The 72,089-nt window shown below is 42.3% G+C and overlaps 4 protein-coding genes and 1 pseudogene across 4 annotated transcripts; 2 read left to right on the top strand and 3 right to left on the bottom strand.

The window, feature by feature from the left end:
* Window positions 1-13,729: 13,729 nt before the first annotated feature.
* Window positions 13,730-14,680, bottom strand: Or52h1 (olfactory receptor family 52 subfamily H member 1). Its single transcript, XM_021168106.2, has one exon. The coding sequence runs from the start codon at window positions 14,678-14,680 to the stop codon at window positions 13,730-13,732; it is 951 nt and encodes a 316-aa protein (XP_021023765.1).
* An 8,298-nt stretch (window positions 14,681-22,978) lies between these two features.
* On the bottom strand, window positions 22,979-23,917 carry LOC110298647 (olfactory receptor 52H1-like). Its single transcript, XM_021168007.1, has one exon. It carries the CDS (start codon window positions 23,915-23,917, stop codon window positions 22,979-22,981), a length of 939 nt encoding a protein of 312 aa, XP_021023666.1.
* Window positions 23,918-40,062: 16,145 nt separating this feature from the next.
* On the top strand, window positions 40,063-41,055 carry Or52b6 (olfactory receptor family 52 subfamily B member 6). The gene has a single exon (XM_021167066.2). It carries the CDS (start codon window positions 40,075-40,077, stop codon window positions 41,053-41,055), a length of 981 nt encoding a protein of 326 aa, XP_021022725.2. The 5' UTR covers window positions 40,063-40,074.
* Window positions 41,056-53,654: 12,599 nt separating this feature from the next.
* Window positions 53,655-67,196, top strand: LOC115031524 (tripartite motif-containing protein 6). The gene is made up of 8 exons (XM_085841455.1): window positions 53,655-53,715; window positions 60,789-61,258; window positions 62,053-62,148; window positions 63,207-63,437; window positions 64,685-64,707; window positions 65,763-65,863; window positions 66,029-66,055; window positions 66,284-67,196. Exons 2-8 carry the CDS (start codon window positions 60,836-60,838, stop codon window positions 66,847-66,849), a joined length of 1,467 nt encoding a protein of 488 aa, XP_085697581.1. The 5' UTR covers window positions 53,655-53,715; window positions 60,789-60,835; the 3' UTR covers window positions 66,850-67,196.
* LOC110298225 (large ribosomal subunit protein uL15 pseudogene) lies at window positions 57,164-57,608 on the bottom strand (annotated as a pseudogene).
* Window positions 67,197-72,089: the final 4,893 nt, after the last annotated feature.

Below are 72,089 nucleotides of genomic sequence, written 5' to 3'. Positions count from 1 at the left end.
CTGCCTTTTCTGGTTTCAGTGGGAGCAGATGCGCCTAGCCTTGCACAGATTTTATATGCCAGGGTCAGGGGATACCAAGGCAGGAGGAGAGGGGAAGGGAAAATGGAGGGAGGGATTGTGGGAGGTAGTGCCTGGGAGTGGGGTAGTGAGCCAGATGTGAAGTGAATAAATGAAAGAAAGAAAGAAAGAAAGAAAGAAAGAAAGAAAGAAAGAAAGAAAGAAAGAAAGAAAGAAAGAGAAAGAAAGAAAGAAAGAAAGAAAGAAAGAAAGAAAGAAAGAAAGAAAGAAAGAAAGAAAGAAAGAAAGAGAAAGAAAGAAAGGAAGAAAGAAAGAAAGAAAGAAAGGAAAATTGCACATCATATTTTAAAATATCATCTTGTATGTAATAAGTAAATACAATTTATTTTTCAGTTTATTAAAAAAAGTAAAAGGACCTCCTGGGCAGAAGAGAACACCAGAACCTTATGGAGTCCAGTCAGATGCACGGAAGGCAGAGTGGAAGGGTTCAAGAAAAAAAATCGTAACTCTCTGTTCTTCTTTTCTTTATGATGTGGGGAGAATCGATTACTTTGGAACCATAATTTAGTCTGATTGTGGGTCCTCTCCTGATTTCGGAAGCACTAAGGATAGAACTATGACATCCATTTATATTTTTCTGGTTCCTGTTTGTTCTTCCTTCAGCACAATGACAAACTTCCAAGCTGTCTCTGAAGCTAAGTCGTTTAGCTGCAAACCCAACTTCTGCGACACAAAAGCTGCAACTTTACACAAGATCCTCATATCTTCTTAGCCTTCCTATTCTTATTCTAAAATGAGGATAATCCTAAATGCATCCACTCTGTCGCATGACGCTGTGTATGGAGATTTTATATGTATATATAAATGAATGAATATATATGAATGACTGGGGACATAGCTCAGTAGTAGCACTTGCCTAGTTTGTATGAGACCCTAGATCCAAGCACCTGTAGTACAAGAAAATAAAACAAACCACAAACCAAAAATATATAATCATATAGGGCTCAACAGTACCTATGATGTAGTAAATAAGGGGTAGTTAGGACTTTAATTTTTCTTTTCACAGAACGAGAGGACAGCATGTTGAGTAAGCGTCACTGCCCTTGTAGGTGCTCCTCCACACTGTTCATACTCCTCCACACTGTGCATGCTCCTCCACACTGCATGATCCTCCACACTGTGCATGCTCCTCCACACTGTGCATGCTCCTCCACACTGTGCATGCTCCTCCACACGGTACGTGCTCCTCCACATTCTTCACTTAGCTTCCTGCTGGGCCCTCACCTTTGCACAAAGCATTATTATTCTCCCTCTGTATCATTGTGTTGTATCAGAATGGTAAGACAAGGTGGCATGTGAGGGCAGAATCCCATTTTGAATTTTGTTTAGCAATGATCTTGTAACCAGCCCAATCCCAACAGGCTCTATTGTCAAAGGAAAATTTTTTCTTTGATCTGATCAAAATCTTTTATTCTCCCCCTTGAGTCAAGGGAACAAATAAGTTTTGACCCATTCAGCTGCTAATAATATTTTGCTTCAATATCCAACTTACATTTTGTGTTTTGTTTTTCATTTAAGGTAGATTGAAAGACTGTCATCACATCTGCACACCACGAGTATAATAGGAAAGGTCTCGGAACAACAGGAGTCCTCAGATTGTGTCTAAAGTCTAACTGCTACTGCTCATGAGATATGGATTTCTCACCTCTATGCTGTGGGTGCTGTGTTTAAGATGAGGAAAAGAATCTTAGGAACCTGAGGGTGCTTCTATGGCAAGCTGGGAGACAACAGGTTGAAGTGAATAGGATTTATGGGCTTCTCCTGTGAGCACCTCTCAGGGCCAGTGAACTCCAAACTCCTGTGGGCCTGAGTTCTCAGCTGTGTAGTGTTAGTGAGGACTGAGCCACAGTTCGAAGCTATCACTGTGTACTTTCCTCAGCCCCAGGTTTACATGCCTGGTATACTCAGAATCTAGGGGAAAAATGGAAATTGGGCCAAGAGGTCCCCAAAGATTGACTGCATGTAAGAGCAGCAAAAGCAGATAGACATTCTCTTTACTCTAGACAAATGGTAAAGCCAGTTGTCATTGGGGAGTTATTGTTGTTCTTAAGGACAGTTTTCATGCCTTAAACTCTGTCAGGAGATATTTTCATGGAAACAACCTGGATGTTTTTCTTCCAAACTGAACTAAAATTTCACTACCATGCAGCCTTGAGCACTCTCCTCCACTCTTCCAAGCTTAGTGTTTTCTTGGTGTGATGAGGATTGTACATCTCCCCCAAAAGTGACTGTGCCTACATAGGTAACATAAGCAAAGCATCCTACAAGTACCTTTCACTCACCTGAATTGACACAGAGCTACAGGTGGTGTGACCTGCCAAGAGAAGCTTGAAGGCAAACTCTACCTATCTTACATGCCAGCTACATCTACATCGGGAGGCCCTTACATGCCCATAATAGACATGACTGTTCACAAAACTTCCTTGTCCTCAAACATTGTACAATTTCCCATTTTGAAGTACTTAATGGCTCTCACTGTCACCATAGAAATTCAATTTTATAGCTGGTTGTAGTTTCTAGTCCTAATATTTTGTGCATACATTTATCCTTCAGAAACCAATAGAAGACTATAGCTGAAGAATTCACACACACACAATAATACACAGGATTAGACAATTTATTTGTAGAAAAGTCATCGATTTTTGTGTAATGAGTATCTTTCAGAAAAAAACAGAACATACATTTTTTTCATCCATGATCTGATGTTGGAACAGAATGTTTGTAACCTTCTGTTGCGGTAATTCTCTCCATCCCAAATATGCCCCAGCAATGAAAACACGACTCAATTAATATGAATACATGCTGTGCGCCTAGATTGGGCAGATCTACCACTACACTACCATCTTCCACATCTATAAGACCCCTTAGAATTTGCGGTTCCCAAAAAGTGGGAGTGGGTGGGTAGGGGGGTGGGGGGAGGGAATGAGGGACTTTTGGGGTAGCATTGGAAATGTAAATGAGGAAAATACCTAATAAAAAAAAATTAGGCCATCTTGGTTCCGAGACTCCGCAGAAAGTAGTCTGCACAGGTGAGAGTGTGGACTAGAGAAGCTAACAGCTTCTGGGACAGGCGAGAGCCACAGAGCTTCTGAGGCAGCACCATTTTCGGGCTCCAGACATCCGGCCACCTTCCCAGCCAGAGGACAGGTGTCCACCCGACCCGCGAGGCTTTTGCCTCAGGATCCGCGGTAGCCATCTTGGTTCTGAGACTCTGCAGAAAGTAGTCTGCACAGGTAAGAGTGTGAACTACAGAAACTAACAGCTTCTGTGACAGGCCAAAGAAACACAGCTTCTGGGAAAGGTCCTGTTTTGGGCCTTCATCTTCGGCCAGGAGGAGATCCGAATGCCAGATAACTGTGCACCTTCCCTGTAAGAGGAGAGCTTGCCTGCAGAGACAGCTCTGACCACTGAAACTCAGAGGAGAGAGCCTGTCTCCCAGGTCTGCTGATAGAGGGTAACAGAATCACCAAAGGAACTATCTCTAAACAAAGACAACTATAACAACTAACTCCAGAGATTACCAGTGGCGAAAGGTAAACATAAGAATCTTACTAAAATAAACCAAGACCACTCACCATCATCAGAACCCAGCATTCCCACTTTGCCCAGTCCAGGGCACCCCAACACACCCGAAAAGTGAGACCCAGATTTAAAAGCATATCTCATGATGATGGTAGAGGACATCAAGAAGGAATTTAATAACTCACTTAAAGAAATACAGGAGAACACTGCTAAATAGGTAGAAGACATTAAAGAGGAAGCACAAAAATCCCTTAAAGAATTGCAGGAAAACACAACGAAACAGGTGATGGAATTGAATAAAACCATCCAAGACCTAAAAAGGGAAGTAGACACAGTAAAGAAAACCCAAAGTGAGGCAACGCTGGAGATAGAAACCCTAGGAAAGAAATCTGGAACCATAGATGTGAACATCAGCAACAGAATACAAGAGATGGAAGAGAGAATCTCAGGTGCAGAAGATTCCATAGAGAACATCGGCACAACAATTGAAGAAAATGGAAAATGCAAAAAGATCCTAACTCAAAACATCCAGGAAATCCAGGACACAATGAGAAGACCAAGCCTACGGATAATAGGAGTAGACGAGAATGAAGATTTTCAACTCAAAGTACCAGCAAATATCTTCAACAAAATTATAGAAGAAAACATCCCAAATCTAAAGAAAGAGATGCCCATGAACATACAAGAAGCCTGCAGAACTCCAAATAGACTGGACCAGAAAAGAAATTCCTCCCGACACATAATAATCAGAACAACAAATGCACTAAATAAAGATAGAATACTAAAAGCAGTAAGGGAAAAAGGTCAAGTAACATATAAAGGCAAGCCTATCAGAATTACACCAGATTTTTCACCAGAGACTAGGAAAGCCAGAAGAGCTTGGACAGATGTTATACAGACACTAAGAGACCAAAAAATCCAGCCCAGGCTACTATACCTGGCCAAACTCTCAATTACCATAGATGGAGAAACGAAAGTATTCCATGGCAAAACCAAATTCGCACATTATCTTTCCACAAATCCACCCCTTCAAAGGATAATAACAGAAAAAACCAATACAAGGACGGAAACCACCCCCTAGAAAAAGCAAGAAGGTAATCCCTCAACAAACCTAAAAGAAGACAACCACAAGAACAGAATGACAACTTTAACAACAAAAATAACAGGAAACAACAATTACTTTTCCTTAATAACTCCTAATGTCAACGGACTCAACTCCCCAATAAAAAGACATAGACTAACAAACTGGCTATACAAACAAGACCCAACATTTTCCTGCTTACAACAAACTCATCTCAGAGAAAAAGATAGACACTACCTCAGAATGAAAGGCTGGAAAATAATTTTCCAAGCAAATAGTATGAAGAAACAAGCCGGAGTAGCCATTCTAATATCTGATAAGATTGACTTCCAACCCAAAGTCAACAAAAAAGATGAGAAGGGGCACTTCAGTCTCATCAAAGGTAAAATCCTCCAAGAGGAACCATCAATTCTGAATATCTATGCTCCAAATACAAGGGCAGCCACATTCATTAAAGAAACTTTAGTAAAGCTCAAAGCACACATTGCACCTCACACATTAATAGTGGGAGACTTCAACACACCACTTTCACCAATGGACAGATCATGGAAACAGAAACTAAACAGGGACACAGTGAAACTAAGAGAAATTATGAAACAAATGGATCTGGCAGATATCTACAGAACATTTTATCCTAAAACAAAAGGATATACCTTCTTCTCAGCACCTCATGATACCTTCTCCAAAATTGACCACATAATAGGTCACAAAACAGGCCTCAACAGATACAAAAATATTGAAATTGTCCCATACAACTTATCAGATCACCATGGACTAAGGCTGATCTTCAATATCAAAATAAATAATAGAAAGCCAGCATTCACGTGGAAACTGAACAACACTCTTCTCAATGATACCTTGCTCAAGGAAGGAATAAAGAAAGAAATTAAGGACTTCTTAGAGTTCAATGAAAATGAAGCCACAAAATACCCAAACTTATGGGACACAATGAAAGCATTTCTAAGAGAAAAACTCATAGCTCTGAGTGCCTCCAAAAAGAAACTAGAGAGAGCACACATTAGCAGCTTGACAACAAACCTAAAAGCTCTAGAACAAAAGGAAGCAAATTCACCCAAGAGGAGTAGATGGCAGGAAATAATCAAACTAAGGGGCGAAATCTACCAAGTGGAAACAAGAAGAACTATTCAAAGAATCAACCAATCGAGGAGCTGGTTCTTTGAGAAAATCAACAAGATAGGCAAACCCTTAGCCAGACTCACTAGAGGGCACAGGGAAATATTTCTAATTAACAAAATGAGAAATGAAAAGGTAGACATAACAACTGATCCTGAAGAAATCCAAAACAACATCAGATCCTTCTACAAAAGGCTATACTAAACAAAACTGGAGGACCTGGATGAAATGGACAAGTATCTAGATAGATACCAGGTACCAAAGTTAAATCAAGATCAGGTTAATGATCTAAACAGTCCTATAATCACTAAAGAAATAGAAGCATTCATTAATAGTCTCCCAACGAAAAAAAGCCCAGGACCAGATGGGTTTAGTGCAGAGTTCTATCAGACCTTCAAAGAAGATCTAATCCCAGTTCTTCACAAATTATTCCACAAAATAGAAACAGAAGGTACTCTACCCAACTCATTCTATGAAGCCACAATTACTCTGATACCTAAACCACAAAAAGACCCAACAAAGATAGAAAACTTCCGACCAATTCCCCTTATGAATATCGATGCAAAAAATCCTCAATAAAGTTCTTGCTAACCGAATCCAAGAACACATCAAAACAATCATCCATCCTGACCAAGTAGGTTTCATCCCAGGGATGCAGGGATGGTTCAATATATGGAAATCCATCAACGTAATCCAGTATATAAACAAACTCAAAGACAAAAACCACATGATCATCTCCTAAGATGCTGAGAAACCATTTGACAAAATCCAACACCCATTCATGATAAAAGTCTTGGAAAGATCAGGATTTCAAGGCCCATAACTAAACATGATAAAAGCAATCTACAGCAAACCAGTAGCCAACATCAAAGTAAATGCTGAGAAGCTGGAAGCAATCCCACTAAAATCAGGGACTAGACAAGGCTGTCCACTCTCTCCCTACCTATTCAACATTGTACTTGAGGTCCTAGCCAGAGCAATTAGACAACAAAAGGAGATCAAGGGGATAGAAATTGGAAAGGAAGAAGTCAAAATATCACTTTTTGCAGATGATATGATAGTATATATGAGTGACCCTAAAAATTCTACCAGAGAACTCCTAAGCCTGATAACCAGCTTCAATGAAGTAGCTGAATATAAAATTAACTCCAACAAGTCAATGGCCTTTCTGTACACAAAAGATAAACAGGCTGATAAAGAAATTTGGGAAACAACACCCTTCTCAATAGTCACAAATAATATAAAATATCTTGGCGTGACTCTGAAGTGAAAGATCTGTATGATAAGAACTTCAAGTCTCTGAAGAAAGAAATTAAAGAAGATCTCAGAAGATGGAAAGATCTCCCATGCTCATGGATTGGCAGGATCAATATAGTAAAAATGGCTATCTTGCCAAAAGCCATCTACAGATTCAATGCAATCCCCATCAAAATTGCAACTAGATTCTTCAACGAATTAGAAAGGGCAATTGGCAGATTCATCTGGAATAACAAAAAACCTAGGATAGCAAAAACTCTTCTCAAGGATAAAAGAACCTCTGGTGGAATCACCATGCCTGACCTAAAGCTGTAGTACAAAGTAATTGTGATAAAAACTGCATGGTACTGGTATAATGACAGACAGGTAGACCAATGGAATAGAATTGAAGACCCAAAGATGAAGCCACACACCTATTGTCCCTTGATCTTTGACAAGGGAGCTAAAACCATCCAGTGGAAAAAAGACAGCATTTTCAACAAATGGTGCTGGCACAACTGGCGGTTATCATGTAGAAGAATGGAAATTGATCCATTCCTATCTCCTTGTACTAAGGTCAAATCTAAGTGGATTAAGGAACTCCACATAAAACCAGAGACACTGAAACTTATAGAGGAGAAAGTAGGGAAAAGCCTCAAAGATATGGGTACAGGGGGGAAATTCCTGAATAGAACAGCAATAGCTTGTGCTGTAAGATCAAGAATCGATAAATGGGACCTCATAAAGTTGCAAAGGTTCTGCAAGGCAAAAGACACCGTCAATAAGACAAAAAGACCAACAACAGATTGGGAAAGGATCTTTACCTATCCCAAATCGGATAGGGGACTAATATCCAATATATATATCAAGAAGGTGGACTCCAGAAAATCAAATAACCCCATTAAAAAATGGGGCTCAGAGCTGAACAAAGAATTCTCACCCGAGGAATACCTAATGGCAGAGAAGCACCTGAAAAAATGTTCAACATCCTTAATCATCAGGGAAATGCAAATCAAAACAACCCTGAGATTGCAACTCACACCAGTCAGAATGGCTAAGATCAAAAATTCAGGTGACAGCAGATGCTGGCGAGGATGTGGAGAAAGAGGAACACTCCTCCATTGTTGGTGGGATTGCAAGCTTGTACAACCACTCTGGAAATCAGTCTGGCGGTTCCTCAGAAAATTGGACATAGTACTACAGGAGGATCCCGCAATACCTCTCCTGGGCATATATCCAGAAGATGTCCCAACAGGTAAGAAGGACACATGCTACACTATGTTCATAGCAGCCTTATTTATAATAGCCAGAAGCTGGAAATAACCCAGATGCCCCTCAACAGAGGAATGGATACAGAAAATGTGGTACATTTACACAATGGAGTACTACTCAGGTATTAAAAACAATGAATTTATGAAATTCCTAGGCAAATGGATGGACCTGGAGGGCATCATCCTGAGTGAGGTAACCCAATCACAAAGGAACTCACACAATATGTACTCACTGATAAGTGGATATTAGCCCACAATCTTAGGATACCCAAGATATAAGATACAATTTGCTAAACGCATGAAATTCAAGAAGAATGAAGACCAAAGTGTGGACACTTTGCCCCTTCTTAGAATTGGGAACAAAATACCCATGGAAGGAGTTACAGAGACAAAATTTGGAGCTGTGACGAAAGGATGGACCATCTAGTGATTGCCATATCCAGGGATCCATCCCATAATCAGCTTCCAAACGCTGACACCATTGCATACACTAGCAAGATTTTGCTGAAAGGACCCAGATATAGATGTCTCTTGTGAGACTATGCTGGGGCCTAGCAAACACAGAAGTGGATGCTCACAGTCAGCTATTGGATGAATCACAGGGCCCCCAATGGAGGAGCTAGAGAAAATACCCAAGGAGCTAAAGGGAACTGCAACCCTATAGGTGGAACAACAATATGAACTAACCAGTACCCTGGAGCTCTTTTCTCTAGCTACATATGTATCAAAAGATGGCCTAGTCAGCCATCACTGGAAAGAGAGGCCTATTGGACATGCAAACTTTATATGCCCCAGTACAGGGGAAAGGCAGGGCCAGAAAGGGTGAGTGAGTAGGTAGGGGAGTAGGGGGTGGGTATGGGGGACTTTTGGGATAGCATTGGAAATGTAAATGAGGAAAATACCTATTAAAAAGTTTAAAATAATTAAATGCTTTTTGAGGCAAAAATAAAATTAAAAAGTATGTCTAAAAAAAAAAAAAGAAGAAGAATTTGCGGTTTCTCCAGGCCATATGCTTCTGCTCTGCTTTTCTTTTTCCTCCTCCTCCTCCTCCTCTGCATCCTCTCCCTCTTCCATTTTCTCCTTCTTCTCTCCCCAACTTCCCCCTCTACCTACCCTTTTATATTCCCAATCATCAGCCCTTTATTTTACAAAGGAGGGAACCAGGTTTACAGGAAATTACCTGAGTGCTGACTCATTTCTTGTTTGAAGCCACTCACAGAAAAACAGAATTAACATCAAATATAATTAGCCCCAGGGCTATCCACAATAACCTTCCATGCCACAAACAGCCATGGATGAGGAGGGTCGTAAATCTGAACTTACAGGAAGAAAAACTGGGCCTTTTTTCTCCTTGAATAAACAATAAGGGGGGGGCGTGTTGACAGCTATACTCTCAGTTTTCAACTTGATGGATCTGAAGAATAGTAACAACAGTAGTATAGACACTGACAGAGCACCTAACACAATCACTCTCCTATAATACTGACCCTTCAAGATCAGAAAGCCAATGTTCCCAGGGAAGCTGATGGCTTCTGGGAAACCATCGTTTTTTCCAAAGACGTGGTCCCTAGTAGGTCAATGCATCAGCAATGGCCACATATCCAAAAGTATCTGGGCGGTGTAAATTGGCTTTGATGGGTTTAAAAAGAAAAAGGAACACATAGTTGGGTTTGCATGAGTAGGGAAGATGGGTGAACCTGGAGGAGCTGGGTTAGGTGGCATATATGATCAAAATACATTGTATATCATTAATTAATAGTTAATTAGTTAATTTAAATATTTTAAATGAAAGGTCACATATAAAAAACAAGGCTCACCGGGCGTGGTGGCGCATGCCTTTAATCTCAACACTAGGGAGGCAGAGGCAGGCGGATTTCTGAGTTCGAGGCCAGCCTGGTCTACAAAGTGAGTTCCAGGACTGCCAGGGCTAAAGAGAAACCCTGTCTCAAAAAAAAAAAAAAAAAAAAAAAAAAAAAAAAAAAAAAAAAAAAACAAGGCTCATATAGGATTACTGACAGAGACCACAGAGTTCTAGAAATGTGCATTCTCTTGGGGAAGATAGGAAAATAATAGCAGCCATCTGGGCAGAGAAGGAGTGGGAGGAGGAAGAGAGAGACAGTGCACACAATAGTCTCTTCTCTTCTTTGTTTTGTTTTCTAACTCTATTAGTCTTTCATGGAAACCATCCATGCATGTCAGTGAATAACTGTGGGTTTTATTTCCTACCGAGATGAATAGAGTGTGTACTTTCAAGTTATCTTAACTCCAAATCTATTTATTTATTAAATCCTCAGAAAGCTTTTAAAATATCAGCACTTAGCTAATCTATGTTCTCAGCAAAATGGAAATTACCAGAAAATTCCTGTGAATATTTTTAGCAGTCAGCACAGAAAGCAGAATCCTTGTAGAGTATAATGGGCCTTGATTTTTGATGGCTCGACTTCTAATTGACATAGAGAGGAAAAGTGGATAGCACTGGCTAGAGTGGCAAGGGGCAGTAAACAAGGAGATATGACTTTGAAAGCAAAGTCTATAAAGCTGGACATTAAAAGAATAAGTTCTGATAACCTCACTGTGATTAGACTGGGTTGTAAAAATAATACATTATGTACTTCAAAATTATATTTTTAAAGATAGATCTAAAACTATTACTGCTGCAAATACATAAATCTGCCAATTACTTTGATTTAATCATTTCATAATTTATGTACAGCAATAAACATTATACTCTGTATCTATTTCTTTCTCTTTTCTTGAATCTATAGAAAAGCTTCAATGCAAGATACATAACCTCTTAATTAAAAAAAATAGTAACTATACAATTTAAATTTTGAAAAGACTACTGTCAACAACACAATAATAATAATAAAACCAAGCCCTGCAACCCCTGAGCATTTTTCTCACCCTTATTCTATTTCCATGATTCTAGGCTCAGTGGGAATGTCATCAGGATTTTATGCCAGCTCTGCACTAGTGAAATTTGCTAAGAACCTTAGAAAGTCACTTCAAGGTGTAGTAGGTTCTGCTCTTCAGATAATGAGATTTGGATAATGGTGGCCAGCAGAATCTGCTCCTCCATGTCCCAGAGGGTTTCCCTCGTTGTTGTTGTTGTTGTTGTTGTTGTTGTTGTTGTGTTGTTGTTGTTGTTGTTGTTTTTGTTGTTGGGAGAGGGAGGGGGGCCTATCTCTGCATTTTGTTTGGTCTTTCTGTTGTCTTTAAATAACATTGAGCTACTGACTTAATTCCTTTCTTATCCTTTCTTATCTGCTTTCATGGCACATGTACTCTATAATCTTCTTTCCCCTACCCCATATCTCCTCCACTTAAGACCTCTTTTTCCAAAGACACAATGGAATATAGATCTGATAAGAAAGAAAAGGAGGTACTTCCTGAAGGAAACAGGAGCTAGGTAGAGGAGGAAGGATAAAAGGAGTGAAAAGCAACTGAGAACAAAGCGTAATGGCATATGCATGAAAATAGCATCATGAAATTAAAATCATCCTGTCAAGCCACGTGTGGAGATGCAGGCCTGCAGGTCCAGGGACACTGCCTGCAATTGGAGGGCTGTCCGCTCTGCTGGTGAGTTCCAGGCCCGCGCTGGTTTGAGAGTAAAAGTTCCTCTCTCAAAAGACCGCGGAAGCCCTAAGGTGTGGGAAAGGAAAGAACAGAGACAGTGTCCCAAAAGGAAGGCAGAAAGAGAAACAAGCCATGTGCTTCTCCTCCATGGGAAAGTGTCAACAGATAATAACAAAACTGAAGATATGGCCCAAGGAAATATAAGTGCATTATGCAGAGCCAGGGCATGTCACTACCAGGAAATACAGCAAAGTGCACCAGTGTCTGGGGAGCCGAAAAGGTGCTGGGCAGGCCACCCAGCTGGGTTTCAAAACAAGTCTTGTAGAGCTTCATCCGTGTGAGTAACCTGGACATTTATTTTTATTTTTATAAGATTTATTTATTTCATGTATGTGGGTATACTGTCACTGTCTTCAGACACACCAGAAGAGGGCATCAGATCGCATTACAGATGGTTGTGAGGCACCATGTGGTTGCTAAGAATTGAACTCAGGGCCTCTGGAAGAGCAGTCAGTGCTCTTAACCACTGGGCCATCTCTCCAGCCCATAACCTGGACTTTTTAAATGTAGTTAATTAATTCAAATTAAGGGGAGAAGAAAAGACCTCTTTTTCCTTCTCATGATCCTCTTTCTAGTGTTTTTACACACACACACACACACACACACACACACCTTAAAATATTGGATTCTCATGAGAAAAACATAAGGTTTGTCTCTCTGAAGCTGAGCAACTTTACTATAATTCAATTGATAATTTCAAGCTCCATGTTTCTGGAAATTTCTTGTTTTGTTTTATGTCCGATTAAAATTCCATTATGTAGGTCCCATAAGTTCTATTTTTTAAATTCACTTTTTCCCTTTGGAGATTACAATTACTTCATTTCCCCTCTCCCTCTCCTTCCTGCAGCACTGCCTCCACCACCCTACCCTCCCCAGCATGCCAGCATTCATCTACTGACAGATTGCTATGTTTATTCCAACCCTTGGCTATCATGAATAGAGCAGCAACAAGCATGGATTGCAAGTATCTCTATAGAACCTCTGAGTCGAAGCCCCAGAATATCCCCATGTGTAAAAGAGAGACCCTTGAGTCCTCTGAGTGGCATGAGTGAATTTTCACTTTAGTGTCTTAATAGATTGGCTTGAGTCCATGCACTGTGAGAATCCCCACCCCTAATTCCAACCGGTTTTCAAGGGTTTTATTCTCCTAAAACGATCCCTTCAGTTTACATTCTGAATGAACCTGGCAGCCCAGAGACTGTTTTCTCACAGTGCCAAGCAAGCACCCCTGGCACTGATATGCATGCTAGTTTTCTGTGCCCAGCTGTTTATGTTGCACTAAAGGGCTGTGGAAAATTATGGGGGACACATTTTAAAATCAACTAGTCAGAAACCTAAAATGTACAGTAAATATAACTGAATTTTGTTGTGAGTGGCCTAGTATCTACCTGCTAATCCCTTAAATGAGTGATTTTTCACATAACTTGTTCCATTCAGTCTTTTCTCTTCAGTGTCTCTGTCTTAACACATTTCTCTCATTGGAATTGCCAATTTCAATTTCCAAATCATATTGATTTTTTTTCCATCTCGGTTAATTCTATTCTGTCCTCATCTCTCTCTCCTGTCAGTGCCATTATACAACAAAGGAAGTTATTGAGGATTGGTTTTTATCCATGAGACTAAGTGTTGCATAGTCCTGCCTAGAACACAAAACAACTATAAGCAGTTCTGACCATAAATAGAATTCTCTTTTGCTTTTGCCACACTATCTCATTCTTGCTAAAACTATACACACTGTGAAATTCCCCTGCTTCTTCTGCAGATCAGTAGATCAACCTTCTATGCTCTTGACAGAGAATAGAAGGATGACCTTTTCTCTGATCTGCTTGGTTTTCACTCCGTAGACAATGGGGTTCATTGCTGGTGGAATAACAATGTAGAGATTGGCGAACATGATGTGGAATGTGAGGGAGACATTGTGTCCAAATCGATGAGCGAGGATGGAGAAAAAGGCGGGTGTGTAAAACATGAGGATGACACAGATATGGGAACCGCAGGTACCCAGGGCTTTCTGGCGTGCATCTCTGGAGGGGAGGCGAAAAACAGCACATAAGATAAGAGTATAGGAGACAGCAATGAGGACCACATCAGAAATGACTGTCATGATGGGGACACAAAACCCGTACCAGATGTTGATGGAGATATCCGCACATGCAAGCCGCGCAACACCTATGTGCTCACAATACGTGTGAGGTATGATACGTGTCCTACAGAAAGGTAAGCGAGTCAACAAGAATACAACTGGCAAGATGATACAGAAGCTTCGGAAGGAGATGCCCACAGCAATCTTGACGATAGTCTTGGGGGTCAAGATGGTAGCATATCTCAAGGGTGAACAGATGGCCACATAGCGATCAAATGCCATGGCCATTAGAATGGCTGAATCTAGGACAAAGCTATAGTGGAGGAAGAACATTTGTGTGAGGCAGCCTGGAAATGTGATTTCTCGAGCCCCCATCCAAAAGATGCTGAGTGTTTTAGGCACACCATCTGTAGACAGGATGAGATCAGTCATTGCCAGCATGGACAGAAAAAAAAACATGGGCTCATGAAGGCTCTGCTCCACTGTGATGAGGTAGAGAAGGATACAGTTTCCCACCACAGCTATGATGTAGATCACACAGAAGGGAATGCCAATCCACACGTGGAAGTGCTCCAAGCCTGGGATCCCCACCAAAAGGAAAGGCCCCGGGTTGTAACTGCTCACATTAGAGGTAATCATAGCAGGCCACGCTGTCACCTAGCCTAAGAACAGAAAATGGTAACAACACTCAGCAGCTCTGGAGTCACTGTTACTTGCAACCATGTACCCTTATGCTTTCCTAAAGTAATTTACCATCCATGGTAACTTTATGAAGTGATCAATGATGACAGCAATGAGCTTACATCAGGTCATCCCGATACATCGTGATTACTCAATCTTAGGAAACATCCTCTGTTCCTCCAATTACCTTCTAACTGGCTTTCTAGAGCTTTCCAGACTCTCTTTACTCCACATTATACACTGTCTTCTGATGTAGAGCCACAGACAACAAGACTGTGGGGCAATGGGCTACGCGCAGACAGCCTGGTTTCCAGTGGAGGCTAGATCTTGAACCCCGGGACCCGGTAGTGATAATTCACTTACATGGGATGGAAGGAGTTCTCTCATGTCTCCCGGATCCTGGCTCCTGTTGGAGTTACCGCCCCCCACCCCACCCCCACCCCATCCCACCCCCACCCCCGACAATCCCCACAGGGAAGGCGTGACTATCAGCCACTTAGGAATAGCACCAATCCCTCTCACATGCAAATAAGATTTCCTCCAAACTCTCAGTCCAAGCCAATGAGAGGGATTTGTTGTCAAACTCTAAATCACTGCCAGGACTGTATGTAGGGAGAGCCATGAAGGGATGTAGAATGTCTACCTCTGCCTCTAGACATCTACTTGCTTCAAAAGGACCTGAAAACAAAGGATCTTAGATTTCTAAGGACAAAACCTTGTACTGCTAATTCAGAACCTGATTAAGATCAGTAAACTCTAGTTGAATTCCAACGTGATGCTGGATCACATATGTAACTAAAATTTAAATTAGAAAGTTCCTCAGCTGGAACTCGGGGGCCCTTTATTTCAAAATAAGAGGAAGAAGAGAGTTCCCACCACACTGTACATTATACAAGTATGTAAGATCTTGATTCTTGGGCTCAGTAACACTATATAGGTTAAATTTTTTTAAGATTCCTGCCTCTGCCTCTCTGCCTCTCTGCCTCTGCCTGCACTGGGATTAAAAGAGTGTGCCAAAATCACCTGACAGAAGAGACATTTTTAAAAAGCAATTTTTCTGTTTAAACTGAGAACCTGAGTTTAACTCTGAGGACCCGCAGAGGACTGAGAGAATTGACTCCAGCAAGCTGTCCTCTGACTGCCACGGGCACATCAGGTCACTCATGCCCACACAAAAGCATACACAAATAAATGTCTTTTATTATCATAAAACAAGAGAAAAGGAATAGAAAGTGAGGAAATTTTAATGTGAACTAAGTAGGACTGGCTAGTTCATGGTTTAAATGAGTCTGTTAATTTCATAGGATGTGCCAAATGTTACAAAATAATAAGACACATACAAATGTGCCCAAAAACGTTATGAAAAAAAAATCATACAGATTATATGTAGCCGCCCTTGGCCACAGGTTACTGAGTTCCTGAAAGTAAAGATGGGGTTTGGGATGGGAAAGGCTCCAAGAGAAATAACGAGCCAAAACAAAGTTTTCTGATCAAGGCCAATGTTTACTTATGAGTCCAAGCTTATAAAGGGCGAGCTGGGGGGGGGGGCGGAAACCCATCCCCCACCATGCCAGAATCTCGTTGCTTTGTCAGGATCTCTGCATTGTCAGGATTGTATCTGAACAAGTTCAGCCTCTCAGCAGGTAGTGGTGTCTTGGAGGAAAGCTGCAGACCTGGCAGGACAATAGACTTTACCTAGGTCAGAGGACTCCACCCAAGGTGGGCTAGCCAGCTGTGGCAAGTGAGGTCTGAGCCAGCCTGTGCAAGGCTGGGGGAAGGGCACAAGAATATGCTGTGGAGACAGAAAGCCAGGCTCCATAATTAACTTTTATCCTGCTTCCAAGCATTTATCTGCATGAATTTGGAAAGCTATGTGAAATACATAATTCTTAGACTTCAGTTTTTAAAGGATTTGACATCTCTGATCCTCCTGGCATATATTATGACAAAATAAAACATGCCTCCAAGATACACTGTCTGGGGCAGTTAACTTGTAGGAGGGTTTGCTCCCTTATCAGATTGTATGGACTTCACATAAAAAAAAAAAATAGTTAGCATTAGTTGTTGAACAAAGGCAGAAAAAGACAGGAGGAGAAAAAATTAACAAGAGCACCTCTGGGCGACACATGCACCTGCACACTTGACTCTAGGTTTAGGTTACCTATATGTCCCAGCATAGAAGTTGCCGGAACACCAAGTGTGGCCATACTTAACTCAGCTACAAAACTGTTCATTTGTTTCAATCTTTACACATCCACTCAATGGAGCAATAACACAGGCACTAGAGACACAGCTCCTGTAATAATAATAGGACATCAGAATAAACCTCTGTCCGAACCTTATTTTTCATTTAGTTGGCAAAAAGCCCCCCCACAAAAAAACAAAACCCATATAAGAAGTGGCTGAGGTGACGCCTCAGTGTGCACCCATATGGCTTTTCATTTCTCTCTCTCTCTCTCTCTCTCTCTCTCTCTCTCTCTCTCTCTCTCTCTCTCTCTCTCTCTCTCTCTCTCTCTCTCTCTCTCTCTCTCTCTCTTCAAATCCTGCTTGCAGACAAGTTCATTCAAATAGCTAGCCAGCACTCACCTAATCTTGGGATTCAGGCTAAAGAAGAAAGTATGGTGGAAGGACACACAGAAGATCTACAAGGAGCAACAATGACAAGTGGAGACGATGAGGACTTGCATGGGTGGCTACCAGGCCCCTTTATACTGTTTCATCAGTACAGGAGAAAAACAGAGGTAGGGCCTGAGGGACACACATGCTATCTCCTCTCAGTCTCAAAGGAAAAGTGGAGAAGTTTCTATTAATTCTACACATGACACTGCTTCTAGGAACAGGTGGCAATTTTATGGATTGAGGTTTACTTGTACATGTATTGTGTGATAAGTATGTGGAATAAAGGCCACACCTGTATGCTTGTCTGTCATACTGCCGAGGTTTCAAACTCAAGACCTCACTCACCAGGTAGAGAATTTGGGATGATGTTCTAGATCTCCCAGTAATAATAATGACATCAAAATAAACCTCTGCCCAGAATTGTCCATCTATTTGACAAAATCACACACACACGAAAAAGACATGGTTGAAGTGATGCCTCGGTGTGTAAGATTATTGGCTGCTCTCTCAGAGGACTCAGGTTTGACTGCCAACACCCATATGGCAGATCACAGCCATTTGTCACTCCAGCTCTAGGGGATCTAACACCCTCTTCTGGTCTATGCAGGCACAAGGAATGCATGTGGTATGCAGACATACATGCAGGTAAATATATATATATATATATATATATATATATATATATATATATATATATTAAATGAATGAATCTAAAACAAATAAGTAGAAAGCAGTCTGACTCCCACTTTGGTCTCTCTATGTACTTCTCATACTATTGACAGATGGCTCTCTCTAGAGTGTATACCTGACTATGCCATTTCTTTCATTTTTAAGATTTATTTATTTATTTTATGTTCATGAATACACTATAGCTGTACAGATGATTGTGAGCCATTATGTGGCTGCTGGGAATTGAATTCAGGACCTCTGCTCGCTCTGGCCCTGCACGCTTCGGTCAACAATCAACCCCACTTGCTGTACACTATTGCTGTCTTCAGACACACCAGAAGAGAGCATCCGATCATATTACAGATGGTTGTGAGCCACCATGTGGTTGCTGGAATTTGAACTTAGGGCCTTCGGAAGAGCAGTCAGCGCTCTTAACAGCTGAGTAATTACTCCAACCTGACTATGCCATTTTAGCTTTTGTTGTTGTTGTTGTTTATAATTGGTTATTTTCTTTATTTACATTTCAAATGTTATCCCCTTTCCTAGTTTCCCCTCTGAAAATTCCCTATCCCCTCCCCCTTCCCCCTGCTCACCAATCCACTCCACTCCTACTTCCTGGCCCTGGCATTGCCCTATACTGGGACATAGAACCTTTACAGGACCAAGGGCCTATCCTCCCATTGATGATAGACTAGGCCATCCTCTGCTACATATGCAGCTAGGGACACGAGTCCCACCATGTGTTTTCTTTGATTGGTGATTTAGTCCCAGGAAGCTCTGGGAATACTGGTTAGTTCATATTGTAGTTCTTCCTATGGAGCTGCAAACTCTTTCAGCTCCTTGGGTACTTTCTCTAGCTCCTTCATTGGGGCCCCTGTGCTCAGTCCAATGGATGACTGTGAGCACCCACATCTGTATTTTCCAGGCACTGGCAGAGCCTCTCGGGAGACAGTTATATCAGGTTCCTGTCAGCAAAATCTTGTTGACATCTGCAATTGTGTCTGGGTTTGGTGGTTGTTTATGGGATGGATCCCCAGGTGGGGCAACCTCTGGATGGTCATTACTTCTGTCTCTGCTCCGAAGTTTGTCTCTGGAACTCCTTCTATGGGTATTTTGTCCCCCCTTCTAAGAAGGATCTAAGTGTCCACACTTTGGTCTTCCTTCTTCTTGAGTTTCATGTGTTTTGCTAATCGAATCTTGGGTAGTCTACGTTTCTGGGTTAATATCCACTTATCAGTAAGTGCATATCATGTGTATTCTTTTGTGATTGGGTTACCTCACTTAGAATGATATCCTCCAGATCCATCCATTTGTTTAAGAATTTTATAAATTCATTGATTTTAATAGTCGAGTAGTACTCCATTGTGTAAATGTACCACATTTTCTGTATCCATTCCTCTGTTGAGAGACATCTGGGTTCTTTCCAGCTTCTGACTATTATAAATACAACTGCTATGAACATAATGGAACAAATCAAAACAACCCTGAGATTCTACCTCACACCAGTCAGGATGGCTAAGATCAAAAATTCAGGTGACAGCAGTTGCTGTCGAGGATGTGGAGAAAGAGGAACACTCCTCCATTGTTGGTGGGATTGCAAGCTGGTAAAACCACTCTGGAGATCAGTCTGGAGGTTCCTCAGAAAATTGGACATAGTACTACCGGAAGACCCAGCAATACCTCTCCTGGGCATATACCCAGAAGACGTTCCAACTTTTAAAAAGGACACATGCTCCACTATGTTTATAGCAGCCTTATTTATAATAGCCAGAAGCTATTATACATCCCATATACAACCACCAAACCCAGACACTATTGTATATGCCAGCAAGATTCTGTTGACAGGACCCTGATATAGCTATCTCTTGTTAGGCTCTGCCAGTACCTGGCAAATACAGAAATGGATGCTCACAGTCATCTATTGGATGGAACACAGGGTCCCTAAATAAGGAGCTAGAGAAAATCCCCAAGGAGCTAAAGGGGTCAGCAACCCTATAGGAGGATCAACAATATGAACCAGTACCCCCCCCCCAGAACTGTGTCTCTAGTTGCATATGTAGCAGAGGATGGCCTAGGTGGCCATCAATGGGAGGAGAGGTCCTTGGTCTTGTGAAGATCATATGCCCCAGTACAGGGGAATGCCAGGGCCAGTGGGAAGTGGCAGTGGGTGGGTTGGGGGGCAGGGCGGGGGAGGGTATAGGGGACTTTCAGGATGTATTTGAAATGTAAATGAAGAAAATATCTAATAAAAAAATAAAATAAAAAGATAGTGAAGAAGAAGAAGAGGAAGAGGAGGAGGAGGAGGGAGAGGGGGAAGAGGAAGAGGGAGAGGAGGAGGAGAAGGAGGAGGAGGAAGAGAAGAAGAAGAGGAGGAGGAGGAGGAAAAGAAGAAGAATTTCTAGGGTTGGAGAGATGGCTCAGTGCTGAAGAGCACTGACTGCTCTTCCAGAGGTCCTGAGTTCAATTCCCAGCAACCACATGGTGGCTCATAACCATCTGTAATGGGATCCTATGCCCTCTTCTCTGTGTCTGAAGACAGCTACAGTGTACTCTTATAAATAAAATAAAATAAATAAATCTAAAAACCTCTCTTTTTCTTTTTTTAAGATTTATTAGATCCCATTCCTCTGTGTGTGTGTATGTGTGTGTGTGTGTGTGTGTGTGTGTGTATCATTTTGCCAAATAGATAAGAAAAACTCTAGACAGAGGTTTATTCTGATGTCATTATTATTACAGGGAGATCCAGAACATCACCTGGTGAGTGAGGTCTTGAGTTTAAAACCCAGGCAGTATGACAGACAACATACAGTTGTAGCCTTTATTCCACATACTTATCACATACATGTATAAGCAAACACCAATCAAAAAAAAAAAAATGCCACCTGTCCATAGAAGCAGATCCCATTACAGATGCTTGTAAGCTTTAAGTGTAGTTGCTGGGAATTGAATTCAGAACCTCCTGAAGAACAGTTAGTGTTCTTAACTACTGAGCCATCTCTAAAGTTGATATCAAGAATTATCAGTTCTTTTTGCACTTTAATTGTTGAGGCAGGATCTTGCAGTCAAACACAGAGCTCACAGATATAGCTAGTATCACTAGCCAGCTTTTTCTGGAGTTCCCATCTCCATGAAGCTGGAATTACATGTTCACACACATACCCAACATTTGCATTGGTTGTGGGGATCCAAACGCTGGTTGTCACACTTGTGATGTTAGCTGTTGAGCCAATTCCCCAGCACATTTTTTACTTTAATTTCATCTCCTTCTGATTAGACACACAATATTATCAATAACTACATTTTAAAGTGTCTATTTTCCATATCTAATATTGCAAGAGTAAGTATTTAAATATCAGTCAAATGTGGAATATTTTTAAAATATATATATATTATCAGTCACTTGGGTATGAATAGCAAGGTAGGCTTAAGACTTGGACATTTGTAATTCTTCTCTTTAACTTCTCTATCTCTTCAAAAAATAACTAACGTTCTTTCTTATTCTTTTACACCTGTTTACATACATCAGAGCAAACAGAAGTCTGAGCCAAATTTTGTCATTACAACCCCAGACAATATAAAAAGGTCCTGGTATATCTAAATGGTTTTTACTGGACTAAACTAGGCATATGCTTCAATACCCTATTCTATGTATTTGTAACTTAAGTCTTCAAAATATGCCATCTGATATTTGCCTCCAGTTAAATAACATAAAAAACTATTATTTTATTCATGAATAGAATTCTTTTAGCAGGATCAAGGAGTGGCACCCTGACAGGCAGTTGGCCCTGTTCTTTCTTTGTCTTGGAGGAGTTCAAATGAAGTAAAATGTCTTAAAATAAAATCTCCAATAAATTCAATTACATGTATTGTATTGAGCAATTTGTTTAATTTGAGACCTCGTTACTATTTTTGATAGTTAGGCACATAAAATATATATGTATATGTCTGTATGTGTATATATATGTGTGTATATATATATATACACACACAAACATATATATTCCTAATCCTCTCCTAAGAAAAACATCTGCAATACTGATTAATAATTTCATTAAGATTTTCTATGAATTTACTCGATAAACATTGTCTATGCACCTGGTAGATATCAGGACACATAACTGATGTTGTTTAGAAATAAATAATAACAACCATATTAAAATTCTAGAAACTTTGGCTGGAGAGGTGACTCAGCAATTAAAGGCACTGACTGCTTTTCCGGAGGTCCTGAGTTCAATTTCCACCAACGACATGGTGTCTCACAAACATCTATAATAGGATCCGATTCCCTCTTCTGATGTGTCGAAAGAGGGAAACTTGTGCCATCATGATGTCTCAGCAAGTAAAGGTCATTGTCCCCAAGGTAGAAAACCTACTTTTGATCCCCCAGAACCTACATAGTAGAAATAGAGGACTAACTTCCCGACAAGTTGTCCTCTGGCCTCCACATGAAAACTGTGTCATGCATGTGCCCATATTGATATGCATATACACACATATACATGCACGCACATGCACACAGAAATGAAAAAATTTAATTTTCTTAATCTAGAAACCTACAGGATCAGTAGTAAATTCCCTTCCTTACTATGATGCATAAATACACAATTAAGGTTTGTGTAAAAAAATGACTACAATTTGTCATAAATATTTTAAGTGAAAACAGAACAGCAATTTCCATAGCTATCAATGAGTCTTTATTACCTTAGCACAGCCAAAAAGAATAGAAAGATTCTCATTAAGATAAGTTGTTTATTTTCAGAAGCAAAATAAATACCTTTTTTCTTCTAAACTCTGAGCTTCTTTTCCTAAAACTAAAATGGTTAAGTAGACTTATGTATAAAATAACTAAGAAAGCAAAACCCCAATAGCTCCATGTGTCGTCTCTTGGAGGCCAGTTGTTGTTGGTTCAGCCTTTTACCTACTATATTTTATGAACTGGCCCCAGATCCAAGACTTCAGTCACTGTGATCATTTGGGAAAAAGCAAAAGAATGGCTTTGTCCCGGATCTGCTTGGTCTTCACTCCATAGACAATAGGGTTGAGTGCAGGTGGGATGATTACATACAGGTTGGCAAACATAATGTGAAAAGTGCGGGGAACATTGCGCCCAAAGCGATGAGCAAGGATGGAGAAGAAGGCTGGTATATAGAACATGAGGATGACACAGACATGGGAACCGCAGGTGCTCAGGGCCTTCTGGCGTGCATCTCGGGAGGGAAGACGAAAAACAGCACATAAGATGAGCGTGTAGGAGATGGCTATGAGGATCACATCTATAATCACTGTCATGATGGGGACACAAAACCCATACCAGATGTTGATGGAGATATCTGCACATGCCAGCCGGGCAACACCAATGTGTTCACAGTAGGTATGGGCAATGATGTGTGTCCTGCAGAAGGGTAGGCGATTCACAAGGAAAACACATGGCACAAAGACACAGAAACTTCGGAAAGAGATTCCCACAGCAATTTTGACAATGGCTTTGGGTGTGAGAATAGTAGTATACCTCAAGGGTGAGCAGATGGCTACATAGCGGTCAAATGCCATGGCCAGCAAGATAGCTGAGTCCAAGACAAAGCTGTAGTGCAGAAAGAATAACTGAGTCAGACAACCAGGAAAACTGATTTCCTGAGGACCAAACCAAAAGATGCTAAGGGTCTTGGGGACACAGGTGGTAGACAATATGAGGTCAGTCATGGCCAACATGGAAAGGAAGAAGAACATGGGGGAATGAAGACTGTGTTCCACTGCAATGAGGTAGAGAAGGATGCTGTTGCCCAGAATGGCCACCAGATAGATAAAGCAGAAAGGGATACTGATCCAGACATGGTACTGCTCAAGTCCAGGGATGCCCGAGAGAGTGAAGGGGCCAGTGTTGTAGCTACTCACGTTGTACATAACCATTGAGATCTGAAGAATAATTAGTTCTTCTGCCCTAAAATCAAGCGTGTATGGTGAGCATGAGCAATTGTGTACTCACTCTTTCTCCACAACCTCTTTGGGAGCAGTTCTGTTTCCTATATTTGAAAAAGAAAATCTGATTACCATTAAGAGCAATACTCATGGGCAGGAGAGATGGCTCAGTGGTTAAGAGCACTGGTCGCTCTTCCAGGGGACCTAGGTTCGATTTCTGACACTTATTTTGTGGATATGGTGGCTCACAGTCACCTGCTAAATCCAGTTCCACATCTGATCTATGTGGGCAACAGAAACAGACATAATACACATATATACATGCAGGCAAAACACTCACATACAAAGTAAATAAATAAACAAATAAATTCCCCTCCACCCCAAAGAGAGCCATGGTCATGACTTTAACAAAGAGCCATCAGACCCCTAGTGCTAATTCCCACATTTCAATAGAAACCAAATCAAGAGAAATAACTTGTCCAGTTTATAAAATGCTAATCCTATTTAAATGACCATGTTTTCCCTGAGTCTATATAATTCATCACTGCATGGATATGTATAGGGAAAAGTATTCTAACTGCCTTCAGGAATAGGATTACACTAAAGAGAATGTCCCACTATTGGGAACATGAAGTAATTTAACAATTTTGGATGCCTACTTTACTCCAACATGTCTAATGTGTTATCTCATTTAAAAACCCTTCGTTAAAAATGAATTTTGTCTCCAGATGGTGGTGGCGCATTCCTTTGATCCCAGCACTCTGAAGGCAAAGGCAGGCAGATAATCTGTAATTTTGAGGCCAGTCTGGTCTACAGAGTTCCAGGACAGCCAAGGATACACAGTTATACCTTGTTTGGGGGAGGTGGGGGGAAGGATTTGTTTCATTTTCTTTTGTTTTGTTTTGAGAAACTTGAGTCATCCTTCTGGCCAAGGAGCCAAATCACTAGATTCCATGACCAGCATTCTTTCATGGGGTCACCCTTTACCTGGTGGTACATGCAGATCTTGTGAAATGGCAAGGATTCACAAGAGATTTTAAGATGTAAAAGGAACAGTCCTAAACAGAACCCAGATCTGTCAAAATACCAACCCCACCCCAGTTTCGGTCATTGTTCTCCTTGGAACCTGCAGAAACAACAAGCTCTCTGAGACAGGACTGCCTGATGCCGCCTCGTGAAGAAGTAGATATGAAGTTGAGCCTCCAATCTACCTTAAGGATGAAGGAAAAAACTCTTAAGAGTTGGAGAAGACGAAGAAGAGTTGGAAAAGAGTTGGAGAAGAAGTTGGAGTCTTTGTATTTTTTAAATATAATGCTGGAAGGACCTCTAGTGGGTGAACACAGAATTTTTTTATTCTAAATGCTGAGTTGAAGCAATACCCCGCCCCCCCCCCCCCGCCCCGCGCCCCCCCCCCCCTCCTCGTACTTAGATTTGTTTTGAGAATTTTCAGCATTCGACAATTGAAAAATCTTATCATGAAACCACTTTTGTAACTTTCTTAAAAGTTGTCTAAGAAGATTGGGGCCTGGCTTGGATGGTATAGTGCCTGCTTTGCCTGTAGAAAGAAGCCCTAGGCTTTATCCCCCTCCCCCAACTTTGCATGCATGGTGCCACCACATGCCTGTAACCCCAGCACTAGGGAAGATCAGAAGTTAAAGTCATCCCGGAATAAATAGCAAATTTGAGGCCAGTCTGGGATATATGAGGCCCTCTCTTTAAGAAACAACACAAACAAAACCTACAAGACACATCATAATATTATCCATATTTTGAAGATATAGAAACTAACCCAGAGAGCAACACACTCTCTTCCAAAGACTACACAATAATTGAACAATACATCTCATAGTCGAAATCAAGCACCAAGTCTTCCAAAACCTCTATGTTCACAAGCAAAATTCACTATGCAGCTGGTAATTTTATGGAAAACAGAAAATACATGTTATCAGCATAGCAATAGGCAGAGGATTGCATACTATAAAGAACACATAGCAAACTAAAAAGTGCAAAACCTGCCAACAATATAATAAAGATACCACTGACGGCTACAACATTGTCTGGACAAATTTTCAATTTTAAAATCTGCGTTCTCTGTAAAGGTTTTCCAAATAAAATCCAATTATATGTTGCCGACATGTGAAATACACAAAATAATGGAGAACATATAAAATAAAAGGATAAATAGGCATATTTTGGATGAATTTAAATGTGATAAAAATAAAGCTTAGCAACATGGAAATCAGAGAAAGCACTTTTGAGGTCAGTGAGAAGGATTGACAGGTAAAGGCCCTTGCCTTCAAGATCAGTAACTTAAGTTTGATGCCTGGGATCCAAAGAGTGGGAGGAGAAACTGACTCCTGCAAACTACACACACACACACACACACACAATACAGCAACTTAAAAATATCTTAAGGAAATTAGTATGTAATCATTAAACTGAGAAAAGGGACCTGTAAACCACTGAAGGGAACACTCCTTAATGAAAATGTAAGTCATGTCACTTACAGGCATTTCCTAGAACTTAATTGTGGTTACTGTGTGTAGGCAGACCACTGCACTCAAGTGGAGGTCAGAAGGCAACTTTATGGAGTTGGTTCTCTCCTTTCTTCTTTCTATGGGTTTCAGGGATCCAACTCAGGTCACAGGCTTGTTAAGCAAGCATCTTTACCTATCAGCCACCTCACCAACCTTTCTGAATCTTCCTTTGTCATATAATTATTTGAACTAACTGTCCCCAGTGATGTACCATCCATGCAGCCACGTTTCCTGTTTCATTATTATCCTCCAAGAAAATCTCCCCAAATTTTTTGACATCTATTCAATTAACTGTAGATGTCTGTGACCATATAAAATCTTTTCTTTAAAAGACTTTCTTCATAGATTCTATGAGCTAGAGAGGTTGAGAACACACCATGAGAACACAGAATCAACTAAACAGGCTCATGGGCCTCACAGAGACTGAAGCAACACAGACAGCATGTGTGGGTCTGAGTTAGGCCCTCTGCCTGTATGTTATGGTTACTAGCTTGGTGTTCTTGCAGGATTCCAACTGTGGCACTGGAGGCTACCTCTGACTCTTACCTGTGCTTGGGACCATTTTCTTCCTACTCGGTCACCTCATCCAGCCTTGATATGACAGTTTGTGCCTAGTCTTTTATTAATTTGTTATGCTATGTTTGGTTGATATTCCTGGAAGGCCTGCTTTGCTTTGCTTTGCTTTGCTTTGCTTTGCTTTGCTTTGCTTTGCTTTGCTTTGCTTTGCTTTGCTTTGCTTTGCTTTGCTTTGCTTTGCTTTGCTTTGCTTTGTTTGTTTGTTTTGTTTTGCTTTTGCTTTTTAAGGAATTGGAAGAGGTGTGGATTTGGTGGAGAGGTGAGAGATAGGGCATGAAACTGGGAGGTGTAGAGGTAGGGGAAACTGCATTCGGGATATAACTTATGTAAAGAATAAAAGCTTTTTTTTTTTAAGGGCTGGAGAGATGGCTCAGTGGTTAAGAGCACTGACTGCTCTTCTGAAGGTCCTGAGTTCAAATCCCAGCAACCACATGGCTCACAACCATCCATAATGAAATCTGACTCCCTCTTCTGGAGTGTCTAAAGGCAGCTACAGTGTACTTATGTATGATAGATAGATAGATAGATAGATAGATAGATAGATAGATAGATAGATAGATAGATCTTTCTTCATCCTGTGACTGAAGTGTCATACTGTGATCCAACTCCAGAGCCAGACAGAGTCTGCAGCATTACAACTCAAATCTCACCAAAACTGAAGCGAAGTGGAAGCAAACGGCAGGGGCGTTTCAAACACATCGAGGTATATGTTCATACATGCCCATTCCTAGTGAGTCTGAGTACATATGCCCCTCCACCCTCCACCCCCCGCCCCATTCAAGTACTCTCCCAGCCCCTGTGCTTCCAGCAAAGCTGTGTTCCTCTCATCTCTGCAACCTCAGACAAGCCTAGTCCACTTAGTGCACTTAAAGGATACGTCTCTGGAAACAGTTTCCAGATTTCTCTAGCTTAGAAAAGTATATTTCTCCTACTATGAAATTTGTAAATCTTATATTATGTATTTAACATTTCTTTTTCAGGCTAGACTATAACTTCTGTAATGACAAAAACATGTCAATTTTGTTCATTTTCAATAATATCCTCAATGCCCATACAACAGTGCCACCCAAGAGCATTTATAAACTGAATATCATTAATTAAGCCAAATAAAGATGAATATTCTCATAGTCTAAGTGTCTCTGACAATAAATTTTTATATGTTAAGTATGTGTTACTTTCTATGGAAAGCAAAATAAGCCCATGCAAATTGGAAGCCAGTATGTACCAAGCCACACAAAAACATGAAATTTTCATTAAAGATATAGGTTAAGTCATAACTGTCATTTTATTGACACTTCCCAAGAGATTCTCACCAACAACATAAGACACTTTTTAGACAGATTACCTTTGCTCATTCCCTTCTTTTTAGTTTAGCTGACAGTTTTCCCCAAAAGTGTCTTAACACCCAGAACTCCACAAAGTATCCCACTAGTATACAGCAGCGCTCAGTTCATTGATTTTAGTCTTCTATCTTGCTTAAAGGTTGAGATGTTTCCACATTCACAGCCTTATTGTCGTACTTAAAGTTCAATTGCTATAAAACACTGATAACACTACACTGACATTTGCTGACACAGAACCCATTGACCTTTTCCTGCCAACCCCCATACATTCTTAAGCTCCATTATAATTAGTGGATGGCTAAAATGAATGTGTGAATACAGAAGGGAATGAAAATGCACATTACAAGGACATATGTGCCCAATACATGTAGACTCACAAAAGTTACAGTCACAGTCTCATACAGAGAAAACCAAATACAGACAAGCTATGTCCTGTAATCTGAGTCCTTGGAAGTCTCTTTGAGTTTAAGGCCAGACTGGATCAAACAGTGAGTTCCAGACCAGTCTAGAATATAGAGTGTGAATCTAATAAATAAAGTAAAATAAGTGACCATTAAAAAAATAACTTTTAGAGATAAGCTGGATATGAGTTTGATCTATGTGTCCTGCTTGTGTAATAAGAACACATGATTTGATGTCCCCCCAAATGTATTTTTTCCATAGAAGTGGGGAGCTAATAAGCTCTTAATAAATAGAAAATCTTGGGCAGGTGAGTGGCTCAGTGGATAAAGACACCTGACACCTGAGTTCAGTCCCCAATATCCCCACGTAAGGTGGAAGGAAAGACCTGACCCCACAAGTGATCCACTGGCCTCCATATGCATGCTCTGGCACCTGCAACACACACACACCTCACACACACCATCCACTACCACATCCTCCTCCTCCTCCTCCTCCTCCTCCTCCTTTCTCTCTCTCTCTCTCTCTCTCTCTCTCTCTCTCTCTCTCTCTCTCTCTCTCTCTCTCTCTCTCTCTCCCCTACACACAAAAGATAAAATTTTTAATTTTCATAAATAGTAAACTTATGCAATACTTTCATCATACCAAATATATGCATGGATATTAGAAATCCTCAGAATGGGTAAAAATCCTCAGAGCCAGAGTCAGAGTCCATCCTTCTGGATCCAAACTCTCTACCCAGCCTCATTGTTTCTCTATTCCATTTATCCGTAGTCAATCCATTTTCTGACACCTTATAATCTGACCCTCAGCCTCAAAAACTTACTTATAAGAACTAGACAAAGCCCATCCTTATGTCTCTAACGTGTCTTTCTCTCACTGCTTTGCCTCCAGACCTTCACTCCAACTTTGCCTTGCCAATCTTGCCTGCCTGGTCCAAACCCAACACCTCCCAAACCTCAGGCCCTTGAGGAGGCTGAAGGACAAAGAGAAATAGCACTATATGGATGAAGTCCTCTTAGTCTTTTGCCCTAGATCTTCAGAGAGGCCCACACTGAGCTTGCAAGCCCCTGAGGGACCATACGTCCGAAGCTCACAAGTGGATTGGGGATTGCACAGACACCCATCCCAAGGGTATGGCTGCTGAGGGCCTGAGATCCCAAAGGCTGGGTCCCCGATGCAGTCTCAGCTCTTCCAGGACAGATCATGTCCTGAGAGAAGAAAGTCTCGGGAGAATTTCAAACTAACAAGTGCCCTCTCCACTCTCACCACTCACACCTTGAGGGTTCTATGTGCCACATGCTTTTCTGTGCCTACCTTCTCACACATGGTGTGGCCATAGTTCTGTGGGATTATAAGATAGAAAAGGGGGAAAGGATAATATTTGTTTACCAACTCTTAAACACTTAACTTTTGTTGGCATCAAAACCTCAGAACAAGTTAGAATAAGTAGATCCTAGTTTTTATGCTAGTTAAAACTTTCTTTAAGCCAGATAGTGGTGGCGCACGCCTTTACTCCCAGCACTTGGGAGACAGAGGCAGGTGGATTTCTAAGTTCGAGGCCAGCCTGGTCTACAGAGTGAGTTCTAGGACAGCCAGGGCTACACAGAGAAACCCTGCAAACACAACATTTTTGAAGCTGACTTCTAGGTTGAATCTTTGATTAACTACCAAAATTAAGAGAAAAAATGTCAGGCTGGAGAGATGGCTCAGCGGTTAAGAGCACTGACTGCTTTTCTGAAGGTCCTGAGTTCAAATTCCAGCAACCACATGGTGGCTCAAAACCATCCATAATAAGATCTGATGCCCTCTTCTGGAGTGTCTGAAGACAGCGATAGTGTACTTACATATAATAAATAAATAAATATTTAGAAAAGAAAAAATGTCAGGATCAATGAAAAAAACTACCTTTTTTTCAGCCAAGTCATCATCATATGGGCAGCCTAAAATCAGCTTAGGAGTGTGCTCACCTTGGGACTCAGAAACCCTACAAGTCAACCTGAAAGCTGGAAGACAAACATATACCAACCTGTGTCTCATCCTCTTGAAACCCAACTCAATCTGAGCTGCACCTGAGCTTCAGAGATACAACCAGGCTTTTTCTGGGATCTGTTTTTGTTGTTGTTGTTATTGTTTTGTTTTTTTTTTTAATCTCCCTTGGTCACATCATTTACCACCATCACTCCAATTTCTAAGCTTGGCAGCATCCTTGGAGTATGATAACATTTTATTACATTTATTTATGTCTGTGGCTGCAGGGAATAAAGGAGGAAGGTAAACATGGAGGCTGGGGATGGGAGCAGGGACAGCAGCTAACAAGAGTCATAGAGCTAAGGGGTCAGAGGTTAGGAATATTTGTTACTCAAGCATAAAGACCAGAGTTCAGATCACAGCATCCACATAGCAAGCCAAGTAGCCTGAACACACTGGTTACCCCAGCTCCAAGGGGAACAGACACAGGAGAATTATTGCTGCTTGTTGGATTCTAGCCAAGCTGAGAAAATGCAAGCCTCAGATTCATGGGGAGACCCAGCCTCAAAGAAGTAGGCAGAGAGTGATAAAAGACATTCAACCAAGTCGCTGTGTACAGAAACATGTTCACATACACACTCACATACAGACATATCTATCTACACATAAACATCTTTAAAAGGAAAAGAATTGCAGAGTTGGGGCTGGTGAGATGGCTCAGTGGGTAAGAGCACCCGACTGCTCTTCCAAAGGTCCAGAGTTCAAATCCCAGCAACCACATGGTGGCTCACAACCATCCGTAACGAGATCTGGCGTCCTCTTCTGGAGTGTCTGAAGACAGCTACAGTGTACTTACATATAATAAATAAATAAAATAAATCTTTAAAAAAAAAAGAATTGCAGAGTTGAGTTTTATGGAAATAGAAAACATTGGCGATTTAGGTTAAATTGTTCTACAGGGTTTTTAATATTCACTTTTTCAATTTTACCATAAATGTATTCTATACTAAAGGCACATTTTCACTATTGAATTAAAAGTAAATAAAATTGCATAGCTCTAATTGGGGGTTGTTTTCTGCATTATAGTGGCTCCATTTAAAATCCTGTTTTATATGTATACATTTTAGGAAGCTTCTACAGTAGTAGGTTTCTATACTTTTCAAAAGGCCCTTAGTGTTAGCTGTCTCTCCCTGTTTCCTCCTCTAAATACACCACCCTCCCATCTGTCACCCCCTTCAGTCCTCTTCTTCAAATGTCCCTTTATAATACTATAATTAATATATATGTATGTAGATATACAATATATGTATATTAATATGTGTGTATATATGTATATTATACACATACACTATATCCTTGTTAGACTTTCTGATCTAACCTTCTTTCCCACTGTGGGTATTCTAAATGAAACACACATAGATAGATAATTAGATAGATAGATAGATAGATAGATAGATAGATAGATAGCATGAAAGCTAACATCTATGTATAAGAGTAAACATGTTTGTCTTTCTGGGTCTAGGTTAGATCATTCAGGATGGTCATTGTTATCATTTAGATGTTTCTAGCTCTATTCATTTACCTGCAGATTTCATAACTCTATTTCTCTTAGCAGTTGAATAATATTCCATTGTGTAAATGTACCACATTTTCATTATTCATCAGTTGATGGACGTATTGGCTGTTTACAAACTCTGGCCATTATGAACAAAGCAGCAGTGAACATGGATGAGAAAGTATCTCTTTGGTATGATATCGAGTCTTTTCGATGTATGCCTAAGAGTGGTATAGCTGGATTTTGTAGGAGGAAGAGAATAATCAATCTCACCCAGCTACAAACACTGCAAGCAATAACAACAAATTTCCTGCAAGACATGCCCACTGGTACAACAGTGACTCACATTTTATAGGGCTAAGCAACTACTTTTTCATTAGATCTGAGGTCTCCTCCATGAGATAAAATCCATACCTGATATAACTAACAAGGCTAAGAACCTGAGAATAGCACTAGAGGAAAACCTACTACTATTATTCTACTAAATGAACATAACAATGAAATGACTCCTATGAACAAATCACTAAACACTTAGATCAGTGCAACACGCAGCCCTCATCCCGGAAGCTTCTTCAGCAGATGGTAACTATCGGAGGAGACTCACAACTGGACAACGTGCAGAAAATGAGAGACCTCAAAACACTCAGCCTGAATGTGGATGTTTCCATAACATTCCACAAAATGCCCAAACGAACTCACGGAGACTGTGTCAGCATACACAAGACCTGCACAAGGTCAAGCAAGACAAAAACGCTAGTACAAATGAGGCAAAGTGAGTGTAAGTCCCACCCCCATCCAAGAAACCATTATTTACAACTGCTAGCTTTCAGGAGATGGAAAGCCGTGTTACTCAATGGAGAGATGCTGTGGGTATCAACAACACTCCACGGCAGGCCATGCTCAGGAGTAGATGGCCAATATAAATAGGACCCTATGGTTTTAGTGACATGTATTTATTTATTTATTTATTTATTTATTTATTTATTTATATTTTTAAAGAAAAAGACATGAAGTGAGAGGTGGGAAGAAAGGAAAGAATATGAAAAATATACTGTATACAATTCTAAAAAGTATAAATAAATAAATAAATAAATAAGTTACATAGTTTCCCACATCTGATTATTAATCTTGGAAAAGATGCACTGAAATCCAAATAAGTGGAATGCCCTCCCTGTGCCCTATCTTGTCACAGGCGTGAAATGAAGAAAAAAGGAAGATTAGGAGGCTTTCTTCCCTTCTTCCCCACATTTCCCTTCCTCAAAGTGTTTTTTTTGAGGCTTATCCTTCCCAGGATTGTCAGCAATGTCTCCATACTTAACGTCTGATAATTCTCTCAGTATCCATAAAGTCATCCTCAAGCCCTGCTCATAGCCCAGCATCCCAAACTTCTGATGAAGTAAAACTTATTCCAGGTCAGTACAAATGTAAAAACACTTTCTTTGCACAGCACACTATGCTAAAGATCTAAGCACTCATCCGGGAAGCAGCAGTGTCCAATATTAGAGAGCCAATATTAGGGAAATTATGTAAGAATTCCCTCAAAAATCACTTGGGAATTCTGAAGGATGGGAAGAGCCCAGCAGCAACTGGCACCAACTGGTCAGTAGGTGGCGCTAATGGAGCACCCAGAGAGTGCTGTCAATGCCTGGCCAAAGGGGGCAGTGCACACCTGAGAGGGAACTTCTGCAGACCGGCCCTCCTCCATAACTAAGCAGTGACTGATAGAGACAAGAGAGTGAAGAGTGAACCACTCCCACATATAATGAGAAATTTGCTTTGACTTTTGATCATAAGGAAAGGAAAACTCATACCAGAAAACATAATGACACTAAAAATAACAGCAGGGACTAGCAATGCCTATCAATCCATAGCACACACAAGGCCCCAGGTTCAATCCTTAGTACCTCATTTACCAGGGATGCTGTCATACCTCTGTAATCATCCACTTCAAAGGTGGAGGCAGGAGAATAGATCAAAAATTTAAGATCATCCTCAACTATATAGATGACTTCGAGTCAGCCTTGGCTACATGAAGCCTGTTTCAAAAAAAGAAAATTGTCAAATATTTAAATGAACAAAACAACCCTCCCTATTGTTTGCTTAAAACACTGTCTTAGTTGTTGTCTGGCTAATGCAATAAAACATCAAACCAAAGCAACTTAAGGAAAGAAGGGTTTATTCTGGCTCCTGTATATGGTGGCAGCGGGTCACATTGCATCTATAGTCAGGACACAGAGAGAGATGAACACTGGAACTCAGCTCATTTTCTTTTTTGTGTCTGATCTGCCAGATATGGTGGGTCCTCTTGCCTCAATCTTATCTGGCAACCCCTCACAAAACAGCCCAGCTTTGTCCTAAGATCGTGGTGCATACAGTCAGTACACACCATGTAAGTGTAGGGGATTCCTCGGGTCCCTGAGGAAAGTATGGGAAAGAGAGCAGTGAAGTGGAGAGTTGGTGGCAGGGGGACGAGGGTCTCCACTCAGGTGAAGATGAGAGTATTGACAGGAAAGGATTTCAGGATGAATCAGTAGGAAGTGAAGTTAAGAGTTTATTTGGATGCTGTTCTAACATGGAATTTAAGCACAAGGATTAAAACAGAGGTACTCAGGTGAGCGTTTTAGTTGTTTGTATAACAGCTGTGTGTGTGAGAGAGAGGCAGAGAGAAAAAGATTTGAATGGGTACTGAATTTGTACCTTCAAAAGTTTGCTAAGGTGACATTGTAGGTCCTTCGCATAGTGTGTTTGGCCTGTTTATCAAAAGCGCTCTGTTCCACTTGGCTCCATGCCAAAGCTACACCTGTGCTTGTTCACCTCTGATGAGTGGGATGGCTGCAATGCTGGGAGAGGCAGCTGACCCTGAGGAACAGAGAGATACACAGAACCAGGAGAATTACTTCCCCCAAAGGACAGGAGAGGATAAACACTGTGTGAGTGAGTAAGCCGGAGACTATATTCATATATTTAAGAAGCCCGAGCTACAGATGAAGTGTGGTACAGGGAAACCAAATCAGAAGGTGCCACAGGGGGAGGTAAGTCTTGAAGAGGTTTCTAGGGTGGCGGGAAGACTTAAAACAGAGGAAAGGGTGAAAACACCTAGCAGAAGTGGTGGTGCTCAAAGAGGGACGGAGGGTATGGTGAAAGGTAGCTGGAGTGAGCTGTATTTTCCTGAGAGGGAATGTGGAGAGTAGTTTCAGGGTCACATTTCAAGTGAGGATGGAGAGACAGGTGGGTAGCTGACCCTTAGGAGCTCATAAACATCATATAGGTTCTACCATTAGACATGGAGGAAGAGCAGAGGGAGAGGGCAAGGTGCTGTGGCCCATTCAGAGAGGACACACACTAAGGTGGATGCCAGGCTGGTCCTGTGAAGGATGGAATAGTAGAAGTAGAAAAAAAAAACTATTCCAGCTGAAAGAAAACTAAAGGATGGAGAAGGGGTGGTGAGTGGTGAGATGGAGAAGGGTGATTGCAGTCAAGCCTAAAGACCTGAGCTAATTGTCAGGACCCACATGGTGGAAGGAGAGAACCAACTCCTGCAAGTTGTCTTCTGACCTCCACATGTGCACTGTGGCATTTGTGCCAACATATTCATATACAATTATTATTATTATTATTATTATGGAGCAGGACACAGAGAAAACAAAATAAGTCAGGCTGTGCCCATTCGTCTAAACTTCTACTAAAAGAGCTCACTTAGAAAAGAGAGGGGAAAGCTTTAGGGCCAACAAACATTGGTTAAGAAATCAACAAGGGAAATGAGGATGTCAGAGAAATCCCAGTAACTGTCTACATTTGTAATAGATGAGATATAAGCAGTTATAAAATGGGAATCTACACTCTACAAGAGGAAACAGACAAGAAGCCAGACGGGGGAATCATTGGTGCCTTGGGAAAATGTGAAGTCGGAAACATGAATATTGGTTTCTTTGGATCTCAGGCTGGACTAGCGCTCAGAAAAAGACAATAAGACCAGTTGTCTACTTATTTAACTCTGAGGAATCTATCTCTGTTCCGCTTCTACTTTAAGTGAAATATTTGGGTAAAGGAGACACACGGTATGAAAGAGGAGGTTTCAATGTTACCGAAGGAGGAATCTGTACATGAAAGTGTTGGGCACATAAAGAGAGGGGTTGGAAAGAAAGGATTGCTTGATGGACATTTAAAGTGGGGTTGCTGGACTTGCTGGGTAGTGTAAGGTGTGGGTCAGTGGGTTGCTAAAGCAGAGTGCAGAGATCACTGGGCTAGAGAGGGAGATGCAGGGAGCTTGGGACTCTCTGGAGCTGTAGTTCAGCAGGAAGAGCCAGCATCGAGGTGGAGAAGAATGTTGGTACGAGTGCTGAGGTCACCCACAAGGTGGGCATCTACAGTGAGGAAGATAACCAGTACACTGTGCGAAGAGCAAGCTCAAATGGCATCAAGCACAGATTAGAACAGAACAGACTACAATCATCAATCTGTCAGTTAGTTCTGTGGGATCCACTGGCATTCTCACCGTGAACTTGGCTGAGAGAAGGGAAATGCACCTCTTCTCGAATCCTCCCCCTCAACATAACATACATAGCAATTCTAAGGCAGGCATCAGTGAAGAAGACACAGTTCTGACTTGGGAGCATACCATAAAGGACAGCTGAAAACTGACCAGTGGGTTAAGAGGAAAGAAAAGAAAGAAGGGAGGAGGAGTGGCCGAAGGTGGGGAGAGACTGAATACAGGGGCATTACAGACTACCTAATTCAGTCACTCTGGGATGAGAAAAGTGTTTCAGCATAAGAGATCTAGAGTTCCCTAAATAAGATACTGAGCATGGAGGAACCAGAAGACACGGAGTGCTACAGAGGAGGAGGAGAGCAGATGCACTGGTTGACAAGTTTGAAGGGAGAAACTAGTAAGAGTGTGTGTGCCTACACAGGTAATGACTACATGTAAAAGGTTGTGGGGTGGGGCCGAAGAAATGGCTCAGCAATTAAGAGTGTGTTCTTGTCTTTCACAGGACCTGAAGCCATCCATTTCAGGCATTTACAACCAACTGTCCAGTCTTAGTGATCCAACACTCTTTTGGCCTTCTGGTGCATGTGTACACACACAGCATGCACTCACACAGACACATATTATAAAAACAACGGAGAGAGAAGCGGATTCAAACCATTGACTTCAAATAATTTAAAGAGGACTGAGGAGTATTCAAGGAACCGAATACATAGTTAAGATAATGACTATAGATGGCCTTTTCTTTGTACCCTGCCTCTCCAAGCTGAGACTGAAGCCATTACACTCAACTAAAGTCTGAGCATGCTCAGGGCTGATGCAGCTGAAATCAATGAAGAGTGAAAAGTTAGTGATGCCCAGAGAAGTGAGGGCATCTAGACTGCATAAGGAAAAATCACAGTCTTTACATTCGGGGGTCACAAACTTGGACTGAGTCAGGATCACCAGAGCACAGCTTTCTATCTATCCGGTAAGCCCCTATTTTCTAGGTCAGCAGGTTTCTATTCAGGCCAAAGAATTCACAAATTCCCTTACAATGCTAACGGCAGGAGTCTGGGAATCATAAGGCAGAAGAAGACAATATGCCTCCCTTCCTGCACTAGGCAGTAGCACCACATTGCCCCCTGGGACATACCAGATGCTGCGAGAGCAACACAGATAAAGGTGGGGTTTTGGTGAAGGGCAGGAGGAGGTAGGTTAGTGCTGGGATTAAAGGTGTGAGCCACCACCTGATAAAAGTTAATTTAAAATATGCCAACAAGGTAGAAATACTCATCTTAAAAATCTGGAAAATGGGAGCTGGGGAGGAAGCTCGGTTGGTAAAGGACTTCCTCTGCTAACTAATGTAAGGAATGGGGTTTGATCCCTATCCATCATCCACATTAAAAAACAAAACAAAACCAAAAATCCCTGGAAACTGGAGAGACATCTTAACAGTTGTAAGCACTTTTCCCAAGTACATGGGATCAATTCTCTCTCTCTCTCTCTCTCTCTCTCTCTCTCTCTCTCTCTCTCTCTCTCTCTCTTTAGTAGATATTTTCTTTATTTACATTTCAAATGTTATCCCCTTTCCTGTTCCCATCCCCCTCAACCCCCTAACCCATCCACCCTCGCCCTGCTTCTATGAGGGTGTTACTCCATCCACCCGCCCACTCCTGCCTTCCAGTCCTGTCACTCCCCTACACTGGGGCATCGAGCCTTCACAGGACCAAGGGCCTCTCCTCCCATTGATGCCCTACAAGGGAATCCTCTACTACATTTGCAGCTGGAGCCATGGGTCACTCCATGTGTACTCTTTGGTTGATGGTTTAGTCCCTGGGAGCTCTGGGAGATCTGGTTGGTTCATATTGTTGTTCCTCCTATGGGGCTGCAACCCCCTTCAGCTCCTTGGGTCCTTTCTCTAGCTCCTTCATTGGGGACCCCATGCTCAGTCCAATGATTGGCTGAGAACATCCACCTCTGTATTTGTCAGGAACTGGCAGAGCCTTCCTGTCAGGAAGCACTTCTTGGCATCCACAATAGTGTCTGGGTTTAGTGTCTATATATAGGATGGATTCCCAGCACTCCCATGGAGGTTCACATCCATTCCTGGGGGGACCTGACGCCCTCTTCTCCATGGACAACAGGTGCTCACATAGTTCACAGAAGTATACTCGGGCACATTTACATATACATATAATTAAATTAAATTAAAATTAAAAATACAACTCAATGTTTAGAATCCCAGTTTCTATAGGAACTTTTTTTTTCTCCTTTTGTTTTATCAAGACAGGGTTTCTCTGTGAATCCCTGAGCTGTCTTGGAACTCATTTGGTAGGCCAAGCTGGCCTTGAACTCAGAGATCTGTTTGCCTCTACCTCCAGTGTACTGAGATGAAAAGCATGTGCCACCACCGTGCAGACAAGGTTGTTTTTTCATCACACATAAATTTATTTTCAAAATAATGAAGCTTCTCAGTCAATAAAAACATTAGGGAGCCGGGCGTGGTGGCTCACGCCTTTAATCCCAGCACTCGGGAGGAAGAGGCAGGCGGATTTCTGAGTTCGAGGACAGCCTGGTCTACAAAGTGAGTTCCAGGACAGCCAGGACTATACAGAGAAACCCTGTCTCAAAAAACTAAAAAAAAAAAAAAAAAAAAAAAAAACATTAGGGATGTTCTTTTAATTTTTAAAAGTTTATTTTGTATGTACATTTGGTGCATGTATGTATAAAATGCATGCAAGTGCCAGCAGAGGCCAGATGAAGTTGTAATGAGCTGGAAATGGAGTTATGAATAGTTGTAAACCATCATACGCATGGAAATCAAACCCCGGTCCTCTACAAAAGCAAGTAGTGTGCTTAACTCCTGAGCTATCTCTCAGGCTTTTTAATGCCTTTTGTTTGTTTGTTTGTTTTTTATCATTTATTTAAAAGTTAATGTGCTATGTCTACCTCTGGTATGTCTGCAGCTCTTGAGATTGCTTTCTATGTCTAGATGTTGATGTCATTTAGAACCCATTCAGCATGCCTTAACTCAGGAGCTTCCTGAATGACTGACAGCTGCATAGAGTTCCTGAATGAACATGCAGGGCTGATCTGTGAGAAAGGCCTGCAAATGGGGCACTTTGGGCAGCAGAATCCAGGTGGTTTGGGGTATGGAACATGTGCTTAGGTGCATAGTTGTTGGAGGGTCGGTGAGCATGAGCAGGTCTGTGTCTGTTTACAAGCCTGCTTACCCTCTGATGAGTGTGGTCGAAGTCTGAGTATGTTTTCCTTCTTTGACACAGGCTCTGCGCAAAGTCATGGCTTTCTTACCTGCTTCCGGTGTGGCTGCTGTGAACAACTCTGACACTCGCATGACAGGCTGCCTCCTCACCGGCATCCCTGGGCTGGAGCACCTACATATGTGGCTGTCCATCCCCTTCTGTATTATGTACATAGCTGCCCTGGTAGGCAATGGCGTTCTCATCTGTGTCATCCTTTCCCAGTCAAGCCTCCATGAGCCCATGTACATATTTCTGTCTATGCTGGCCAGTGCTGATGCCCTGCTCTCCACCTCCACCATGCCCAAGACCCTGGCCAACTTCTGGCTAGATTCTAGCCACATCTCCTTTGACGGCTGCCTGACGCAGATGTTCTTCATTCACTTCCTCTTCGTGGCAGACTCTGCTGTCCTGCTGGCCATGGCTTTTGACCGCTATGTGGCAATATGCTCTCCTCTGCGCTACACCACCATCCTAACAAGGCAGGTCATGGGAAAGATCGCTGCTGCTATCCTGACACGCAGTTTTATAATCATGCTCCCATGTATCTTTCTCCTCAAGCGGCTGCACTACTGCCGGATCAATGTCATTGAGCACACATTTTGTGAGCACATGGGTATCGCCCGGCTGTCCTGTTCTGACATTTCCATTAATGTCTGGTATGGGCTGACAGCTGCTCTTCTCTCTACAGGCCTGGACATCATCCTCATCGCTGTTTCCTATGTCCACATCCTCCGAGCGGTATTCCGCCTCTCTTCCCAAGAAGCCCGGTCCAAAGCCCTCAGCACTTGTGGATCCCACGTCTGTGTCATCCTGCTGTTCTATATCCCAGCCCTCTTCTCTGTCTTTGCCTACAGGTTTGGTGGGAAACACATCCCACGCTATGTCCATATCCTGCTGGCCAACCTCTATGTGGTCATCCCGCCTATGCTTAATCCTGTGATTTATGGAGTAAGAACAAAGCAGATACTGGAAGGAGCTAAGCAAATGTTTACAAATATCACCAAGGAAATTAAGTAAATGCACACAATTTAGCCTCAGCTGACTCCTTTTCTGTATCTATTGAATGCCCTGTGTTTACCGCATCCTTGTAAAAATGTCAGATTAGGAACTTTGGGAAGGTCATGAAACAGTTACCCCTCTGGAAGGGAGAGACTAATTAACTTCAATAGTACCCATTCTATTCTTTCTAGTCTTCAAATGTGGTCTCCTCCCCTACTGCTTCAGTCACTCAGAGGTCCATGATAATTTACTCTGAGTTTACCATCTAAACAAAACTTTACTCAGCAACCATTTGATCGGCTCCTTAATATTTTCTTATTCTATGTAGTTTTGACATTTGTGTGCTGGTTCAACATATTCCTATGTGACAGAGAACTGTCACAACCAAATATTTATAGTCCTCTGAGATGTATTCTTGTTGCTTAGCAACTGCATAAGTCCATACACATGAAATGTCTACTTTTATCTAATATCTTTGGATATCTCTATTATTTAGTTACTAGTTAAATAAAATAACCATTGACGTGTGTTTTAGTAATTTAGTCACTTATCAGTAATTATTAACGCCAGCCTAGCCTGCTGTGATAGAAGAACAACTCACCCCAAATTTTAGCTCAAAACTGACTAATTCATCCTTAAAAACACAGTTCACATCTCAGTCATGTCATTCATGGTTTTATGCTCAGTCCACAGTGAAAGACCCATCTTTAGAGATTTTATGCCACTTTTTATCTGGAAAAAAATCAACAACTTTATTTATTTATTTATTTATTTATTTATTTATCTTCTCCCCTCCCGCCCCCTCCCCTCCTCACTTTTGAGACAGGGTTGTCTCACTATGTAGCTCTGGCTGGCCTTGAACTCACAGAGATCTACCTGCCTCTGCCTCTGCTTCTCTGCCTCCGCCTCCGCCTCCGCCTCCGCCTCCGCCTCCGCCTCCGCCTCCGCCTCCGCCTCCGCCTCCGCCTCCGCCTCCGCCTCTCCAGTGTTGAGATCAAAAGCATGTGCTACTGTGCCTGGCTCTATTTCTTGTCTTATTACTATTTCATGCATGTGACTTATTTAACTTCTATCTAGGCTGTGTTCTTTGGGAAAGGTTACTTTGCAAGGATTTTTTTTTTCTCATCCCCTCAAAACATGACAACCTACCTAAAATAGAGACTTAATATAAATATACATGTACACCCATGCAAATTTCTACTAAAGAATTTGACATCACAATTTCTATTTTCCAGTCATTCTTCTTTGAGAGAGTTCTCAGTTCTTGGCTATTTTCCCCTATGATATAGGATCTACAGAAAACCATGGCTTACATACCTCTAGCTGCTAACGCTAATTGCTCTGAGCTCAGAGACTTGCTCATCAGGCTGCTTCCTCAATGGCAGCCTTAGGTGGAACATCTATATGTGTAGTTATCCTTTCCCATCTGCACCACCTAAATAGCCATCTTGGAAGGCAATGACGTGATAATCCATGTGTGCAGACAGAAAACTGTGAAAAGTGCCAAGAGATGTGGATTCAAAACCCAGATGTACTGCTTATTAATGAAACTGTAAGTCTATCAATGGACTTAATTGTCTACTCATCTGTAAAGAAAATGAGAATGATGTAAACACAATAAATCTATAGCATAGTAAGCAGTCTGTGGATCTATAGTTTACACCTTCTTTTTTACCATAGATCTCTACATCCTTGAAATGATGACAATATGATTTAAAGGGAATTCCATTATGATTCTGGCAGAAATCATAATGTGAGGCAGAAAGTTGTAAACAAGTAGGTACCAAGATCTTTGTTGAGACCTCAACTGTTTATCCAGGAACCTCTCTTAACCTTCCACCAAAAGGTTAAAAGAGCCTGTCAAGGCACCTAGTTCAGGATCGATCCCTACATCTTGTATTAGCTCAGATCCCTCCCTACCCTGCTGTCTTGTAAAATCTGCTTACTTTTCCTCAATTTTGTCCTACCCCAGATGGCCTTGGCAGTTTGAACCCCAGCAAATCTTTCTGTCCACGGACTGGTCTAGTTCAGTAGTCTCTCTTTGTCATCATGGATAAATGAACCAGGTGATTGGCAAGAGCAATAGGCACTCTTAACAACAGAGCCATCTCTCCAGTCCATACAACTGTTTTTTCAAAGCACTGAATATAACTGACTTTCTTATTATATCCAGAGGTATGTTAACTATTACACATTAATGTTACAACAGTGCCATTAGCTCGTTTCCAGTCAAACTGCTTCAGCAATCTCTGGTGACATCCATCTCACAGACAGGAATCCTATTCACATTCCTAGGGAGCCTATATTCTAATTTGCATTCCCACTTTGTTAGACTGGATAGAACACTGCAAGCCAGCACTTGAAAAATGAAGACTACAGAATCAGGAGTTCAAGGCCAGCCTGACCCTGTCTTGAAAATACAAACTCAAAATGACTATGTCATATGACATTTCTCTTTTTTTGTTGTTGTTGTCGTTGTTGTTGTTTTTTGTTGTTGTTGTTGTTGTTGTTTTTCGAGACAGGGTTTCTCTGTGTAGCCCTGGCTGTCCTGGAACTCACTCTGTAGACCAGGCTGGACTCAGAAATCCGCCTGCCTCTGCCTCCCAAGTGCTGGGATTAAAGGCGTGGGCCACCACACCAGTCATTGTTCAGTTCTTAGTGGGCTCTCACAGGGGTTGTGTGTGTGTGTGTGTGTGTGTGTGTGTGTGTGTGTGTGTGTGAATTCATTAATAAAATGTTAAAATCCACCCAGGGCAGCAGATTCTTAGGATGTTCTTTTTCTTGGAGCCTAAGCCTTTCCTACTTAATGGCTGAGTCCTGCTTCCTCGGATTCCAGGGTGCAGATGCTTCCCAGGCCTCCTCTCCTAATTAGAAAAAGAAATTAGATAATTATTCTAAATGTTTCTGGTGAGCCTTGCGAACCTTAATCTTACAGGTCAACTTGTCTTGGTAACTTGACATGTTTGTGACATGTTTGACATGGTTTTTTGGTTTTTTTTCGTTAGTTTGTTTTTTATGACGAGACTACCACTTAAATAGGTGGACTTTGAGTAAACCTCATTTCTCTCTTTCTGGATGACCTCTTTCTGAATCCCAAATTGATTGAAAGACTGGTCCTAGACCACCAGGAGGGAATTGTGTTTCAAAGAGGCTTTGAATTTGAGCAGCTGCATCTCCTCTTCCAGACCAGAAACTTGCAGGTCAACCTTGCAGATGTGGCCTTACTAGACTCGGTAACCCTAAAAATTAATTCCTTTCTGTTATGTATATGTGTTACTATCTAGGGGATTTTGATTGCATTTTTTTCCCTTGCCAGTTAAGAATGCAGCAAACAGCATGGGGTCCCCAAGGGAGAAGTCAGAGAAAGGATTGGAGCTCTCAGGGACTAAACTACCAACCAAGAAGTACCCATGGCTCCAGCTGCACATGTAGTAGAGGATGGCCTTGTTGGGCATCAATGGGAGAAGAGGCCCTTGGTCCTATGAAGGCTCTATGCTCCAGTATAGGGGAATGCAAGGTTGGAGAGGCGGGAATGGGTGGGAGGGTGGAAGAACACCCTCTTAGAAGCAGGGGGAGGGGGGATGGGATAAGGGTTTGGGGGGGTGGAACTGGGAAAGGGGATAACATTTGAAATGTTAATAAAGAAAATATCCAATAATAAAAAAAAGAGTGCAGCAAACAACAGTAGAAATAATTAGCAGTTATAGAAAGGTTTTTATTAGAGGTGAAAAACCATATACAAAGATAAAGAAAGATCCTCCACAAAGCATAGGGGATGAGCAGGAAGCTAAAATGCAGCTTCTTGAGTGCTGGGAGTTTTCAAAGTCTCTAAAGTGTTTTCCTCCCCCACACCCCACACACCAGGCCTCTCCTTAAGTTTGGTCAATGTGAAGAAGACAGGATGGCTTATTGGCCCACAACCCTAACTTTTTTGGGCCAGTATTTTATCAGGGATCATCTTGGAAGTTCACCATCTTTATTACCTACTTGTTGGGAACTTTTGGGGCTGTTCTAGGAATTTGACAGGAATTTGACATTGGGCTAGGACAAGGAAATAGGTTCAAAGTTAATACAGCCAAGGAATATATTGTATTCCTTGTATCTTGGTTATTCTGATAAACCCCTAGACACAGTGACATGGGACTTTATTTTTTGCCTTGCTTGATTATTTTGTTTATTGCCTTGTTTGTTCCTTGATTACTTTGTTTATGCCTTAGGACTGACCATATTCTTTGTATGTACCTAGAATGATATAAAAGCAGACTAGGAAAAAAAAAAACCACTTCAGCTTCAAAATTAGCTGAAGTCGTGTTATAGTGTTATCTAATTGTCTTTTTCTTTTCCATCCTCACTCCCTCCTTCAAGACCCTGTTGATTGACTGAGCTGGCTTGTTCATTAGCCATGGCCTCTTCCGTTGTCTGTCTGTCTATCAGGACGTCTGTTTAACTGCTTGGCTATCATATGTGAATGACTGTTCCTTTTCTGGAGATCCTTAATTTACAAAAATCACATCAGAAAAAGTCCATGCATAGAGAGCACAGACACATATGCCAGCTAAGCACTCATTCACATCAATAAAATCCCCTCAAAGGGACTGGAGAGATGACTCAGGTTAAGGGCACTGACTGCTCTTCCAGAGGTCCTGAGTTCAATTCCCAGCAACCACATGGTGGCTCACAGCCATCTGTAATGGGATCTGATGCCCTCTTCTGGTGTACTCACTTATTTAAAAAAAAAAAAAAAAAAAAAAAAAAAAAAAAAAAAAAAGATCAGAAAGTCAGGGAAGGGTAGAAATGAATGTATGTACTCACTTAGTGGAGAGAGGGAGGGGGGGGGACAGAGGAAGGGAGGGAAAAAGGAAGGAAGGACATTAGCCACAACAAATCCCCTTTTTGTGTTTTTGCGATTTTGTTTGTTTGTTTGTTTGAGACAGGGTTTCTCTGTGTAGCCCTGGCTGTCCTTGAACTCACTCTGTAGACCAGGCTGGCCTCGAACTCAGAAATTCTCCTGCCTCTGCTTCTCAGGTGCTGGGATTAAAGGCATGTGCTACCACTGCCCGGAAACAAAACCCTTTGTAAAAGTTTGGAATAAACTTCTGTTAGAATTTGTCACAATATAATCTTTAATTTGTTCATGTTCTAGTAAATAAATCTTGCTTATCTTTCTGTGGGTTTGTTTTGTACATTCAGAGCTAAATAAATGTTAGGAATCATCCATCTTTCCTCTCTTGCCTTTTAAAGCATAGACACCCATCACACTGTCCATTTTCAAGGGTTAACTATCTCAAATACAACCAGATCTTAAGCTATACTACAATGAATGAATATACTTCATATTTAGGCACTAAGTTTTAAACTTACTTCTTTTGAATTTTTCCCAGATTTCTGTGATTGTAGTAGATTCAGTTTTCAAATCATAAATCTGAAGTTTGATTTAATTAAAAATCCCTTCAATGATTTGCCATTCTTTTGTTTTGTTTTGTTTTGTTTTCGAGACAGGGTTTCTCTGTGTAGCCTTGGCTGTCCTGGAACTCACTCTGTAGACCAGGCTGGCCTTGAACTCAGAAATCTGCCTGCCTCTGCCTCCTGAGTGCTGGGATTAAAGGCGTGTGCCACCAACGCCCGGCTATGACTTGCCATTCTCCATTCTTTAATGTCAAGGCAAAACTGTCAAGACTTCTTTGGTACCACATGGCTAGCCTATGTCTGATGTATCATGCACTAACTAACCTCCCCCCATCATCCCCTCCCTTACCCACCCACCCCCATGCACACATGCACACACACACACACACACACACACATACACACACACACATTTCAGGTAGAGCCATCCTGTCTCAGACATGGAAAAGAATTGCCTCTAATGCTGCCAAGTGTAGCTGGCAGACTCTTCCCAGAACTTAGATGAAATCGGAATTCTCACCACACAGAAAAGTTCAGGATAGATCATTAGGAAGCCATTTTATTATAGATACAAGCACCGGCAAGAAGACCAGGAGAGAGGGAGAAAAGAAGGAAGGAAGGGAGGGGAGAAGAGAGAGGAAATACAAAGAAAAACAAAATAAAAATAAAAACTAGTTGTGGTGACACATAGCTTTAATCCCAGCACAGAAGCAGATAATCACTCTGTGTCCAAGGTCTGCTCTACATAGAGAGTTTTGGGCCAGTCAGGCATGCATTGTGAGTCCTGTCTCAAACAAACAAACAAACAACAAAAACCATGGAGAAACTGGGTCTAGGGAAGATGGTTCAGCGAGTAAAATGTCTCCTGTATTAGCATAAGAACTTGAGTTTGGATCCCCAGTACCTGCGTTAGAAAGCAAAGTATGTGTGGGCAGTGTGTCCTTGTAACTCTAAATCTGGGGAGGTGGACACAGGATACCAGAGATTCACTGGGCAGCCAATCTAACCAGCTTATGTTCAGGGAGGAACACTCTATCAAAAATTAAAGTAGAGATCGCCACACCTTTAATCTCAGCACTCAGGAGGCAGAGGCAGGTGGATCTCTAAATTCAAGGCCAGCCTGGTCTACAGACTCAGTTCCAGGATAGTAAGGGCTACAGAGAAACCTTGTCTGGAAAACAACAAAAACAGCAATGATAATGAAAAGGGATTGAAAATGATAGTGAAAAGATCCTGGCAGAATGTAAAAGGTCACAGAAGCCCTGAAACTGGCAAGATAGAAGTCACTGTTAGCAGAACTATCTTCACTGATTTAGGAAAATAGAGGTGCACAATGCTCTGGCCACTCCTTCAACCTGTGTGTCTGCCAATGTTTTGACCGTTCCTTGAACCATGTGTGTGCCCACTGATGAAGCCCACTGCCAGGTGTTTGTGATATTGGTTGCTGAGAAAGAGTCAGAAAATCTCCCCAGCAACCACAGCCCGGCCAATCCTGAGTTGCTACACCTGCACCAGACTCTTTCCTTGTACCCCTCCCATACCCATTTCTTGAGAATAGACATTGTTTAGATCTGGAAATCCCCTACTCCCCCACTTCTCATTTCTCCCCTGAGGGCCTATAAAAACCGGGACCTCTTTCCTCTCAAGGTCGACTCCTCTACCCCTGCGTGGGATATGAGTCATCCCCAGAGCTCTGGCTTTCCCCGAATAAAGCCTCATGTGGTTTGCAACAAGCTCAGTCTATCGTGAGTTCTTGGGTGTCCGCTATTGTCCTGAGGCCTGAGCGAGGGGCTCCTTTCGGAGTCTTTCAATACCAAATATTAACCTCTGGCATTCACAAACATACACAAATATTAATACAAAATAAATAATTCTAAGAATATAAAAAGTTGAGATTGTAACATAACATTTCACATCATACATAGAAAGGCAGTTCAAACACAGACTTGTACACATGTGTGTTGTACTTGAAAGTTTAGATAGCAAGTTATTCATTTATTTTTAATACTCTTATTACACATATACTCGTATGTGTTCAGAGGCAATGCGTGTGTGTATGCATGCATGTGTGTAGGTCAGAGGACAATTTCAGCTATCATTCCAATGCCATTCATCTTTTTTTTTTTAAAGGTCCATTCATCCATTATATTCAAGTACACTGTAGCTGTCCTTAGACACACCAGAAAAGGGTGTGAGCCACACCATGTGGTCGCTGGAATTTGAACTCAGGACCTTCAGAAGAGCAGCCGGTGCTCTCAACCGCTGAGCCATCTCTTCAGCCCCATCTTATTTTTAAATATTTTAATTTTCTATGTATGGAAAAAAATGTTATGTCACAATTTCTTTCTTTCTTTCTTCTTTCTTTCTTTCTTTTTTTTTTTTTTTTAAGATTTATTTATTTATTATATGTAAGTACACTGTAGCTGTCTTCAGACACTCCAGAAGAGGGAGCCAGATCTCGTTACGGATGGTTGTGAGCCACCATGTGGTTGCTGGGATTTGAACTCCGGACCTTCGGAAGAACAGTCGGGTGCTCTTACCCACTGAGCCATCTCACCAGCCCCTCTTTCTTTCTTTCTTTCTTTCTTTCTTTCTTTCTTTCTTTCTTTCTTTCTTTCTTTCTTTCTTTTTTTTTTCTCTGTGTAGCCCTGGCTGTCCTGGCACTCACTTTGTAGACCAGGCTGGCCTCGAACTCAGAAATCCGCCTGCCTCTGCCTCCCGAGTGCTGGGACTAAAGGCGTGCGCCACCACGCCTGGCTATGTCACAATTTCTTATATTCTTAGAATTATTTATTTTGTATCATTGGTCTGTACAGTAATCTAGACTGGCTAGCCAGCAAGCCCTAAGAAACCTCCTGTCTCCAACTACCCAGCACTGGAATTACAATTGTCCACCACCGTTGAGCAGTGGTAGAGCACACCTTTAATCCCAGCACTTGGGAGGCAGAGGCAGGCGGATTTCTGAGTTCGAGGCCAGCCTGGTCTATAAAGTGAGTTCCAGGACAGCCAGGGCTATACAGAGAAACCCTGTCTTGAACAACAAAAACAAAAAAACAACAAAACAAAACAAGAATACAATGTGATAAATGGATGAATGTTAAAGCTGTAAGAGCTTTTCTTCTTTAAGGGAGAGATGGTGTCAGGGTTACTGCTCCTCCAGAGGACCAAGATCAATTTCCATTACCCACATCATATAGTTCACAAATGCCTATATCTCCAGCCCCAGGAAATCTGATGCTGCCTGCTGGCTTCCTCAGGTCCTCTGCACACACATATATTCTCTCTATGTGTATCTGTGTCTGTCTGTCTGTCTGTCTGTCTGTCTGTGTTTCTGTCTCTTTCTCACTAAATAGTTTTTAATTTTCTTTTCTTTCTTTTCTATGTGTTGATGTTATATCTGTGTGAGGGTGTCAGATCTCCTGGAACTGGACTTATGGAGAGCCATGGACTGCCATGTGGGTGTTGGGAATTGAACTCCTCCGAAAAAGCAGCCAGTGCTTTCAACCGCTGAGCCATCTCTCTAACTTCTAAATAAAGTATTTTTAAAAGATCTTATCTTCCCATCATCTTGGGGATATTGATGTTAAAGGCAGATACTTTGTGCCCTAGAAGAAAAGCACTCCATCTAAGAATGAAAATAAAACAACAACAAAACAAATCTAACTCTGAGACCATCTTATTCACTCCATCCTGGATAATGAATAAGCAATGAAACTAGCTCCTTGCAGGAAAAGCTCCAGGAAGCTTTGGAACGGTTGAATATAGAACAGAAAATGGTCAAAAGGATGAAAGTTGGTACCATAAAGATCTTCTGAAAGGCAAAATTTGGTTCCAGAAAAATAGTTTTATTTCTTTATCTGTCTATTTGTTTTCTGAGATAGGACCTCATTCTGAAAGCCCATGCTGTCTCAAATTCCCAGCAGTCCTCCTGACTCAATCACCCAAGTGCTGGCATCACAGGCATATGTCAACACGTGTGGATCCTTGGAGTAGCTTCAATGAAGTAGCCTAGAAGCCAGTTCTGTCTGATACCAGCATATAAGCTTCTTAATTAACTATGTAGCTGTAACAGTATAGATGTAATAGTTTCTTTTTTAAAAAATGTTTTATTTATATGAGTACTCTGTAGCTGTCTTCAGACATACAAGAAGAGTGCATCAGATCCCATTACAGATGGTTAGGAGCCACCATGTGGTTTCTGCGAATTGAACTCAGGACATCTCTGGAAGACCAATCAGTGCTCTTAACCTCTGAGCCATCTCTCCAGCCACCCCCCCTCCCCATCCCACAGCTGATGTAATGGTTTCCTGACCAGCAGGCTGATCTGCAAACACACTTGGAGTAGCCTGCTTTATTAATCCATCCCCTGTTCCTGTTTTCTTTAGGGACAACTAAATGAATTGGAGAGGTTCTAGAATACTTCTCTAGCCTCTGCTCTGCAGTGAACTAAAGAGGGAAGTAGGAGACAGAGATCTGGGGACACATGGTACAAAACAAGGTGAAAGGCAGGCAGAGCTCATGTTCTTCAATAGGGCAAAGTCATATTCTCCAAGGAGAAGGGGACTCCTGGCCCTGTGGAGACTGAAGAGCGTTTGAGTGCAAAGGGAATAAGGAAAGGGGCCGCCTTCAGTTCACACCGCAGGTCTTGGAATAGGTCATTTACCTCCCTGTAGGTTATAAGCCTATAAGGGATAAAGTTCACTCACTCCATAGCACAAGGGAGCAGGGCTTTAAAAATCTTCTCTGCAGGGTCATGAGTTGACTTCTGCCCTAGTCTGAATCATCCAGCTACTCGTGCTATTGTGCTAAATAGGTTTCAGTGAGTTCTAGACTTCTCAACCTCCTCTACCTCTACAGCAGCTACCTCTGTTTAGTCTTACTCAGACTTCCTGGCTGGCTCAATTCTTCAAGGCTAAGAGTTGTATGCATGACCCAGGAGCAAAGCCCCATGATTTCCTTCAAGGATAATGGAACAGAAGAGAAAGAACGCTACAATTCAACAGGCATGGTGGCTTATTCCTTTAATCCGAGCAATCAGGAATACAGAGGCAGGCAGATCTCTGAGTTCAAGGCCAGCCTGGTCTACAAAGGCATTCTAGGGCAGCCAGGGCACTTATACAGATAAGCCTTGTCCAAACAAACAAACCAAACAAAGAAAGTTACAATTCTGAGAACTGATTTGGAATTTAAAGAGACAATCCAGAGAACCCCCAACCATGATACCAGCAGGCAAACTCAGGCTCCATAGCAATTTTGTGTAACAGAACAACCAAGTCTGGAGTAATCAAAGGAGTGTAAAGAACACAGAAATCGCCGGGCGTGGTGGCGCACTCCGGAGGCAGAGGCAGGCGGATTTCTGAGTTCAAGGCCAGCCTGGTCTACAAAGTGAGTTCCAGGACAGCCAGGCTATACAGAGAAACCCTGTCTCGAAAAACCAAAAAAAAAAAAAAAACACAGAAATCTTGAAGAACCACACATTTGGAGATCCTTTCATTCTACATTCCCCTGTCTTTGAGATCTTACCAAATTCTTCCTCCATATGATGATGCCACCTATTTGTGTTGTCCATAAATCTCTTTTAGGAGCTAATCCCATTGGCAGAGTGTTTGCCCAGACAAACAAAGCCTGGGTTCAATGCTCAACACTGGATCAGCTGGGGCAAGGTGATGCACGCTTGCAATACCACTACTACAGAAGCAGAATCTGGACCATTCTCAGCTACACAGCAAGTTTGAAACCAGCCTGGGAGAAATATGTATGTCACATCACCCTGTCTCAAAACCAAATAAACATTACCCATGGATGTTAGACATTCAGCGTCCCATCTTCTCTGTTCTGTTTTTCTGTGATTCTTAAGAATGCTTGTGGGCTGGTGAGATGGCTTAGTGGGTAAGAGCACCCGACTGCTCTTCCAAAAGTTCCGGAGTTCAAATCCCAGCAACCACATGGTGGCTCACAACCATCCGTAACGAGGTCTGACTCCCTCTTCTGGAGTGTCTGAAGACAGCTACAGTGTACTTACATATAATCAATAAATAAATCTTTAAAAAAAAAAAAAAGAAAAGAATGCTTGCACCAGCCAGGCGTGGTGGCACACACCTTTAGTCCCAGCACTTGGGAGGCAGAGGCAGGCGGATTTCTGAGTTTGAGGCCAGCCTGGTCTACAAAGTGAGTTCCAGGACAGCCAGGGCTACACAGAAACCCTGTCTTGAAAAACCAAAAAAAAAAAAAAAAAAAAAAGCAATGCTTGCACCATGTTTTCCCATCCTCACTTCAAACATCTATTCCTGACTTGACTTTTCATTTTGTGTTTTAAGTTTTTCGAGGCAGAAACACTCTGTAGCCCAGGCTGGTTTAAACCAGCAGTAATCCTCCTGCCTCAGTCTCCTAATGCTGAATTACAATTGTGAGTCAGCCCAGTTCACAGACTTTTGCAGGTATGGCAAACATTCCACTGCTGAGCCACTTCCTACCCCACCCCCAGCTCCTCCCCAAAGTCTTTCCCCCTCCCCCCATCTTCTGAGATCAGATGGGTTGTCAGTCTCCCAAACCAGGAAGTTTGGCATTCTTTTCTTTTCACAGTAGCCCTGCCTTTAATAACTTACAGTCTAGGGGTTAGAGAGGTGGCTCAGCGGTTAAGAGCACCGACTGCTTTTCCTGAGTAGCTCAGTTCAATTCCCAGCAATCACATGGTGGCTCACAAACATCTGTAATAGGAATTCGATGCCCTTTTCTGATGTGTCTGAAGACAGCAACAGTGTACTTATATACATAAAATAAATAAATAAATCTTAAAAACCCAAAAAACCCAAACCCTTACAGTCCAGTTCAGTTTGCATATGTAAATTATAAGTACTTCAGTATAAAGGTAGTCTTTTGGTTCCGTGCGTTAAAATTAGAGATACACACAGGTAACTTGAAGTTGGCAGATTTTTGTGATCCATCAAATGCAGTCACCATTTAATTGTATGGCTAGACCTTTTATTCTTTAGACATGTCAATATATTGATAGTGAGAACAGGTGTATTAAACACTTGCATACGGTAGAAAGCCTAAGTCTCTAATGATTGTGTTCTTAAAGACCTTTCCATAGACTTGTCTAGGGCATCTTCGCATTTCTGTCCCGGGGTTTGGTCCCAGCCAGCACAGGGGGCAGCCCCGCCTCCTCCGGCAGCCCCGCCCCTTTTTCCTGGAGTCAGGCTTTAGTACTGGAAGGAGCCATCTCCTTGGCTGCAAGTCCTCGGCACTGATCCAGGCACGAATTCCAGATTGGTGAGCAAACCCATTTTCTGACCAGTCGTTGCTGTCCCACTGGTGTGTAGAGTCTGTGCTGCCTTACTATTTGTGTTGGGGCTCACGCGTGGAAGAAGAGTGCGGGACTGCCTCTTTGAGTTTCCTTGAGTTTGGGAAGCATTGGAGAGGCATGTTCGCGGCTAGGAATAGGCAGTATTCCAATAGCACTAAGCGGGAAACGGGCGTTGAACCTGGATTTTGGAGGCAAAGGCACACTGCTCTGGGAGTTTCCCGTTCGGAGTCCCGAGTGGATTCAGAGGTCAACATCTCCTCCCCCAGCTCCAGGAAGTAGGTTTATTCCCCCCACCCCTCTCCCAAGCCGGCCCGGCTTCTTCCCGGAAGAGTTGGGAGATGAGCTACTCTACCTGCCCCGACCCGGTCTACACCGGCTGCAACCAGTCGGAGCTAGGAGCCCTGGGGCCTCTCCAGAGGAAGCCGAGGCAAGCTGGGCGGAGTTAGGAACAGACCCCAGCCAGGATTTCTGGCCCTCGGAATTAAAGGCTTCCGGACGTGCTCTGGAGAAGTTTGCCTACCGGTTACTCTTCATCTGCGGACCTTCTCTGGGGGTGCCTACCGCCCCGTTACTCTCCTGAGTCACTTCTGACGGAGGCAGGCCGAGACAGTGAGGTGATTTATTGTGAATGACTTGGCTGAGATAGGGAGCATTGAATTTATGTATTCTAAAAGTATGTATGTAAAATCAAATTTTTTTTCAGATGTATCCTTCTATAGCCCAAGCTACCCTATAGCTAACCATCTTCTTGATTCCAACCCTCTTTAGTGTTACGATTACAGGCCTGAGCTACCGACACAGCAAAGGGACATTTATTTTATCAGTCATTTGAGACAAATAGGTGTTACAGCTATATTGCATGTGTTTCAATACAGGACCTGAAAATTGGATGCTGTATGCCCAGAGCCTGTTTATTTAGCCTCTGAGCTTTAACATTTTTTAAAAAGGATTTATTTATTATTATACATAAGTACAATGTAGCTGTCTTCAGACACACCAGAAGAGGGCATCAGATCTCATTACGGGTGGTTGTGAGCCAACATGTGGTTGCTGGGGTTTGAACTCAGGACCTTCGGAAGAGCAGTCAGTGCTCTTAGCCACTGAGCCATCTCGCCAGCCCTTTAACATTTTTTTTTTAATATGTAGCGTGGACAGAGCAATACAATGGGTGGATTCTAGAGTTTTGGTGAAAGTTTACTGGGGCAGAGGTCGAAAAACACAGCAAACCACCGGGCATGGCAAATTCTCAAACAAGGTTATTATGGACAGACTCTATGCCTAACTTTTAAAAAATGCATTATCAAGCCAGTTTTGGAAATAATGTGCTAAGAAGTTGGGGTGTGTGGCTCAGTTAGTACGGTGCTTGTACAAAGTCCTGGATTGGATCCTCAGCATCAAAGAAAGGTAGAAGAGCTGGGGTGATGCTCTAGGGTTCCTGGGGAGTGGATGGTGTGGGGTGGGACAAGGTGTAAAATACCAGTACTTGTGGTGTGGAGGCAGGGGAGTCCAAAGTTCAAGGTCACCCTCAGCTACATAGTGAGTTGCTGGGCTGCTTATGAACATGTCTCAGAACAAAAACACGTAAAGGGGTAATAATAAAAGTGTTAAATTTGCTTTATGGTATGTTTTTAAAAAAGGATATGACCTCTACTTGTTATGTCTACACAAATTAAAATATAAAGGTTTTAACATTAGGAATTACAAGTGAGATACCACAAGTTTAATAATTGCACAAAAGTTATAATCCACCCTTTAAAAACATAATAGATTATTTAACACTGACTAGAAGAAGATAAAAATATAGAGAGAGTAGTGTTTTAGGAAGTTCTGAGCCGGGCAGTGGTGGCACACACCTTAAGTCCCAGCACTTGGGAGGCAGAGGCAGGCGGATTTCTGAGTTTGAGGTCAGCCTGGTCTACAGAGAGTTCCAGGACAGCCAGGGCTATACAGAGAAACCCTGTCTCGAAAAACCGAAAAAAAAAAAAAAAAAAAGGAATTTCTGGTGTTAACAATCTTTTAAATGTGTAATGAATGATTCTTTGAAAGTAAACTCAGAAATGCTTAAAACTAATTATATTCAAGTTTTATGTTCACTGAGTGCTATTAGATAAATTCCAGATAATAGATCAAGTTGGAATATAATCCTGGATAAAGATAAAAGGAAACATTAGCCAGGAATGCTTGCCGAGCAGAAGTAGACGCAGATGGTTGTCTGTGAGTTCGAGGCCAGCCTAGTCTATAACAAGTTTTTCTTCTTCCCCTTCCCTCTCCTCTTCTGAGTCTCCACCCAGCCTTGCCCATGGTGGTTCCTGGGTATTACTGATTTTTATCCTGAAGGCCATTCTGGAACCTACACGAGCTTCTATTCTGACAGGTACTTCAGATCTGAGGATCAGTCTGTATTTTGGCCTTCCTTTCGCCTTTCCAGATTTTTCCTGCCCTAAATTGTATCTACCTGGCAAAGGTCAGAGCTAAAGCACCCTGACTGCCCTGCAAATCTTTTTCATTTCTGAGGCCCTTCACAGAGTTCCAGTTCAGGCCAGTGACTTTGTTCTGCCTCTAGTGTAGCTCTCTGATCTTTTAAAAATGTGTTGGTTTGGTTCTTTTTTTGTTTGTTTGTTTGTTTTGTTTTGTGTGTGTGTGTGTGTGTGTGAGTGAGTGAGTGAGATTGCGTGAGTATCCATGTGCCATGTACATGCAGGAGCTCTTGTGTGTGATTACGTGAGTGCCACATGCATGCAGGAGCTCACGGAGGCCAGCCGAGGGCATTCAGTTCACTGGAACCCCAGTTACACACAGTTGTGAGCTGCCATGTGGGTGCTTAGAGCCAAACCCAGGTCCTCTTACCGCTGAGCCTTCTCTCCAGCCCCTGTTCTTCTGGTTTAACTGGACTTCCCAGCCCTGGAGTCTTTCTCTTTTATTTGATACTAATTTGATCTTCTCCTCCAGAGCCGTCAGACTATCCTAGTCTTAAATAGAAGAAACACCAATTCCTTTGTTTGCATACAAGAAGTGTTATCTAACGTGTCCTATCAGAATAAGAAGTGATAAAGATTCTGATGAAGTAGAAAATGGAGCCACTGTGTAATTTTAAGTTTTCAGTTAGCTCTGTTACATAGTAAAAAGTAGGGGACGTGTTCACTTACATCTGTAATTCCAGCATATGGGAGGCAAGAGCAAGAAAATCAAGTTAATGTCTAGGGTGGTCAGGGCTCTCTATGGTGGAATTCTGTCTTAGGAAAACCAAACAAACAAAAAAGATAAAATGGGTAGGTATATTTTTAATTTGTTTTATTGAATCCAATACATGAAACAAATTAAGACACGAATCAATTAAAATTTACAAAATATTTTCTTCCCTTTTTTTGGGGGGGGGTAGTGGTGTTAGCATTTAATTAACCTCCAGTGTGGCTTTTAAGCCACCAAAACACAGGCACCTCCAACACCCTTAATCAGCTCTTCACCCTTCAGCTCTTCTGCTGAAGAATTTGGCCTTCACGATGACAGGTTGCTTAGGGAGCTTTCCCTTGCCCAGAACTTTGTGGTCGCCTGATCTAACATCAATGATGGGAGCAGCTCCAGTCTTGTTTTTTGCTTCATTGACCCGCGACTGGTCGCTGACCAAGTCCAGCTTATCCAGGTTGACAGTTAAGCTCTGGTTCCTCTTCAAGTGGTAATGCCTCATACCAACTTTTCCAAAGTAGTAACCTGGATGATATTTGTCAAAGTTGATCCTGTGGTGATGCATGCCTCCAGCATTCCCGCGGCCGCCTGGGTGCTTGCGGTGCTTACCGATGTGGCCATGACCGTGGCTCAGGTGGTCCCAGAGTTTCTGGGTCTTCCTCAGTGTGGATGACATGGTGGTGGCAGAAAGGAAAGAGCCAAAATATTTTTTCCTACAAAACTTTAAAACTTGAATATGCATTTCTGACAAGGCATACCCAGGTCTCCATAGTCATGAATAGTTGCTGCACTTGACAGTACAATTGGAAGACCAGGCACCAAATCATCTTTTTTGTTGTTGTTGTTGTTGTTGTTTTTGTTTTTGTTTTTTCCGAGACAGGGATTCTCTGTGTAGCCCTGGCTGTCCTGGAACTCACTTTGTAGACCAGGCTGGTCTCGAACTCAGAAATCAGCCTGCCTCTGCCTCCCGAGTGCTGGGAGTTAAGGCATGCGACGCCACGCCCGGCTTCTCTCTCTCTCTCTCTCTCTCTCTCTCTCTCTCTCTCCCTCCCTCCCTCCCTCCCTCCCTCCCTCCCTCCCTCCCTCCCTCTCTCTGTAGCCCTGGCTGTCCTGGAACTCACTCTGTAGACCAGGCTGGCCTCGAACTCAGAAATCTGCCTGCCTCTGCCTCCCAAGTGCTGGGAGTTAAGGCATGTGACGCCACGCCCGGCTTCTCTCTCTCTCTCTCTCTCTCTCTCTCTCTCTCTCTCTCTCTCTCTCACATTCTCTCTCTCTCCCTCCCTCCCTCCCTCCCTCCCTCCCTCCCTCCCTTCCTCCCTCCCTCCCTCCCTCTCTCTGTAGCCCTGGCTGTCCTGGAACTCACTCTGTAGACCAGGCTGGCCTCGAACTGAGAAATCTGCCTGCCTCTGCCTCCCAAGTGCTGGGATTAGTAAAGGCGTGCGCCACCACCCGGCAAAGATTTATTTATTTTATTTCTATGAATGCACTGTAGCTGTCTTCAAATACACCAGAAGAGGGCATCAGATCTCATTACAGATGGTTGTAAGCTACCATGTAAACTCTGGGAATTGAACTCAGGACCTCTGGAAGAGCAGTCAGTGCTCTTAACTGCTCAGCCATCTCTCCAGCCCAAATCATTTTTCTCATGAGATTGTTCCCCATCCACTCCCTGTCAGTATTATTTTTATTATCATTGTTTTTTTATCAGCATTATGCAATTATAATTAATATATATTAAGTTAGAAACCATAACTGTACAAATTTATTTATTTGTTTGTTTGTTTGTTTATAGTGTATTTGTTTATTTTCTGACAGCATCTCACTGTATCCTTAGCTGTCTCAGGACTCTAGACCAGACTGGTCTGGAACTCACAAAGCTCCACCCGCTCCTGCCTCCTGAGTGCTGAGATTTCTTTAGTTTTTTGGTTTTCATGTGTGTGTGTGTGTGTGTGTGTGTGTGTGTGTGTGTGTGTGTGGTCTTGTTGTAGAGCTGATGCAGAACTCCCTACTTTGCCCACTCTAGGTTTTAACTACTAACAGGCCTCCTGCCTCAGCCTCCTGAATGCTGGGGTTTCAGGCACAAGCCTACCTTGGCATACCTAGCTGTGTAACAAGCCACAAAGCCCCAAGGCTCCTAGACATTTCCTTTACACTCCCACCATCTTTGTTCTGGTGGGCAATTCATCCCCACTGGAACCCTAGGGCTTCACTGATGCAAATGCTCTTCCACTTACCTGCAGTTCCATTTAATTGGCCTATTGGCCTAAAGTCAACATCCTGTATTTTAAGTTTGACTTGAAGGTTTCATGTTACATAGTGAATGGTAGCCTAACTTGGTATGTAAACATATTGTAGCCTACTCTTGCAGCAAAGAGCCAAGTCTCTGCCAATCAGAAGGAACTATATGAGTAGTGCTGGATGTCAGCACCAATCTGGTTGTCTCTACTGCTTCCTTCTAGTGTCTCTTTCTTTTCTCTGGATGTTAACAGCTGGCCTAGGTGGTAAGGTAGAGTCTTTGTGAGTTATTTTTTGGTCCAGATTGGTGTTGGATTTTAAGACTGCACATAAACTCCTTTTGGATTTGCAGAACTGGGTATGGGTGTGGCTGGGTAATAAAGCCCATGCTAGCAAGTGGAGGCCCCGGGATTGTGGTCACAGCATGGTGAGGAGATATACACAACTACAATTGTCTTTTTAAACTAGTTTAATGTGGATGAATGTCTGTGCACCGCTAGTGTGCCTGATTCTCTCAGAGGCCAGATGAGGGTGTCAGACAAATCCTCTGGAACTGAAGTTACAGACCATTGAGAGTAACCATGTATCCCAGTTCTCTGCAAGAACAGCCCGTGCTCTTAATCACTGAGCCATCTCTCTAACCCCTGTAGTTTTGTCTTTTGATAGTAATATACCATTGTATGGGTATACTACAATTGTTCTTTTGGCAGTTAACGTTATCATAAATTCCCTCAAGGGGTAGGGATTTCTTCAAGACACTAGTGTTTTGCAAAATATGGTTTTGCCTGAAAGGAAAGTTGAAATTCTATTGGGGACCCAGATTTGGTTCCCAGCACTCAATGCTTACAACTGAGATCCAATCCCCTCTTCTGGTCTCTATGGGCACCAGACATACACATGGGGCACAGAGAGACATTCAGGCAAAACCCCATATTATAAAATCTATTACCTGTGTCTGCTGTGGATGTTGGTTTTCCTGGAAAAAAGCTGAGCAAGACGTGAGTGAAGTGGGCTCACAGGGTGAAGGTGTCCACAAGCTTTGATAGCTGTGATCCTGGTGACCAGGCATGAGGGGATGATAGCCAGAGGTGAAAAGCTCATGAGAAGGATGAATCGTCAGCTAAAGGAGGGTTCTGGCTTTTCATTCACCCAGATCTACTGGTGTGGGTACAATCATGAACAGAATACAAAAGTCTCTGCCTTACCATTTCTTCGAGAAGATTGAGAGCATCAAAGATAAGTAGGTCATGATAAGAAAACAAAGCTAGTGGGTGCTTGGCTTCTGATAAGACAATGTGGAAGAGGTCATTGGTGTAGATGCCAGATCGGAGGGTCTCAATTGCAACAGGAGCCCCAAATCCGAAAGTCCTGGCACAGCCATGAACACTCAGGTGAGCGGAAGAAATGCCCGTCAAATGCAAGTCACACCAGGCCTCTCCAGAGTCCCCATTTATCTTTCTATCCAATAGGAGGTAAAGGTACTGATAAGCATTGTAACAAGAGGGCAAGCTGGTGTTAGATGTGAGCTGAGGTAAAGTGTTGGAGCTGGGGTGAGAGTATCCATTCTCCTAACTTAGCCTGTGCCTTTTTTGTTTTGTTTTTGTTTTTTTTTTTTACCCAGGATTCTCTAAGCAGGCTGGGAAGGTAGGAGACAAGAGAGTGGCTACAATGACTTCAACAGTCTTGGTGGACATCCGAGATGAAGTAACCTGCCCTATCTGCTTGGAGCTCCTGACAGAACCCCTGAGCATTGATTGTGGCCATAGCTTCTGCCAGGTCTGCATCACAGGACACAGTAATAATTCAGTGTTCAGCCAAGGAGGGAGGAGCAGCTGTCCTGTGTGCCGGACCTCCTATCAGCCTGGGAACCTCCGTCCTAATCGGCACCTGGCCGCCATAGTGAAGAGGCTCAGAGAGGTTGCGTTGTGCCCTGGAAAACAACTCGAGGTCATCTTTTGTGCGCTTCATGGAGAGAAACTCCAGCTCTTTTGCAAGGAGGATGGGAAGTTAATTTGCTGGCTTTGTGAGCGATCTCAGGAGCACCGTGGTCATCACACATTCCTCATGGAGGAGGTGGCCCAGGAGTACCAGGTCAGTCCCGAGTTTAACATTTTGTCATGTCCTCATCTGATTGCTTTATAGTTTGGGTTTGCTGTCTTCTTCTGGAAAAGCTGCAAGAGAGAATTTCGTTGTGTAGCCCAGGCTGGCCTCAAACTCAGAAATCTGCCTGCCTCTGCTTCCCAAGTGCTGGGATTAAAGGTGTGCATCACCACTGCCCATTTTTTGCTTTCTTCTTTTTTTTTTTGGTTTTTCGAGACAGGGTTTCTCTGTATATCCGTGGCTGTCCTGGAACTCACTTTGTAGACCAGGCCGGCCTCGACCTCAGAAATCCGCCTGCCTCAGCCTCCCTAGTGCTGGGATTAAAGGCGTGCACCACCACTCCTGGCTAAGATTTTCTTCTTTTTAAAATAAGATCCCATATACTCCAGTATGGATTCAAACTGACTGTATAACTAATGATGACCTTGAACTTCTGATCCTACTGCCTTCACTTCCAGAATTTTGTGATTACAAGTGTCCAGTATTTCTTGCATGCTAGACAACCACTCTACCAACTGAAACTATATGTGAAGCCCAGATTTCTTTGTTGAACTCAAGATTACCTGGAAGTTGGAGCCTAGAAAGTAGCTCCTTAGTACCAATATTTTCCTGCTGCCACCTTGCTTATTTGCTATACATGCTTGACCACTCCTGTGTTTGCACTCCCTGTATAGAGAAGGCAGGACTCTGCTGGAGTCAGCATCATCTCAGCCTACTTTGTTCGATGTCTAGGTATTATGACAGTTTGAGGCTGGCCCCTCTTTAACCTGGTACGTTCATTCCAGGACATGTTCCAGGAGTCTCTGAAGAAACTGAGGAGGGAGCAGCAGGAAGCCGAGAAGCTAAAAGCTCTTATCCAGGAGAAGAGGGAATCCTGGAAGGCAAGTGGGAGTCTCCTGAAAGCGATCTGGGACCACAGAGGGGACCGTGGGGCTGAGGACCAGGGTGCCCTAGTGTCTCCTCCTTCTTGGTAGACTTGCTTCCCTCGATCTGGTCCTTTTCCTTGTGCCAGGGGAATGGGGTCGGAATTTAGGTAACAAACATGTCAACGGAGTCTTCTTTTGTTGGTTTTTTGTTTATTTGTTTTGGTTGGTTGGGGTTTGGTTTGTGTTTTGTTGGGGGCTTTTTAGGCTTTTTGTTTTTCTGCTTTTTAAAAAAAAATACATGTTAGTATTTTATTTTGTTTATGGTTGTTTTTACCTACATGCATTATTATGAACCATAAGTATGCCAGGTGCATCATGAGGCCAGAAGTTCCCTCTTCTGGATTTATAGACAACGATGAACCACCATTGGTTGCTGGGAATCAAACTTGGGTCCTCTGGAAGAGCAACAAGTGCTCTTAACATCTAAGCCATCTCTCTAGGCCCTCCCAGATCTTTAAGGCAATTGTAAGAGAAAGGATGTCTTCCCAGACTTAGTGATATACACTAATTAATTCTGATATACACTTATTTAATTCTGGCACTTCAAGGCCATCCTTACTTATGAAGTGAGTTCCAAGCTAGTCAGAGTTACACAGAGAAACCCTGTCTCACAAAAAAAAAAAAAAAAAAAGGAAAAGGAAGGAAGGAAGAAGACCAATCAGTCTGATGGCCTTCTTTGTAATTGTAATTTGTAATTCTGAATCTTAATCTATTTCCAACTTGATCTCCTGGAAATGATAATTGTAAGCCAGCTATTCCTCTCAGGGCTCAAAATTAGAAGCAGACTCTGATCTTGCCTAAGAGGGTAGATGAGCTTCCTGGAGTCTAAACTCACCCAAGACTATCTAACTTTACATAGACAGCCTAAGGCTTAGGGCCTGAGAACAGTTCCTACAGGCTTGTGTCCACTCTCAGGCTGAGGGAAGCAGTATGCAGCTGTTTCCTGCTCCCTCCTCCCCAAGGGAGAACCTTTGGTCCAGCAACCAACTATCTGTTTTTCTCTGGTGCTGAAGAGTCAGGTGGAGCCTGAGAAACGCCGCATCCAGACAGAGTTTAAGCAGCTCCGAAGCATCCTGGACAGGGAGGAGCAGCGGGAACTGAAGAAACTGGAAGTGGAAGAGAAGAAGGGGCTGAGCATCATAGAAAAGGCCGAGGGTGACCTGATCCACCAGAGCCAGTCACTGAAAGACCTCATCTCAGACCTGGAGCACCGGTGCCGGGGGTCCACCGTAGAACTGCTGCAGGTATTGAGCTATGAGGAGGCCACAGGAAGTCTAAAACAGTTCAGGTGCAAATACCAGTGTTATTCCTTCCTAAACAATAGTAGCCCAGAAGTTTATCTGGAATTTCAGAGATCTGTTGTATTCAGCATTGTTCTCCAGGAGCCTCTTTGTTCTGATACAGATAAACCTTAGCTGTGAGGGACAATTCCTGGCCCCTTCCCACTAGAAGTCAACAGTATTAACCTAGACAAAGCATTCCAAAGCCCTTTAACATTGCCCTATGTCCCCAGCGCTAACCCTAGCTGAAAACTTGTGTTCACTAGGCCTCTCATGTCTCTGTTGCTGTGATGGGAATTTTCCATTTCATCACAGGAAAACATGTCAAAACCAAGTTAGAGTTGGCACTTACCAGCCTTTCTCTGCTTTTCCTCTCTTCAGTACAGTCCCCTAGTGTGCTGTAGCAATAGATACTGTCTGCTTTTGTGCACAGGCACCATCTAAGGGATGACGTTTGAGAGAACCATGTTTAAAACCTGTGACTGTCTCAAAGCCAGGTGGTGGTGGCATAGGCCTTAAATCCCAGCACACTAGAGGCAGAGACAGGTGAATCTCTTGAATTTGAGGCCAGCCTGGTCTATGGAGCGAGTTCTAGGATAGCCTGGGCTACACAGAGGAAAACCCTGTCTCGAAAAACCAAAAAATAAACTAAAACCTGTAACTGTCTCAAGGGTAAAAGTTACTCTATCATAAATGTAGGGCCAGGTGCTGCATGCTGAATTACAGGTTATACACACACACACATACATACATACATACATACATACATACATATACACACACACCCTGTGATAAGCTCAGTGGTGGAACATTTGTCTACATAAAGCCTTGGTTTCAATCCCAAGCATTGCCAAAAAGAAAAAACAAACAAAACCCACAGTTATAAAAATAAAGAAACTTACCCAAATTTGTGCATGGGTCGTTAGGAACTTTGCTCCGAGATGGAGTTGTTTGGGAGTTTTGTGTTTAGTTCTTTTGAGATGAATTCTTATTGTATAACCTAGGCTAGCCTCAAACTTACAGTCTTCTTGCCTCAACTTCCCAAGTGCTAGGATCACAGGCATGCACTATGCAGGCTGTATCTGGCTTGCTCCGAGTTCTCATCTCTACTTTGTAGTCCTTGGGCCTTTATTTGTTTGTTCCTACTCACTACATGGGATAGTAAAGGTGGAGGAAGACATGATCCTTAATCTGTCCTTTTTCCTTCCTAGGATGTGGGTGATGTTACAAAAAGGTATGTGTGAATATTAGCTAATGCCCTTGCACTTTCCAAAAGTTCTTGGCCCCTGTAGAATAATCCCGTGGGAAGGGGAAAGTCATAGCCAGGAGAGGTTTGAGACTGGTATATTGAGTTGTATGTGAATTTAGGGAATCTCAAAAATAAGGGAGCAGGCTGGCATCCATGGTAGAAGAATTGGTATGGTAAGAGAACGCTAACAGGAGACATGATTCTTTTTTACCAACTTTTCTACACGCCTTTGACCCCGGTTTTCCCATTCTTGCCTGTGTGTCTTAGAGGGAAATCACCATCAATATATTGGCTTGAGAACCATCTTTCCACATGCTGGCTGTAACTTTCTCTTCCTTCCCTGGCTCTCCTATTCTGGTCTTACTGTCCCATGGGCTCAGATTTCCTTATATGTCAGTTCCAGTAAAAACACTGACCTGAGTCACCAGGGAAATGGCTTTGGCTCTGGGATAGAACAAGGTCTCTTTAATAATCAAATCTCCAAAGTCAACTACGGAGTTGACACCTGAAGTTGCCCACAGACCCTTCAGGCCTCTTAGATAGAGGACCTGGGTTTCTGGTGGTGAAACTTAAGCCCACACCCTTGAAGCAAGCCCTTCTATAGGTATTTTAGTGTGACAGCAGGGTTCTTGATCAGTGTGGGCATCTGCAGCGCCTCCTGGTGGACATTCTGATGCAGCACTGACATTTTTAAACATTTTGTTTCTTTTCCCACCGCAGCAAGGCACTCCATAGCCATTGTTCTTCTCAGTTACCTCCTGTTCTTAGAACACAGATAGAAAAGGGAAAGCCACTGTATATTATAAAAGTTACAATAGAAAAGAAACTAAACAAAGCTGTAAAAAGTTAGCGTTTACTGAAATGTATGGAGATAGTGAGCAGCTAGTTTCTAATCCAGGTCTTCTGGTCCAGGGCAGGGCTCTTTGCAGATGCTGCCTTTCCTCGAGAAAGAATGTTGAAGTTCATCAATGGGTCTGAGTGTTGGGGAGACAGAGTAGTTAGTCAGCACCCTGAGTTCTCATAAGGTCTGTCCTCACTAGGAGTGAGTTCTGGACCCTGAGGAAGCCCCAAGCTCTCCCCACCAAGCTGAAAAGTTTGTTTCGAGCACCGGATCTGAAGAAGATGCTGAAAGTCTTTAGAGGTAAATTTGGGGTGAAGTGGATGTGAAATCACTGTAGAGGGTGTAGTAATGTAGAGAACAGTAGTGATGAATGAACACAGAGGGACCAGTGTGCTGTGCTGAGAATGATAATGTAGTCCCTGTATCAGGGATGGTGTTCTTCTACATATTTTCCTTTTCTTACAGAGCTGACAGACGTCCAAAGCTACTGGGGTGAGTAGAATCTATGGCCTCTGTGAAGTGATAACCGTGAGCCCCTTTCACATGCTTCTGCTCAGCAAACATGCATGTTCTCTCAGGTCTTAGGTGTCCACATCTCTCCTTTTCTTGCTACCTAATGCTTTTGGTCCCCCTCATAGCCATTTCCTTTGTCCCCTCCTCGCAGAATCATGGGACCCACGTGCCCATTCTTATCTGTTACTGTTGTACCTTCTCCTACAGTGGACGTGACTCTGAATCCACAGACGGCTAATTTAAATCTTGTCCTGTCAAAAAACCGGAGACAGGTGAGGTTTGTGGGTGCCCAGCTGTCCGAGCCATCCAGTCTGGAAGAACATTATGACTGTAGTGTCCTGGGCTCTCAGCACTTCTCCTCAGGAAAATACTACTGGGAAGTGGACGTGAGCAAGAAGACGGCATGGATCTTGGGTGTATGCAGTACCCCCGTGGAGCCCATGTTCTCTTTCGGCCAGTACTCCAGCAAGCAGGGCGCCTACTCCAGGTATCAACCGCAGAGTGGATACTGGGTGATTGGCTTGCAGTGTAAGCACGAGTACAGAGCCTATGAGGACTCCTCCCCATCCCTGCTCCTCTCCATGACCGTGCCACCTCGACGCATAGGGATTTTCTTAGACTGTGAGGCTGGCACGGTCTCCTTTTATAATGTCACAAACCACGGCTTGCCCATCTACACCTTCTCGAAGTATTACTTTCCTTCTGCCCTTTGTCCATATTTTAATCCCTGCAGCTGTATAGTCCCGATGACCCTGCGGCGCCCAACTTCCTGAGGTCTGCTACCCCTGCCCACAACTAAGCAGATTCCTTCAAACACGTGAATCTCCATTCTCTGTTCTCCTAGTAGGATACCTTCCATTGCTGAGAGTGAGCACCCTTAACCCATCTCATGGAAAAGCATTTAGTGTTTTGGGGTTTTTGTATTTTGCTTTTGGGTTGTTTATTTTTGTTTTTGGTTTTTTATTTTTAGAGATAGGGTTTCGGGAACTCTCTTTGTAGGTCAAACTGGCCTTAAACTCGGAGAGATCCGCTTGCCTCTCCTGAGTGCTGGGACACCAGCCCAGTTGTGTTTTGGTTTGGGTTTTTTTTTTGTTTTTTGTTTGTTTGTATTTTTGAAACAGGCTGGCCTTGAACTCTGTGATTGAGAAAGTAACTGAGAACTGATCCAGAGTCCCGATTACAAGTGGACATCACCATACCTGGCTGTGATTTTGTTTTAGTGTTGTTTGAGATAGGGTCTCCATAAATAGCCCAAACTGGCCACAGACTCAGTCCATTTGCCTCACTCCCAAATACTAATTATAAATTATAAATCTGCCTCACAGCACCTGACTGAGCACATTTGAGGACTTTTTTCTTTACTAATGTCTGTGGTCAAATATAAAGAACCTCTATGAATTAGATAGGAATTTTTAAATAAATATTGAATTAAGTAATTTTTTTTTCTATAGTTACTGAGATACTTGTGTATCCTTTTTATTCTGCTCCTGGGTCAGCCTCACTGAGTTGTCTCAGTTGTTAAGTTCAACACTGATTCCTGAAGCAAAACTGTTATGTGTCACATTCAGTACTTTATGTTTGTTGACTCTAGGTTTGGTTTTTGTCTATCTTTATAAACAAAACTACCTCTAAGTTTGCATTCTTTGTTATCTGTCAAGGCATATCAAAAAGAAATTATGGGGAAGGGCTTATATATGTGTATTTAGGATTACAATAAATCCTAAGTATATATGTATATTTAGGATTACAGTAAAAATAATAAAATCTTTGGATGGTTTCAAGAAGAGATTGTAGCTTTGGTTTTAACAATAAATGCTACCACAAACTTTAGCCTTCAGCATAAAATTTTAAGAGTGGTAATAAAAACTGGAAAATGCTCTTGAAAGGTAGATAACGTAAGATAAGGAGAAGACTTCAATCAACCAGTATCAGTTATTACTTAGGAGGAGGAAGAAATTCAGTTAACCACTCTCACAGTGATTTATTCTGGTCCCCCCAGCTAGGTACTTGGCTTTTTACTTCAAGCAGAGACATATTAGCACCAAACTTAACAACCCCATTTTTTTGTGTTTTGTATTTTGTTACTATTGGGGTTTGTTTGTTTGTCTTGTTTTGCTGACATAGGGTCTTAACACGTTATCCAGGCTGGCCTGGAGCTTGCTATCAAGTGCAGGCTGACTTTAAGCTTTGCCTCAGCATCCCGAGTAACTAGGTGTATAGGGTAATACTGACTCTTCATCTCAGCTTGGACCTTCTCTTTGTGCTCAAATTCAAATTGCAAATGAGTGAATTGCTCTGGTTTTGTTGGAAAGATGCTACAAACTTTCATATTCAACTGTGAAAAAAGTTATAGATGTAAAGATGGAAATGAGTGTCAGGGGGAGGTGGGGCTGGACTTCTGACACTGCAGACAAGGGCTACCAGTGGCTTTTGGTACTCTCCAATGTACTGTAACTGTGAAATACTGAATTTCCATAAAAGCAATGTAAAATAATCTATTATCTTACAATGATGGTATTTTGGATATATTTTAAATAAAACTTATTTCAGCTGTTTTATTTCAGGATGGAGTCTTACTCTATAGCCCAGGCTCGCCATCAAATTGTAGTGGTAGCCTCCTGCCTTAGCCTTCCAACTGCTGGGGTTAAGGCATAAATCACCACACCTAGTTTTCACTGTACTTTTTAAATGTGGGTACTACGAAATTATCAGTTATACATTGCCTGGCTTCTATTACACTTCTACTGTCAAGATGAACTTTCTTTTTTTTTTTTTTTTTTTTTTTTGGTTTTTTGAGACAGAGTTTCTCTGTATATCCCTGGCTGTCCTGGAACTCACTTTGTAGACCAGGCTGGCCTCGAACTCAGAAATCCGCCTGCCTCTGCCTCCCGAGTGCTGGGATTAAAGGCGTGCGCCACCACGCCCAGCAAGATGAACTTTCTGTTCTTGAGGGAACCCTAGAATAATATAGTATTGGACCAGAGTACCAAGGGAGACTTGAAGGTACATCTGTTTATAAAAGGACCTATCTGTACACTCACCCCCAAGCCCTGAGGTTTTTTGTTGTTGTTGGGGAGGGGGCACAGGTTGCTTTAAACTTTTACTTTTAATAAAGTACATATGTGTTTGTATAAGTGAGGAGGCCAGAGGCCTCAGATCCTCTGAAACTGGACATGGGTTCTGGGAATGAAACTCAGGTCCTCTGGAAGAATAATGCATACCCATAACTCCTGAGCCATCTCTCCAGACTCCTTGAGGGTGTGGCAACAAAAACCATGATTAAACAAGCTGAGAAACATGGGCTTGGAAAGGAGAGGTATCCTGTCTGGAGGTGAAAGCCTCCTAGCTCAGAGATGCAGAGAATGCACCCAGCTGATCTTCCTACTCCATAGGCATCCCAGGAGGAAACTTCTCCTCCATGCATTCTTTTTTTTTTTTTTTTTTTTTTTGGTTTTTCGAGACAGGGTTTCTCTGTATATCCCTGGCTGTCCTGGAACTCACTTTGTAGACCAGGCTGGCCTCGAACTCAGAAATCCGCCTGCCTCTGCCTCCCGAGTGCTGGGATTAAAGGCGTGCGCCACCACGCTCAGCTCCTCCATGCATTCTTAAACACCCTTCAAATCACAGGCAGGCCTTCCTTTTTGCTTCCTTGCTTTTGCTCCCTCTCAACTGGTTGCTTGCTTTGCTTCTTGACCTATCCTTGACTTTATTTAGTTCTTGTTTGCAGAAAGTTCTTAGGGTGAAGGTGTGTACTAGGGCTGAGCCACACCACAACAAGGATTTTCCAGTTCACAATTTGGGGTTCACAATGTGATCAAATATCCTGCAACACCACAATCCCCTGTTACTGGTCCCAGGGGACTTGGCACTTTCCACCAGCCTCCCTAGACACTGCATTCTCATGTACTTGCCTACACACAAACACACACATTTATAAAAATAAAAGCCCCTTGATTTTAATTCCAGCACTTGGGAGGCAAACAGATCTCTGGATCCAACACCAGCTTGGTCTGTATAAGAAATTACAAGCCAGCCACAGGTTACATAGTAAGACCCTTTCTCAATAATAAATACTTTTAAATAATTAAAAAAAAACCATATTACGTGTGTATTATTTGAAGAAGAGTTACTTCATTTTAATTTGTGGCAATTACATTTTTTTGCTAAACCATGAATGTTGGGGGTCTGGGAATTGTCACACAAAGCATACTTAGACCAATCTTAGTTAAGCAAGAATAGTTTATTGAATGTGCACCATAATTTGGGACATCTAGGACAACAAGAAGAAAAAAACTTAATTGTGGCACCAGACTGTTCTTGGGGTAAGCTTTTTATATGAAAAGTAGGCTCAAAACTTCGGAGGCAAGCAGTGAAGTGGTACAACATTTTTTTCGCTAACTAGACAAAGTATTATCAGCCAACCTAAGCTGATTGGTCCTAAGTGAAGTAAGGGGTGGTGGGCACGTAGGGAACAGGGGAATTTCAGAACATTGAGATAACAGGGTACAAGTAATTCAACCATATCTTTTCAGGCTTATTAGTAACATTCTTTAGTGTCAGCTATGGAAAATTACTTCTGGGAAGTAGAGTCTGAGAACCTGAACTTAATTGCACCTTATGAGCAAAATGGAGATTGAATACACATGGCTATAATTATGTTAAAAGGAGCCTCAACAATAAAATAATTCAATGTAAAGAAATCTTAATTTGGGGGGGGGACAAAATACCCACTGAAGGAGTTACAGAGACAAAGTATGGAGCAGAGACTGAAGGAGGACCATCCAGAAACTGCCCCACCTGGAGATCCATCCCATATACAATCACCAAACCAAGACACTATTGATGCCAACAAGTGCTTGCTGGCAGAAGCCTGATATAGCTGTCTCCTGAGAGGCTGTGTTAGTGCCTGACAAATACAGAAGTGGATGCTCATAATCATCCATTGAACTGAGCACAGGGTTCACAATGAAGGAGCTAGAGAAAGTACCCAAGGAGCTGAAGGGGTTTGCAACCACGTAGGAGGAACAACAATATGAACCATCCAGTATTTCCAGACCTACCAGGGACTAAACCACCAACCAAAGTACACATGTTGGGACTCATGGCTCCAGCTGCATATGTAGCAGATGATGGCCTAGTTGGTCATCAATGGGAGGAGAGGCCCTTGGTCCTGTGAAGGTTCTATGCCCTAGTGTAGGGGGATGTCAGGGCCAAGAAGCTGGAGTGGATGGGTTGAAGAGCAGGAGGAGAGGGGAGGGGATTTGGGGTTTTCGGAGGGGACACAAGGAAAGGGGAATAACATTTGAAATGTAAATAAAGAAAATATGAGGCTGCTTTTAAAAAATTTAAATCATCCTCAAGTCAGTGCACTTAAATATAAGATTGAAAGATTAAAAAAAAAATCTTAATTTTAAACCAAAATATTTATTATCCTACTAACAGTAAAAGCTTCTCATTTTAGTTTACTGACATGCTAAATGATTAAAAATTAGTCTCAGAGCCGGGCAGGGTAGCGCATGCCTTTAATCCCAGCACTTGGGAGGCAGAGGCAGGCTGGTCTACAGAGTGAGTTCCAGGACAGCCAAGGCTATACAGAAAAACCCTGTCTTGAAAAAACCAAAAAACAAACAAACAAACAAACAAACAACAAAAAAAAGTCTCAGGAGGAACTCAAAGGGTGAGACTTACCATGCACAGGGCCCTGTATTCAATTACTTGCACCAGCTAATTAGATATTGTCTTCTCTGACAACACGATTATTTTTTTTAATTAGGTATTTTCCTCGTTTACATTTCCAATGCTATCCCAAAAGTCCCCCATACCTACCTTCCCACTCCCCTACCCACCCACTCCCACTTTTTGGCCCTGGCATTCCCCTGTACTGGGGCTTATAAAGTTTGCAAGTCCAATGGGCCTTGTTTTTTTAAAAATGAATTTAGGGGCTGGAGAGATGGCTCAGAGGTTAAGAGCATTGACTGTTCTTCCAAAGGTCCTGAGTTCAATTGCCAGCAAC

Source organism: Mus caroli, unplaced genomic scaffold, assembly GCF_978045245.1.
Source record: "Mus caroli unplaced genomic scaffold, Mus_caroli_1 scaffold_8, whole genome shotgun sequence".
NCBI classification, from domain to species: domain Eukaryota; kingdom Metazoa; phylum Chordata; class Mammalia; order Rodentia; family Muridae; genus Mus; species Mus caroli.
Note: the sequence above shows the minus strand (reverse complement) of the source record. Positions and strands in the feature narration are given on the sequence as shown.

Coding starts and splice junctions, on each gene's coding strand:
- Or52h1 (XM_021168106.2), bottom strand. CDS start 14,680: ATGATTACCTCTAATGTGAGCAGTTACAACCCGGGGCCTTTCCTTTTG.
- LOC110298647 (XM_021168007.1), bottom strand. CDS start 23,917: ATGGTTATGTACAACGTGAGTAGCTACAACACTGGCCCCTTCACTCTC.
- Or52b6 (XM_021167066.2), top strand. CDS start 40,075: ATGGCTTTCTTACCTGCTTCCGGTGTGGCTGCTGTGAACAACTCTGAC.
- LOC115031524 (XM_085841455.1), top strand. CDS start 60,836: ATGACTTCAACAGTCTTGGTGGACATCCGAGATGAAGTAACCTGCCCT. Junction 64,708..65,762: donor GTGGGTGATGTTACAAAAAG/GTATGTGTGAAT, acceptor TGTCCTCACTAG/GAGTGAGTTCTGGACCCTGA. Junction 66,056..66,283: donor AGACGTCCAAAGCTACTGGG/GTGAGTAGAATC, acceptor CTTCTCCTACAG/TGGACGTGACTCTGAATCCA.